Source organism: Impatiens glandulifera, chromosome 7 (genome assembly GCF_907164915.1).
Source record: "Impatiens glandulifera chromosome 7, dImpGla2.1, whole genome shotgun sequence".
NCBI lineage: Eukaryota > Viridiplantae > Streptophyta > Magnoliopsida > Ericales > Balsaminaceae > Impatiens > Impatiens glandulifera.
In genome coordinates, this window is record NC_061868.1 from 8,630,404 (window position 1) to 8,702,492 (window position 72,089).

The window sequence follows — 72,089 nt, forward strand, 5'->3', positions numbered from 1 at the left end:
AACATCGACATCTTTTTCTTTGTCTTTGTTCTTCTTCCCCGAGGCGGCATCCTTCTTCTGCAGATACAGCTGCCTGTAGCGATCAAGGTCTCTGGTCAAACCCTTCATGGTTGCTCTAAAGGCCACCTTTCCCCATGGAAAATTGAGGAAGGTGTCGATGTCATCGACCATGCTGAAGAGTTTCATATTTATTATCCTCCTCGGGTCAAGGGCAAAGAGATAATGGGAAACAAGGTATACCAGCCCCAATTTCCATGCATCTTCCCTATCAGAGCAGGACAGGAATTTTGAATGAAGGTCTGCTATTCTAATAAGTGGAATACGTTTAAAATATTTAAGAACCAAAGTTGGAGATTCTTCAACCTGGTTGAAAATTGTTTGCTCAGTAGGGAATCTCCCAAAATTGAGACCTGTAACCAATGCAAACTCCCTCATCCCGAAGCACAGCTCTTCTCCATTCACAAGGAACTTCATCTCCATAGAATTTGAGCTGGACTTCCTGAGGAGCATGTGGTGTATAATCATTCCTGAGAAACGCAGTAACGGGTGCCCTTTGAATAAGAATCTGAATTGGGTTTGCTCTACCCTTTCAGTTAGATTCATCTTGGCAAACTTGGCAGCAATATTTCCCATATTGGTTTTCCAGGATACCCTCCCAGCAAACTCGGGTATTGTAGTGGACTCCATCTACAAAACAAGGAAGAAGATGGGATCACCATGATAATTAGCAAAACAAAATAAGTATTTAATTAAATAGTAAGACCAACAACAAAAATGGAACAGAATAAATCATGACAGAAAATAGTTTGGTCCAGTTCAATCATAGCATCTAGTGTATAGATGCACATATATATTCCCGAGTCATCCACTCATCAAAAAGGATTTTACAATCAATGTATTCAATATAAGAACACTCATCTAGATGCAGCCTACAATTAAACATATTAACACTTGATCAACTTTTAGAAATGCATTCAATCAAGGTAAAAGTGAAAGATATATTTGCTTCCTATAGCAAGTGCAATATGGTCCAAGAAAGTGAACATACAGTGTGGATCATTTATGGCTTTTGATTCAGCACGGCAAATTAGGAGCACGTGTTGACTAAATTTCTTAATATAACATCGAAACCTGTCTCATTGGCATTCTATTAAGGTGCAGTAAAGCAGCAAAAGTTAAACCCTAACCCTAAATACCATTTCTTCACAAGCACATAACAAACACGAAACCTGTCTCATTGGCATTCTATTAAGGTGCAGTAAAGCAGCAAAAGTTAAACCCTAACCCTAAATACCATTTCTTCACAAGCACATAACAAAAACGGAAATGTCATTTCTTAAACGAGAAATGAATGAATAAGCGTGAAATGCATGCATGCAGAATAAGAACACTGATACAATACTCGTCATATACCCTAAAAGCATTTACACACATAAACGAAACCAGAACCAAACCCTAAACCCTAAATACATCAATATAAATCAATATAAACGGAATAATACACATCAACACCTAACCCTAACTATTAAGCCCTAAACTCACCGGAATATGTCAAAAAGACGGTGGAAAGACGATGATGTCGAATAGACGGTGGAAAGTCGAAGATGTTGGACGAGGAACGATGTTGAGGAACGATGATCTTGATCGATGTTGAAGGAAGTCGGCAGTTGAGAAGACGTGGTTTTGGAAGTCGGAGTGGGAGGGAGAATCGGGGTGGTTTTGTTTTAAATTAGGGCCGAAAAATTATATATAAGACTAAAGACGCGATTTACCATGGACGCGATTTAATCTAAATCGCGTGAGTTCATCACCGCGATTTAGATTAAATCGCGTGCATGGTAAATCGCGTACATTTAAAAACGCGAATTACGAATCACGCGTTTCATCTAAATCGCGGTGATGAACTCACGCGATTTAGATGAATCGCGTGATTGGTAATTCGCGTCTTTGAGCGTAAGAAATGGCGCCGAAGGGGTATTTTCGACATTTCGCGGGGCAAAAGGGCCCTTTTTGCCAACTTTAGTAGGCGGGGGCCCTTTTTGGAATTTCCCCTGTTATGGGGGCCATTTCATCAAATTTCCCTTTATATATGTTCTGTTTGTTATTTTTAGATTTAAATATATTTATATTAGTGTAACAAATTGAGAAGTATTAGGGTGTATTTGATAACCCTGGAATTGGCAGTGGAATTAGAATTAGAATTGGATGGTCCAATTCCAATTCTTATGTTAGACACTTTAATATTAGGAATTGGAATTAGAATTCTAATGGAATTCAATATAGTGTAATTTGAGAGTTCTCAATTTTAATTTTTTTATGTCGGAATTGTAATTCCAAATTAACATGTTTTTCACGTTTTTGATATGTTTAACACGTTTTTCACGTTTTTGCAATGTTTAACACGTTTTTCACACATTAAACACGTTTTCACACATTTAATATATTTTCACACGTTTTCACACATTTAATATATTTTCACACGTTTTCATGTTTTTGCACGTTTAACACGTTTTTGGCACGTTTAACGCGTTTTTGGCATGTTTAACACGTTTTTGACACATTTAACACATTTTTCACGTCCTTGACATGTTTAACATATTTTTAACATGTTTAACACAATTTTCACGTTTTTAACACGTTTAACACGTTTTTGACACGTTTAACACCCACATTTTGCACGTTTTGGTACGTTTAACAAGTTTTTCACATATTTAGCACGTTTAACACGTTTTTAACACGTTTTCACGTTTTGACACATTTAACACGTTTTTAACACATTAAACACGTTTTCATGTTTTTGGCACGTTTAACATGTTTTTGACACGTTTATCACGTTTACCACATTTTGGACATGTTTAACATGTTTTCAGGTTTTGGCACGTTTAACAAGTTTTTCACATATTTGGCTTGTTTAACACGTTTTGACACATTTTCATGTTTTTACACGTTTAAAATGTTATTAACACTTGTGACATATTTAAAATGTGTTAAACATGCCAAAAACGTGAAAAACGTGTTAAACGTGCTAAAAATGTGTTAAAATTATCAAAATGTGTGAAACGTACCAAAAACGTGTTAAACGTAATAAACATGTTAAAAGTGTTAAACATGCCAAAAATGTGTAAAACGTGCCAAAAATGTATAAAATGTGCCAAAAATGTGTTAAACGTGTGCAAAACATGTTAAACATGTGAAAAACATGTTAAACGTGTTAAATATGTCAAAAATGTGTCAAACGTACGAAAAACGTGTTAATCTTATCAAAACGTGTGAAAACATGTTAAACGTATTTAAAATATCAAAAATGTGTTAAATGTGCCAAAAATGTGAAAAATGTAAAAAAAAAACGTGTTAAACATGCCAAAATGTGAAAAATGTGTTAAACGTATAAAAAATGAGTATCACATATTAAACATGCCAAAAACGTGTTTAACGTGTAAAAATGTGAAAACATGATAAACGTGTGAAAAATGTGTTAAACATGTCAAAAACGTGTCAAAACGTGAAAAACGTGTTAAACTTATCAAAATGTGTGAAAAACATGTTAAATATATTAAAAATGTCAAAAACGTGAAAAACATGTTAAACGTGTGAAAATATGTTTTAAGTGTGAAACGTGTTAAACATGTCAAAAACGTGTTTAAACGTGCCTAAACCGTGTTAAATGTGTAAAAAACGTGTTAAACGCGTTAAACATGTCAAAAACGTGTTAAAAATGTCAAAAAATGTTAAATGTGTTAAAATGTCAAAAACTTATTAAACGTGCCAAAAACGTGAAATCATATTTAAGAAGTTAATCTTTTGAACCGATATTTTATTTTACAAACATAGAAATTGGAATTGAATTACAATTCTATCATTTTCCCAAACATAGGAATTGGAATTGTATTACAATTCTATAATGTTTCCAAACATAGGAATTGAATTGTAATTCAATGCCAATTCTCATGGAATTGGAATTAGAATTCCAATGCCAATTCAAATTTCAATTCTCCCTCATCAAACACACCCTTAAAGATTTTATATACGTATTAAAAAAAATTTCACTCATTATTTTGTTGTTTTTTATGTTTATTTATTATTTAATTTTTTTAAATAAAGAGAATTAGCATGACATCCCACCGCCATAGCTCATGTTTTAACTCAAAACGCTTTCAGATGAAATTAAACTCATGACATTTGGATCTCTTAAGCTGACTCTTATACATGGTTGGGTGTTTGATCATATGTTTATGATTTTTATTGACCCACATGATCATAATTGTAGTGTTAAAATATGTCTCCATGCCAAGATATAAACTCAAATCGCAACTAGTCTAGTAACTTACCTTCTTCTTCTCGAATTTCAAGGCATGAGGACAAAAAAATGGTAGGCTACGATTCAGTTTACTTCTAAGATCATCAACTTAGACTCGTTTAACCATACCCAATTTATTTAAAATTAGGAAAACACTTCTTAAAATGAGAAAATGTAAAGGTAAAACTTCAAATTTGCATAAATAGTTCCTCTCTAAAACATGATATAGTTTTCCCCCAATTTGAAGGCATTTAAATATATATATTTTGTTAGGATTTGGATGCCCTAAATCTGACCTGTTTGAAACGATTTGTAAAAACTGTTGGGTCAAATTATTTTGACTAAGTGTCAAAGTATTTTGACTATTGGAATTTTGATGATGAGTGTGTATAAAACTTAATTTAAGCCGTCTAATCGTTTTTGGTGCAGGTGTATCGAAAACAGGTTATATTAGACTAAGTCTTAATGAGGTTCATTAGACTGATTGTCCATTAGATGGATTGAATTAGATGTGCAGTCTAACAGATACGTAGTTAGACGTGCAGTCTAACAGATACGTAGTTAGACGTGCAGTCTAACAGATACGTAGTTAGACGTGCAGTCTAACAGATACGTAGTTAGACGTGCAGTCTAACAGATACGTAGTTAGACGAGCAGTCTAATAGACGTACTTAAACGTACAGTCTAACAAACATAGTTAGACGTGCAGTCTAACAGACGTAGTTAGACGTGCAGTGTAACAGACGTAGTTAGACGTGCAGTCTAACAGATGAGAGTTAGACGTGTAGTCTAACTCCTTTAGATTAGTCTGAATGGATGCGTAGTTAGACGTGTAGTCTAACGTATGAGAGTTAGATGTGTAGTCTAACTCCTTCAGATTAGTCTAAAGGGAACCGTAATTAGACGTGTCGTCTAATCCCATTAGACCAGGTGTTCTAATGGATCCTTCTATTAGACGTGGTCGTCTAATTGAAATACGTCTAATGCCATGCTTAAAGCAGTTGTTTGAAGCTAGCACATGTCTACCCTCAATCAACTAGTTGTACGCTACTATTGCTCCACTTTCTAGTGAAGATCAGTACGACAACTAGTTGCCACCAATTGTTTAATGCCACGTAAGCAAATATTCTTCCCACCACTTGTTTTTGCAGGAATATCCTAGAAGAATATTTGGCGCACTACCAGATTGGTACGGCCACGATCATGGTGCTTAGAGTCTGCTGTGTACTATGGAGGCGTTCTAATGGAAGCTCTCCACGTGTCATTATGGAAGATTTGACCGTTGGTACCTGCTACCTATTTAAAGATCTTCAAGGACCACAGATGAATCATCGATCTATCGATACACAGTTGAATCAATCTACGCATACAAACTAATATACAAAAGAGTTGCTTTCTTGCTTTACCGTGTGTTTATCAAGAGAGAGTGAGAATCAAAGAATTGTTTTTAGCTGAGTGATATACTTCATCATATTGTAAGTGGAACAGAGTCTGTTCTGTTCAACAGTGAGCTAATCGTGCGACTGTATTTGATTCTACAAAACTTATTGTGAATCCTTCTGGTGGTTGAAAGAAGGGGTGACGTAGGAGAGTTTGCTTCGAACATCCATAAACAAACTGCTGTGTCTTCTTCATTCTGTCATCTTCTTAGTCTTAGTTATTAGCTTCAAACCTAAGCAAACGTTTCCGCACTTGAATCGTTCAATAGTTTGCAAGGGTTTGTGTAGTATAAAAAGTGATTTAAATCCCTAACAAGATTTCTATCAAACCATTTTTCTTAAGCCGTCATCAATACTCAGACCCCCGTCTTTATCGATTACGCCGATCCTATCAAAAACACAAGAAAAGAAGAACACAAGAAGACACAGATTTATAGCGGTTCACTAAAATAGCTATGCCCATTTCAATCGCCACTATATTTCACTATTAAGAAGAAAAAAGAATACAATGTTTTAGAATCAACTGTATAATTGTTGTTTGCTGATTTTCCTCTGGGACCACGTTCTCAATGATTTCATTTTCAACAACACATTGGTTTTCTTCGATAGTCGGTATATATATTCAACTGAAAATCTCTCAAATCAAAGGTAATAGTCTCTTCCAATTTGAATCACCATCTAATGTCTTCTCAACACAATATTTATAGAGAACCTGTTCATTGAAGATCACATTCCTACTACGAATGACTTTGGATCAAGTTTTCTCCTATCACATTCAACTAAAAATATCACATAGGGCGCTATAATTAATAAAATTAGTTGTTGTTAACGTCGACTCTTTTTTGGGGGGGAAAACGACTTAACGTAATTTCATTAAAAAAATCCCAAAAAAGGGAAAAAAAAAGCGTTTTTGAATTTTTCTATACATGCCTAGAATTTTTTTGTTCATACAGTAAAAAAAACGGAATTACATACTATGAAATTACAAACAAGTTCAAACAACGTTTATCTTGCTAAAAAATTAAACGTAAAAAAAACGGAATTACATACTATGACTTCCTGATATGATGCCTTCCAATTTCCGCAGAGGCTCCAACTATTTTCGTTCTTCGGGTTCTTCTCCACGTTTGGATATTTGCGCTACAATCAGTTACGATATAATCCCAGGTCTTCTCTAAGATTCTTCGATTCCTCAAGAAGGTCCTCGCGTTTCTCTCCCGCTAGATGTTGTAAACTATTTAGCCAAATCCGCATTTAAATATCTTTGATTTAAATTTTGTGCATTTTGCTATCTTCACAGCCACTTCCTTAATTTCTTTCCAATCTATCGGGAACCTGGTCATCTCCATATTTCTTGCCAATTTTTTCTAAAGCTCCGAGGAAAATGAATAGCTCCTGAAAAGATGATGAGTTGTTTCTTCGTTCCCTTCACACAGTAGACAACTCGTATTCAGGATCTCCATATACTTCTTGACGCGGTCTCTCGTGTTTAGCCTTTCCCGAAATGTAAGTCATATGATGAATTGATTTCTCGGGATAATCTTTGATGACCAGACTAGTTTAGCCCAATCTATAGTTTGCTCCTTCTTCCTAATGGTGTTCTACACTTTGTTTTATATCATCTTTCCATTTTTCTCGGCTTTCCATCGGTGAACGTCTATTCTTTCCTTGAATTGGATGTTGGTTATATGTTCAAGAATTTGCTTCCCCTCTAGGATTCTCCTAAGGAGAGAATTCTATAGCCCATCTTTAATATCTCTGACCTTGGCAGCTATATAGTCTCGTGTGATCCTCACATTTTTGAATTCCTCTTTATGAATTAGCGGTGATTATCGTACCACGGATCATGCGAAAACAATGTGTTTCTGTCGTCTCCCCAACTAATGTCAAATAGTCATGTAATATTGTTTCTTAGCTTAAGGATTTTCTTTAACGATCATTCCATACCTTCGCTTATTTTGCTCGTCCAAACGCTTACTTCATGTTTCATAAACTGGGTGTGAACCCACTTGATCTAGAGTGACTCATGTTTACTCTCGATAGCCCATAGGTGCTTATATGTCAACGTTTTGTTTCATTCAACACAGTTTTTGATCCCTATGACACCTTCTTCCTTTGATTTGTAAAGTGTGGTCCACTTAACTTTCTTTCCGTCTCTCCCGTTGCTTCCCCAAATAAAGTTTATCATTAGCGCGTCAAGTTCTATCATTATCTTCTTCGGGAGCACGAGTTGTTATGACTAGTAACCGATGATTATTACCAGGCTTTTGAACGTTGACTCTCTTAACCCCTTTAAATTGGCACTAGAAGACAATGCGACCAAGAAATGATCAAACCAGACATGTCCTCGATATTTAATTCATGACTAATGCTATAATGTTTAGTTTTTTAATTGCGACCTATGTTTGTAAACATAAGACATAGACCATTCGAATGGAATAGGTCTCATGCCTCCATTCAACGTATAAGGTAGTCAATTTATCTTGACAACTCGAATAAATCTCACTAACTTCATTCTAGGAGCGAACTAGAGCATGAAGTGACTTTGAAGATCCATATATTATGTTGACGCCAGACATCAAAACCAAGTTGAAACAGGTGAGTTGGGAGCAAGTCAACATTCTAGTCATCGCACCCAAAAAGATTCAAAAACATGCGTGTTGAGATCATGTTGACACCACACGCGGTTCATTTGAAAAAATGTTCAAAACCATGGGGTTTGAGTTGTTTTTCCGCTAAAGAAATTCTGGAGGATCTTCAACTTAAAAATATAACATAGTGCTCTATAACTAATGGAACTAGTTTTTATTAACTTCGATGCTCTTAACCCATTCAAATTGGCGCTAAAAGATGATGCGGCCAAGACATGATCAAACTAGACATGTCATCGATGTTGAATTCATAACTAATGATATAGTGCTTAATTTTTGAATTGTGACCTATGGTTGGAAAGCAAAGACGTAGACCGTTCGAATTGAATAGGTATCATGCCTCCATTCAATGTCTAAGATAGTCAACTTAGATCGACAATCCGATGCAAGCTCACCTACTTCATTTCAAGAGCGAACTAGAGCATGAAGTGACTTTGAAGATTCATATATTTTGCTTGGTCAACCATTTTTAGCAAACAAGATACCATTGGAAGGAACTTTCAGTTATCATTCATTTTATACCATGTAGAACTCATGGTTTATCCTACAACCCACACGAGGTCAACCGTAAGCCAAACTATCCACTTCGAGAACCCCAATGTTCCTTCGAGAATTGCATGAATATGGGGTCAATTTTAAAGATTTCTTTCAATACCAAAGTGGAGCTAACAATCTCACCTTTACAATGCATATTGGCTCAGCCTCAATGGTGGTCTGAATCAAAAGTCATGGTCATTTGAAGACTCGGTTGATACAAATTGGCAAAAAAGCGAAACTAGAAAAGACATAACTTCAAAATTTTGTGACTCGGTCTACACTTAATCATTTGACCGGAACAAGGGCTTAAGGTGTAGCTTGATCGATTACCTACAAGGAAAAATAAGCCTAGGAATTGGTAAGAAGAATTTTAGGTTTATTGAACTTGATGAAGTAGTTATCGATTTCCCTAAAATTTAATTCCTAAGTTACCCTTGCCCTAAGGATATTTAAAGAATTTCCCTCATTATGGGAAAGAGAGTTATGAGAGGTTTGGAGAGAAATCAAGCAATTTAAGAACAATTGGATGGTGATTTCGGTGAACTTTTAATATTCTAGCGATTTAATCTTTAATTTAGTTCTTCTTTGTTTCATTTGCTGCAAATATGTCTCTCTTAGCACATTGATGTTGTAATTCATGTAGGACATCGGTTCAGAACACCAATGTCGACGTTATGATGATCTAACAATTAGATTTTATTAAATTTCTGTTTTATTTAATTGATGAATTGTTGTTTGAATGCTTGTATGTTTTTTGGTTAACATTATCTAATAGTGTCCTAGGATAGTCAAGTCTAGTTCTAGGAAGAGAATTTGAAAGGATCGGCGTAATCGATAGAGACGGGGTCTGATTATTGATGATGGCTTCGGATAAATGATTTGATAGAAATCATTTTAGGGATTTAAATCACTTTCTATTCTTCACAAACCCTTACAAACTCTTGAACGATTCAAGTGCAGAAACGTTTGCTCAAGTTTGAAACTAAGTACCAAAGAATGAGAAGATGACAGAATGTAATGACACAAAGAGTTGTTTATGGATGTTCGGAGCAAAACTCTCCTATGTCACCCATTCTTTCAACCATCAAAAGGATTCACTATACGTTTCTTATAATCAAATACAGTTGCACAGGTAGCTCACTGTTAAACAGAACAGACTCTGTTCAACTTACAATATATTGATGAATATCGATTGATTGTTCTTAGTGTCAACGATTATTCTTCCGTTGTCCTTGAAGATCTTTAAATAAAGAGCGGACACCAACGGTCAAATCTTCTATAATGACACGTGGAGAACTTCCATTGGAACACCACCATAGTACACGGGTACATCAGACTCTAAGCACCAAGATCGTGGCCGTACCAATCTGGTAGTGCACCAAATATTCTTCTAGGATATTCCTGCAAGAAACAAGTAGTGGGAAGAATATTTGCTTACGTGAAATTAGTTAATTGGTTGCAACTGGCTGTCGTACTGATCTGCACTGAAAAGTGGAGCAGGAATAGCATACAGTTAGTTGATCGTGGGTAGATGGATGCTAGCTTCAAGCAACTACTTAAGCATGGCATTAGACATTTTCACTTAGACTGACAAGTCTAATGAAATTAGACACCCACGTCTAATAGCAGGATCCATTAGACCACCTAGTCTAATGGGATTAGACGACACGTCTAATTACGGTTCCCTTCAAACTAATCTGAAGGAGTTAGACTGCACGTCTAACTTTTATATCAATTAGACGGCACATCTAACTACGCTTCCCTTCAAACTAATCTGAAGGAGTTAGACTGAACGTCTAACTAAGTATCTGTTAGACTACACGTCTAACTACGTATCCGTTAGACTACACGTCTAACTACGTTTGTTAGACTGCACGTCTAACTACGTATCCGTTAGACTGCACGTCTAACTACGTTTGTTAAACTGCACGTCTAACTACGTCTGTTAGACTGCACGTCTAACAACGTATCTGTTAGACTCCACGTCTAACTACATATCTGTTAGACTGCACGTTTAACTACATATCCGTTAGACTGCACGTCTAACTACGTCTGTTAGACTGCACGTCTAACTACGTATCTGTTAGAATACACGTCTAACTACGTATCCGTTAAACTGCACGTCTAATTAAGTCTGTTAGACTGCACGTTTAACTACGTCTATTAGACTGCATGTCTAACTACGTATCCGTTAGACTGCACATCTAACTATGTCTGTTAGACTGCACGTCTAGCTACGTATTTGTTAGACTGCACGTCTAACTACGTCTGTTAGACTACATGTCTAACTACGTATCTGTTAGACTACACGTCTAACTCAATGCGTCTAATAGACAATAAGTCTAATGAACCTCATTCAGACTTAATCTAATATAGCATATTTTCGATACACCTACAGCAAAAATAATTAGACGACTTAGTTTAAGTTTTATACCACCTCATCATCAAAATTCCATTGGTCAAAGTACTTTGACCCTTAGTCAAAATAATTTGACCCAACAATTTCCCCCTTTTTGATGATGATGTTAAAACTTTACACAATTTAAGAGATAAACATCCATCCAATATAAGAAAGAGTCAAACTTGTTCACCAGTCTTACAGAAATAAGTTCCAAAAACCAATATTCAGAAACCAAGTTTAAAGAACCAAGTTCACAAACTAACTAACAGAAGATAGTTTAGGAGAAAAGAGATTATTGATTTTCCCTTTTCACGAGTGGGTCGATTTGGTAGTGAGATCATTGACAGTTGAATTCTTCACCAGTCAGAAGGTTTCGATAGGAGGGAGAGAACGACCACCACGATCACTTCCACCACTTCTACCACCACGATCACATCCACTGCTTCTACCACCACGATCACCTTCACTACTTCTACCACTATGATCACCGATGCGACCTCCGCCTCTTTTGATTGGCCTATCGTTATCATTACCGGTTGGCTTTCGCTTTGATCTGGTGCCTGTTGAAACACCACCACCTCTCCTGCCGCTATTGTCAACGCCTTGAGTAATGAGATTCTTCTCTTTCTCGGCAGCAACATTAGCATCTTCTTCAGCCTGAATCTTCTTTGCAAAGGAATCAACCTGTTCTAACCGCTCAGCATTAGCTCTGCTCATATTGCCTTGAATTTCCACCATTTGATTTCGAAGCAAGCTAATTCCATCCATAACTTCATTATGGAGTTCAACGACATTTTCCCTTTCACAGTCGATCAACGCTTTGTCGTCTAAAGAAGTTCTTTTCAAATTTGGTGTATGTCTTGTTGAGGGTATGAATATCGTACGCATTCCTCTTTAGTGTCTACTCCATCTCATTATGGGTTTTAAGAAGATCGAAAAATTCCTTCTTGTTTGCTTTCTGAGTCTTCATAATCTTTTCCATATTCGATTCCATTACAGCCATATTCTTCTGAAGAGTTGTCATCAATGATGTCATAGACTTCATAAGCTTCGTACCACCAGTAGATGATCCTTCATTAGATAAAATCTTTTGAGAATCTGCTGGAGCGGTCTGCATGGGACTGATATGGGTGTGAACTTGCATGAACTGCTCGGGTTCATCCTTCTTTAAATCACTTTCAGACTTTCCTTCTTCTTCATCATTAACAAAATCTTCACGTACCTTGTGAACCGGACTGGGCGACCCATCTGAATGATGAGGAAAATTGAGAACATCATCATGAATATTCGCATCATTGATATCAGGAAACGGTCGAGGCTTGGGTGATCCTAGAATGAAACATTGAGACAACGGAAGCCCTTCTGATGATTCATAATTTTAGCTTGTTCCCCCTCAGATGAGGAACTCTTCTCTGATTCCTTGTCTTTTGAGGGTTCCCTCTCAGATCTAGCTTCATTAGGCTGACTTACTTCAGCCTCCTTTTTTGGAGACGCCTCTACTTCAAGAACATGGGACTCCAACACTTCCTTTTCTTGGGTAACAAGAGCTTGAACGGGTTCCTTAAAAACTTATTCTTCTTCGATAATGGGATTGGATTGAACGGGTTCCACGATTTGCTCAATTCTGGGTTGAGCCATTAGACATTTTTCTTCAGCTGAAAAACTTCCCAATTCTATAAGAAGAGCAGCAGCTTGCTCATCTTCAGCAACATTATGATCATCAGATAAATCCATAAGTTCATCTTCATCTAAGGAACTTCCAAATGGACTAACCCCGGAGCAATTTGCTCCATGGATGTACCTAACAACGGTAGAAATGTAATCTTGCATAATCTCGTCTAGTCTTTTCAGAGCATTCCTCTCAAGATGATTGAAATTAGCTCTTCTGCTTGAAGAATCAGAAAGAGAGCTCTTCCTCTCAAATTTGCTTCAACTAGATCTTTTCTCTTAAGAGCTTCATAAACTTCCGATGTCTTAGCCCATTTCAGAACTCTCTTTTCAGTGTTGACTAGCTTCAACCATTGACTGCTTCTGCCTTTACCCTTGATGATCTCATCATACTTAATAGATATTCTGTTCAAGACTCAAGTATCAAAGATCTTGATCTTTTCAGCAACATTTATATTGGCCTGATCCATCATAAGATTGACAATGCAGGTTGCTTCACAAAACCTCCTCATTAGAGTTGGTTGCAACATCCTTCCCTTTTCCAATAACCTCAACAGTCTTTGGATTAGGCCTTGGTTCCCCAAACGTGATTCCAACAGCCTTTCTTGTGGAACACATTAACTCATGAGCAGAAAGGGGTCTAGCAAAGAGTCCTGGCGTGGGTTCTAACTGAACAAGCTTTCTAGTCACTACGGACTCTATTGGAACAAGATTGGAAATAGGGGGCTCTTCGACTGGTATAGAAAGGGCATTTTCAGATGCATCACCAGAAGAAAGGGTAAGAACTGCACCTTGCTCTGGTTGAAAAGAAACTGTAGCTTCAGCTGCTACAAACTCGGGTTCACGGACAGGAGATGAAGTCCTGTCAAGATTATCAATGTTTGGACCAATTGGCTCAAAAGTTGGCCCGACAACAGATTCCACAATAGGAATAGAAACAGATTTATCTTATTCCACCACAAGAAGATTAAATTTAGGCACTTTGGCCTGAGATTGAGATGGGGTTACCTTAGACGATACTTTCACAGACTTAGACGCCCTGGGCGCCTTTGATTTATCTCCTCTTGAAGCTGATGACTTAGCATGTTTTCTTAACTGACTCACAGCTGGAGACAAGGGAGACATTGGAATAGAAGCAAGTTGGACTGGACCTTGCTTAACTCGGGAATCGACTATTCTAGAGTCCTTCTTCGAAGAGCTTTTCATACTAGTGGAACTAACCTCTGATTCATTGATTGTTCTCGTTCTCTTAGCTCATGTCGACAGAATAGAAGTCGTTGGTTGCTTGGAACGAGTAACAGACTTTCTTCCTGTCTATTGGCTTGATGCTCCAAACAACGATTCCTTGTTGTTCTTCATTCGGACAAGGGTGTTGGCAACAGTGAACACATTATACACTCGGGTAGAGTTGATTGGCTCAGAATCCCCCATGGGGACCCCCAAATATTCTAGCAGACGACTATGTTGAGCAGCAAAACTCACACGTTCCTTGTTCTCTTGATTAATCGTTGCGCACAAGTTTATGAACAAGGTGGAGGACCAGTTGACCTGAATCCCTTTAGAAATAGCCGTCATATAGTCAAAACGGTCTTGACTATAGAGATGGAAAGAGTCTGCCTTCCCTTGAAGCGCTTTAGAAACCACATCATTCAGAAAAATAAAGTGGGGTTTGAGAGCTTTCTTACTCCCATTTAACCGAATCTCCAAACCGTCGGATGAGAAAACCGTCTTCATTTCTGTCGTGACTTCAGATGGCATAGAAAGGCTGAATGTGTGCCCCTCTGATGGAAGTTCGAAGAACTCCGCATAGGATGCTTCGTTGAAAGATATTTTAGTATCATTCACCATTGTAGTAATGGAATAACCGATCATCGTCGTAGATTTGAAAAATTCCATGTCTTCTTTTTCGTGGAATATGAACGGCCCTACGAGGTACTTTCTAAGACCGGAATATTCAAGGGATCGGAACATATCGATCACATCTTGCTGATCGAACGTATAGACGGAAGGGAAATTGACCTATAGAGTATAATGACCAAGTGTGATTCTCTTGTTGCCCATTTTGAAAGAATACGAACAGACACAAGATGAACAAGGGTTTCTTAGAGAGAAAATCGAACAAATCTAAGGTTCTTAAGAGATTTTGAGAGAGAAAAAACTTTTTTAATCTCATGCAGAATGTCCTTATATAGACTCCCAAGAGTCGCATAGGATAACCGTCATATTTCCTAGGGGTATGACCTATTCATTAAAATTAGACGTCCTTTCCAAGAAGTCATCATTATTCTAAGGGTATATTAGTCATTTTTTCTTAACTTGAAAGACACGTGTCTTCATGTTATTCGGAGATGACTATGTTTATGTTTGAGCGAGAAAAATTTAAACATCACAGCACATGAGACAACTGTCCTTGATCAGTCTAATACACACGTAATTAGACGTTTTTCTTACTACACCAATCTATGAAAACTAATCGTCTATTAGACGCATGGGTCTATTAGACGCAAGCATCTAATTACGTGTCTAACGTCTATTAGACGTCGGCGTCTAATTACGCATGAACAACACGTATTAGACGTGTGTTTGGTTAGACGTGAGCATCCACTTGCTCTTGTCATAAAAACGTCTAACGTATACGTCTAACCGCGCAGGTTATTAACCAAGACACATAGACTTAGATGCATAGAGTGTAAGTAAAAATACATCTAAGTACATGCTATTTCTCTTAGACGACCTCGTATAATAGACCAATTAAGGTATTTTGTCTACGTGTATCTTTATTTTCATAATAAATTTCCCTCTCACTTTGTGCAAGAACAAAATGAATAAACAAATGTTTTGAGATCCTTAAGACCAAAAAAATATTTTTTTAAAACATAAAAACACTTAGTCCTTTGGAATGGCAATGCCATTGTTGATCTCCTAAAATGTATACTCAGAAGAGTATGCTCCATGCTTCCTTCCTGCAGCTCTCCTATATCACCTACACAAGAAAATATTTACAAACTTTGGTACCCACATTCAATTGGGTCCTCGATCAATCAATCCCTTAGGAATCTATATTTAAGTGATTCTGATGGATTTCCCATTTTGTGTTGTGATTAATGCGTATGATTTTGGCTTAGAAGACGCCTTCCTGCTAGCCACTGATCCTTTAGCTTTTAAAGATGATTTTCTTTTAAAACTCCTTGACTTTGAGTCAGGTTTTAGATTTCTAGACTTTTTGGCTGCATCTAACTTATTTTTCAGCCAGCTAATAGTCGGCGGAACATAAGTAATTTCATTCTTCAAAGCTACCTCTTCATGAATCGGATCAGATTCAGTATCAGTCACACTCCCTTTGACAAAACTCATTGGCTTAAGCTTGTCAGTTGCTGAGTTTGACTTTTTGCATGACTGGTTTGAGTCATTGCCATCAAATCCTAAACCGGATCTAGATCTAGCAAGTTTCAACAGACTAATCTGATATTTGACAAATTCACCAGACCTCGTCCAAGCACTAACAACATAGATTAACCTTTAGTTTTTAGAAGAAAGAGTTTGAATTTGTTCTTTGAGCATCTCATTTTCGGATGAGATCTCTATTACGTTCTTTTCAAAAACATTTGGTTCTTGAGTTTGAGATAAAATCGGTTGAGACACCTTAGATTAAGATTTTGTTTCATTTAGGGATTCTACTAGCTTTCTGTACTCTATGACCATGTCATCTAGTGCAGCTACTAGTTGTTCCCTTGAAAACTTTTTAGAGGAGAAGTATATTACCTTAGTTTCTTGGGTATCTTCTTATTCTTGTCTTGCCATGAAGCAAACCATATCTTCTTCATCACTATCGCTGGATGTGAAGTAAGAATCAAGATGGTTTCGTCTACTCTTCCCGTCCCCTGCCATAAGAGCATTCAACTCCTTTTCATTGTCATTTTTTTTTTCTCTTCACGCTTAGGCTTCTGACATTCTGATTGGTAATGACATAAAATGCCACTGTTATAACACTTAACATTAGCTTTGGATTTCTTATCATCATTAGAATTTGAAGAGCTTGAGTTAGAGTTGCTCTTCTTCATGAAGTCACCAAACTTCTTCACAAAGAGAGACATAGCATCACTGCTAAGTTGTTGAGCTGCAGTCTGCACATCAGGAGCGGTAGGAGGCTCTTCAGCGGTCACCAATGCTTTGGAAATGATAATGGATGTGGATTGATCTTCTTCGATCTCTGAGTTGAACTCGAACTCATAGGCTTTAAGATCAGCAAACAAATGAAAGAGAGAGATTTTGTTGAGGTCTATGGATTCCCTCATGGCCATCGTCTTTATATCCCATTCCCTTGGAAGAGAACGCATGACCTTGATAGCAATCTCCTTGTTGTTATAGGTCTTGCCGAGAATAGATAGAGTGGAGATAACTTGGCTGAACCTTGTTTCAAACTCGTTCATCGTTTCTCCGGAACATATTTTAAAACTGTCAAACTGTTGAGTAGCAATCATAATCTTATTTTCTTTTATTTGCTCATTGCCTCACACAGTTGGGTAAGTCTGTCCTAGATCTCCTTGGCAGTATCACACTCGATGATGTAGTTGAACATACTGTCATCAAGAGATCTGTACAAGACATCTAAAGCCATGTTGTTGACATTGTTCTTCCTCTTGTCTTCACTGGTCCATTCAGATTTCTCCTTATCGATCTTGATAGGACCATCTGTGATAACACTCCACATATCGTCATGAAGAGAAGAAAAGATGAGCACGAACTCTCTTCTTCCACACGATATAGTTTTCTCTTAAGAATGTGGGGGATTGCAGTAGCACTAGAATCTTTGGTTATGATTGACATTCTTAGTAAAAGCTTGAGAATAGAAACAGGGATCTGATACCAATTGAAAGGATTGGCGTAATTGATAGAGACGGGGGTCTGGCTATTGATGACGGCTTCGGATAAACGACTTGATAGAAATCATGTTAGGGATTTAAATCACTTTATATTCTTCACAAACCCTTACAAACTCTTGAACGATTCAAGTGCAGAAACGTTTGCTCAAGTTTGAAGTTAAGAACCAAAGAATGAGAAGATGACAGAATCTAAATCACACAAAGAGTTGTTTATGGATGTTCAGAGCAAAACTATCCTATGTCACCCCTTCTTATAACTACCGGAAGGATTCACTATACGTTTCTTAGAATCAAATACCGTTGCACGACTAGCTCACTGTTGAACAGAACAGACTTTGTTCAACTTACAATATATTGATGAATATCACTCAACTAAACAATACTTTGATTATATCTCTCTTTTGATATACACACAGTAAAGCAAGAAAGCACTTCGTGAGTAAGTTCAATAGTTCGTTTGATTGTTCTTAGTGTCAGTGATTATTCTTCCGTTGTACAACAGACTCTGAGCACCAGGATCGTGGCCGTACTAATCTGGTAGTGCGCCAAATATTCTTTTTGGATATTCTTGCAGGAAACAAGTAGTGAGAAGAATATTTGCTTATGTGGCATTAGTTAATTGGTTACAACTGGCTATCGTACTGATCTGCACTGAAAAGTAGAGCAGGAGTAGCATACAGCTAGTTGATCATGGGTAGACGGATGTTAGCTTCAAGCAACTGCTTAAGCATGGCATTAAATGTTTTTCACTTAGACTAACAAGTCTAATAAAATTAGACGTCCACGTCTAATACCAGGATCCATTAGACCACCTGGTCTAATGGGATTAGACGACACGTTTAATTACTGTTCCCTTCAGACTAATCTGAAGGAGTTAGACTTCACGTCTAACTACGCTTCCCTTCAAACTAATTTGAAGGAGTTAGACTGCACGTTTAACTATGTATCTGTTAGATTGAACGTCTAACTATGTATCTGTTAAACTACACGTCTAACTACATCTATTAGACTGCACATCTAACTACATATCTATTAGACTACACGTCTAACTACGTTTGTTAGACTGTACGTCTAACTAGGTCGGTTAGACTACACGTGTAACTACGTATCTGTTACGTCTAACTACGTATCCGTTAGACTGCACATCTAACTACGTCTGTTAGACTACACGTCTAACTACGTATCTGTTAGACAGCACGTCTAACTACGTATCTGTTTGACTACATGTCTAACTACGTTTGTTAGACTACATGTCTAACTACGTCTGTTAGACTACACGTCTAACTACGTATCTGTTAGATTGCACGTCTAACTACGTCTGTTAGACTACACATCTAACTACGTATCTGTTATACTGCACGTCTAACTACGTCTGTTAGACTACACGTCTAAATACGTATCTGTTAGACTGCACGTCTAACTCAATGCGTCTAATAGCCAATAAGTCTAATGAACCTCATTCAGATTTAATCTAATATAGCATGTTTTCGATACACTTGCACCAAAAACAATTAGATGGCTTAGTTTAAGTTTTATACCAACTCATCATCAAAATTCCATTAATCAAAGTACTTTGACCCTTAGTCAAAATAATTTGACCCAACAGACTTGGTTATGGTTATCCTCGATTCTAAAAATTATATTTGTTAGGAACATTATAGATTGGTCACGAAAAACTGGCGGCCAATTCTTTGATGATGTTCCCGAGCAATTCTTAGGCGCCACATTGGTGCAATTGAAACTCTAGGAGAGGAGGATTTCTTCTGTGCTATTCGTGAGGTCGTCGCGCTATCTGAAAAAATTATATAGACGTTAACTATTGTCTGTTTTTATAGATCTGAAGAGGAACTCTCTTTGTGTCCTATTATTTCTTCATTCTCTTGTCTCAAAGAAATCTTTAGAGGTTACCTACGCTTTGGCGAGCCTCTATCGCGTCGAATCTCGGTCATTCAAAACGGCGACGAAGCCAGAGAAAAGCGTTATTAGAGGTGATGATGTCCAATCGAGAAGAATAGAGAACGCCTCTATTCTTCCGGTGGAATCCAGAAAGCTTCATACAAATGACAAGGCGACAAGATTATAGGTGACTCTAAGGCGTGTGTGGTCGTCTTCGTCTACTATGGAGAAGTTTTAGAGCATCGGTGGCATCGGGATGGAGCGAACGACAAACAGAGGAAGATGGCGAGCGTTGTTTCAACTTTTCATAATTTCTGAATTCTTGAAGTTCCAGGGTGCATTCAGTTTAACCCATGGACTTCTTAAATGTTTAAAATTGTCTGGGAAGTTTAAATCTGGAATTAATTCTTAATTCAAAATTATCTAGGCCCTTGGACATTCAGCCTTGTGCAATTTTAATCATAACTTCCAAAATTGAATTATTTTCTGAGAATTTTAATTCATTTGACTCCTTGACTTTTTTGAACGTTCAATTTGGCCTTCCAACTTTATATTCATCCAATTTTGGATTTAAAGTTTCAATTTTCAACTATTGGGGAAAACCTTTAGGGCTTATTTGGATTCCTCTTATGCCAAACAACATTGTTCTTTATATTAGAGCTTTCAAATAATTTAATAAAAATTCTAAAGATTTAGGAATGACCTTCAAACAAAACTAATATTATTATATAATTTTTGGGGCCCGTTTGTAAAACGGCTTATTTTGGAACGCTTATTTCAGGAGCTCTATAGCCTGCAAAATTATGAAATTTTCGCAGTAGGTTCATACAAATATGTTTGACCTCCCTGAAAAGTTTCAAAATTTTCAAAACACATTCAGAAAAAAGCTTGTTTTATCAAAGTCATATCGGGTGTCTCGTAAGCCCTAAAAAGTTCCGTAATCGAGAGCAAAGTGCTTTTAAAAATATGTTAGACATGCACAAGAACTCACGAGATTTTCTAACTCTTTTGGGAAAATTCTCAAATTAGGTATACTTTGGGCTTCGATTCCCCCTTTTCGTTTTTCTTTAATCCACATTCTCATGAATTGGAAAAGTCCTTCATGTGCAATGATTCATAGTCTATCAATAAGCAAACATTCAAACAAATTAGCAAATGCGAGAATTTACATTGTGATTCATATGTGTGCCTAATGAGCGTATTCGAGGATCCATTTCATTTTCTTTAAGTCTAAGAATATCTAACGAGAGTTCAAAATCACATTTGGACTAAGCATAGGATATCACATTAAATATACTTATGACACGATAAATGGTCATTTAAGGATTTTAATGACTTAATGCTAACCTTCATTGGGATCTAATCGAGAGTTATGATTACACCTTCTAAATTAGAGACAAGGTTAGGGCACACAAAAACAAATGAATTCTGAACTCAGAATGTAATTGTGAAATGTACATTCACAAACTACATAGGAGTAGAGACTATCCCACAAGATAGGCATATAGGAGATAGTTGCTTCGACCCTTTTCCCTAAATTCTCTACTTTATTTCTTTAGTTTCTTTGTAAGTAAACTAAAGTGGAGATTCTTAAAGTCAACCAAATTATTACGTTTTGAACACGTACTAATCTGGAACCTGTACGGGCTAAGGATGAAAATATCTATGATATAAAACTTCACTTTAGTTCCTTATCTCAAACGGATAGGATAACTCCTATCTACTATTCATGAGATTCGAGAGGAAGATAAGTTACGAGATTCTATAGCATAAATTTTATAGAATAAACTTTTTCTAAAAGTGCAAATGTTGTGTTTACTATTTAAGTACTTCGATGTGTCCCCTCCATGGGCGAAGCACTCGAAAGGATAGGTAAGGCATGAGACCGACCCAACTTTGGATTGCACAAAACGCTTAAAGACGAAGCATTCAACTGGATAAATCATTCTTAGGATTAGATCTTTCATGCCCTAAAATAAAAGACGTTAGGTGGACTCCTAAAATTGGTTGATGCATAGGATAAGAGAAAATCACGTGTATAGAAATATATTTTATGGGGCGTTGTTAGGAAAAAGGAGAATTTCGTGAGGGGACGAATTAAATGTGTACAATCATTTTTCTAGTTCGGCATTTAAAATGACTAGAATCAAGTTCAAAGAACATCTATGTTAGGATCGAGATCGCCCTTGGAGGACCGGGGTTCCGGTTTGGAAGGGTAACCGCTTACAACACAATGCACGCTCTAATTGGTGATATTCCGGTTAAAGACTAAAACCGTTTCTTAACACCGCATAAGCTGTCACAGACTCTTGAACCGGGTTCAAGGGCGGAAATGTCTATTTCAGCTTGACAAGCAACACACAAGATTTGGATGATGTTTATAAGGGATCGGTTAGAGAGGATGGATAGACCGGTTTGGTTAAGAAGTCAGATTATGTTTCGGTTTGGTTTGAGGGGAATGACAGTTCTGTTTAGAAACTATAAGCAAGAAATAAAGAAAATGACACGAGACAAGATTTTTATGGATGTTCGGAGCAAACTCTCCTATGTCACCCCTTCTTCTCAGATGATGAGAAGGATTTCCACTAACTTTGAATGTTACAACACTCACACAATGTCGAACGAGTCTTAATCGCTACTCTCCGATTACACCACTTCACTCTGATGTAATACAATAACTTAATACAACAATAATGCTTTTAAGAATTGAAACTACTATTTGGGATCGCGCATGAGATTTCCTTTTACTATTGTATGTTCAATTCTCTCTCTTGTATATTGTGGAACCGTGTTTAATGAAGAGCCTTCGTCTTCCTTTTATGGTGAGAAATATCCTAACGGTTATCTTTTTCTCTCTCCGTAGGATTGGTCATTCTGAGGCCACACCGGTTCAGAGATGTTGCATGCACGTTTCACCTTTCTAACACTTGGCAACGATATGTGCACCGGTCAGGTTTTGATGACGTGAGTGGCTTGCAGTTTTGGACATATGACAAGCATGCACGTTCCGGCTGCCTGATTCAGATCTTGCTTCGGATCTTGGATAATCAAATCATCATTGTTTTTATGGCATGCTTCTGGTCTGGATCTTATCTTCTTGCATATTTCCGAGAAATCTCTATCTCGTCATATTGCGTCATCTTATTTCAAAGCTTCCGGTTGAACTTTACGTAATGTATGAGCCGGCTGGAATTGAGAGATAATTGCTAGTCAGTCCGGTTAGAGTATTGTAACCGGTTCCTCTTGATCATGTCTTGATCATTTGGACCTGATTACTTTGGTATGTTCTCCAGCCGGTTTATGCGGCTTGATCTGTACCTGCACATGAAGATTTAGATTTATTAAGTTCTCTGGCCGGTTAAAATTAACCTACTTAATTTTTCTAACAATACTTACTTAACTTTTCTAACAATCTATAAAATTAACTCAAATTAAAGTCAAAAACTTAAAATTTTGTGTCTTTCAATTTCAGATATTTATTTTGGGATTGTTTTGCTATCATGTTTGTACCTTTTTCTTATATATTGAATTTTGATGCAACATGACTATAACATAGACTCATTACTATCAACAGAATAATGTATAACTAAGACACATAAGACTAGAATTATTTATAGAAGCATATTAAGTTTGAATTCATAATCAAATGTAAATGTATTATTTTTAATAAAATAACCGAGAATTAATAGTATATCATCAAAATATGGGCCCAAGAAATATAATATTTTGTCTTTTCCCAAGTCATTAAACACCGAACCAATGAAACCATATTTTTTTACTTGCGTATTTTAATGACGTTACTTTATCATTCTCGGTTTCGATTTTGGAAAATTAAGTAATGACTCTAAAAAAATTATAAGTTTTTAAAGAATGAAAGAAAAAGAAAACACACTATCGAGCTTTATCATTTTTGGTTTCTCATCTCACTATTTTCGATATTCAAGAGAAAGGTAAGTGTAACATCTAAAAACGGTCGACATCTTAAAATGTTTTTTCGACTTGATAGTTTTTACCTTCCTCTCGATTCTAAGTGGGATGACAAACCAAAATGATATGTTAAATTAGATTTTAACTTAATGTCGATTTCATTAAATCTCGTGACTTACTTTCCTCTTGAACCTCGTAAAATGAAAAGAGAACTTTATCAAAAGTTGTCTCGTCTAAAATGAGGTGAGGAACTGAAATATAATTTAATGATATCGATTATATTAGTTTTGACTTTTTAGAGTCGTCACCCAATTTCTATTTAAGAACTTTAGAAATAAAATATTTTGTATTCTCAAACGCGAATAAAAGTGATTCCAATCAAGCTTCGGTTTATGATTACACGTGAGAAATGACAACAGTGATATGTCTCTTGTGCCCATCTGTTAGACTATCTTATATTAGTTGATATTCTATTATTATATATTATTAAATGGGCCGGAGATACAGTCCATTAGGTTATAGAATGTTCATGTGTATATATACTCTACACAAACCCTATTTAGGGTTAAGAATGAAATTACATTTGACATGGTATTAAAGCTTATCTAAATATTAAACCCTACCCAATATTTTGTCTAATCAACGCCGATATGTCAAACGGTGATGATATTTCCGGCGTCTTCGACGTGGAGTTGCAGTCTTCTGGCGGCCCGGCCGCGGAGACGAGTTTCGCTCAGTAGCTTGCGACGTTGCTGCAGCAAGAGGCGTTCGGTGGAGCTGCTGGTTCGGTTCGTACAGGCACGGCTGGTGGAAGCCAGCCTCCGAAGGACCCATTTTTTTAGTAGTACTGATTTTCCCGGTGTTGTTATTACTCTTGTTATTTTGAAAGATAATAATTATGTTGAGTGGTCAAAATCGTTTCGTTTATCTTTGGTGGCTCGTCGTAAGATGGGTTATTTAAATGGTACAGTGGTGAAACCAGAGGGTGATTTGGCACGATTGGAGGATTGACATGTTGTTCAGGCAATATTAGTTCAATGGGTATTAAACACCATTGATCCAAAGTTGCGTGGTGAGATTCCTTACTTTAATGAGGTGGGCCCTTTATAGAATCTTCTTGAGGAGCATTATGCTGTTTCAAATGGAACCCGTCAGAACTCTTTTCTTCGTAAATTGTCTTCTTGTAACTAGTCCGCGACGATGTCCATCTGTTCTTACTTTGGGGCATTACAACGCATATGGGTGGACAAGCTTTCTTATTTCCTCTTCCGATATGTGAGTGTGGCAGGCCCCCGACACAATTGTAGAGTTTATGTGATACAGAGCATTATCATCAGTTTTTGGGGGGCTTGAGCTCTAAGTATTCTGCTATATTGGCGTAGAAACCCCCACCCACGTTGAATAGTGCTTATCAAACGCTTTGTGAAGCTGAGGATGCCCGTAATGCTGATCAGAAGGTCGTCTCGCATGAACTCTTTACTTTATCTTCTCGCCCTTCTAATGTGGTTGATAAATCAAAGTTTGTGTGTTCTCACTATAAGAAACCGTGACATGATGTTGCTAACTGTTTTGATAAGCATGCGTTTCCGGAGAGGTTTCTTGAGCGACAACATAAAGGGTGAGGTGGTGATCTCAGGCGCAAAGGCGCGACAGTTGGAGGTGCGTAGGCTGCTACCGTAGTTCCGAGTTTCGTTAGAGGCTTTGATGCGGGTTCAGCTGGTGTGCAGGGTTTGGTGGCACAGCCCCCTTCACCCCAACATGGTTCATTCCCTATTCCTGGTTTGACTCCCACTTAGTGGTAGAATCTCCTTCACCTAGCTGGTAACGATTGTTCTTGCACTGATCGTTTGAGTGGTAAGTATCATTTATCTTGGATTATTGATTTAGGGGTTACCTTACATGCCACTAGGGTCCAAGAATTTTTAGTTGATTGCTTTGTGGGGACGGAGTGTCCCATTTCTCTACCCGATGGTAGCATTGTTACTGCTCATATACGGGGTTCTATGTACTTATCTCCTGAGATTACTCTAAAAAATATTTTATTTGTCACATCTTTGACTTGTAACTTGATTTATGTTACTCATTTGATTGATGATTATCATGGTGATATCTCATTCTCATCTGATTTATGTACTTTTCAAGACCGCAGTACTAGGAAGGTGATTGGAGCAGGTGAACGAAGGAGGGGTCTCTACTACTGGTGCAATGTTTTGATGTCACTTTTTGTGTGCTCAATTGAGAGTCTGTGGATTTGGAACAGTAGGATGGGGCATCCTTCAAACAGTGTGCTGCAACATTTACCTGGTATTAGTGTTACTCGTGATTCTCCTAGTGTTAGCCCTTGTGATATCTATCATCAGGCCAAATAGTCTAGGAGTATTTTTTGATTTAGTACACTGTGACCTTTAGGGTCCTTATTTTATTCCCTCCTTTAATGGAGCACGTTATTTTCTTACTTTGGTTGATGATTTTAGTCGAGTTGTGTGAGTAGTTCTTTTATTTACTAAAATTAAAGTTTTCACTGTCATTATAAAGTTTATTTTTATGGTCAAAAGACAATTTGGAGTTGATATTAGATATGTAAGAACTGACAATGTAACAAAATTTAATTGTTTGAAATCTTATTTTTCCGAGGCTGGTGTATTATTTCAAACTTCTTGTGTGCATACTCCTCAACAAAATGGTAGAGTAGAGAGGAAACATCGACATATCTTGAATGTTGCACGGGCTGTCATGTTCCAGAGTTCTATTCCTATTAAGTATTGAGAGGAATGTGTTCTTACTGCATGCTACTTGATAAATAAGACTCCTTCTTGTGTTTTGGGCTTTTGTACTCCTTATAAGGTGTTATATGATACCTCTCCCACTCTGTCTAACGTGCGTGTTTTTGGTTGAATCTGTTATGCCTTTGATTTACACTCTCGTCGTGACAAGTTTTCTAGTTGTAGTCGTAAGTATGTGTTTTTGGGTTATCCCCTTGATATGAAGGGGTGGAGGTTATTGGATTGGGAAACTAAGGAGGTTTTTGTGTCTCGTGATGTTGTTTTCTATGAAAATGAGTTTCCTTTTGCCCTTGTGGATTGTCCTGTCTCTATTTCTCCCATTAGTGTTGTGGAGGAGGCACCAAACCAGGTTTCGGTAGTTGAGTTCATGGTGTATGATGAGCTAGAGAGGGCTTTGGGCGAAGAGGTTGGTGCACAGGATTCAGTGAAGGAGACTAATGTGCAGGGCTCTACTGAGGAGCATGGTTCGCCGGTTGTGCAGAAGGCGAGCGAGTCTAGCGTTGAACAGTCGCAGTCGAGCGTCAAGCAGCCACAGTTGGGCAAAAGTATGAGGAATCAGACTCCTTCTTGGTTGACTGATTATATTATCCCCCCCTTCAACATCATTCATCTGGCTCCGACCCTTCCTCAGGTACTCGGTATCCTCTTGCACATCATTTGAGTTATGATTTATTCTATGTTAATCATTGGAATTTTTTGGCTTCCATTTCTATAGGCGTTGAGCCTAAATCTTTCAAACAGGCCTCTCGTGATCCTAGATGGCGCGCAGCCATGCAGAGTGAGATACGAGCCTTGGAGGACAATGGAACGTGGAGTTTGGAGGATTTACCTCAAGGGAAGAAGGCAGTGGGCAGTCGCTGGGTCTACAAGATCAAGCACAATTCTTATGTGTCAATTGAGCGCTTGAAGGCACGTCTGGTTGTCTTTGGCAACCATCAACTTGAGAGGATTGACTACTCTGAGACCTTTGCTTCAGTTGTCAAAATGAGTACTATTCCGGCCTTTCTTGCAGTTGCTGCTGTTCAGGGTTGGCACTTGCACCAGATGGATGTGTATAATGCCTTTCTCCATGGTGATCTGATAGAGAAAGTATACATGTGCCTACCACCAGGTTTTGAGTTCGGTCATACCAATAAAGTGTGTCGCTTGCGTAAGTGTCTCTATGGACTGAAACAGATGCCTTGTTGTTGGTTTTCCAAACTGACAACTGCCTTGCATTCTTATGGTTTTAATTAGTCTCGTTCGGATCATTCTCTGTTTTCCTTTGTGAGTAGTGATGTTGTCTTACATGTCTTGATATATGTGGATGACATGATAGTATCAGAGAGTGATTTGGGGACACTAGAGGTTAGAGGCCTTCAAGCAATATTTATCATCATGTTTTCATATGAAGGACTTGGGGGATCTGAAGTACTTTCTGGGAGTTGAGGTTTCTAGGAGTGTTGAGGGCATTTCTTTGTGTCAACCAAAATACGTTTTAGATATTATTTTCGAGTGTGGTTTTCTGGGAGCTAAGTCTGCTGGTTTTCCTATGGAGCAGAATCATAAGTTGGGGGAGTTAGTGAGTGCGCAGATGGAGGATCTGGAGAGCTATCGACAGTTGGTGGGGAGATTGATATATTTGTCTTTCACAAAACCTTATATAGCTTACTCTATACATATATTATCTCAGTTTATGCATGACCCATTACAGGATCACTATCATGCAACATTACTGGTTGTGAGATATTTGAAGAATGCCCTAGGACATGGTATACTCTTGAGGAGTGATTGTGATCTTCGGTTATCTAGATGGTGCGATTCGGACTGGGCATCCTGTCCCAAGTCTCGCAGATCGGTTACTAGGTGGTTGGTGTTTCTTGGCTCTTCTCTCGTGTCATGGAAGTCCAAGAAACAGCCAACTGTGGCCTTATCTTCCACTGAGGCTGAGTATCGATTTTTAGCAGCTTTGATTTGTGAGTTGAAGTGGCTACAAGGGGTCATGGTGTTCCTTAGAGTATCTCAATCGGGTATGCATGTGTACTCAGACAGCCAATCAACTCTTAATATGGCTCAGAATCCAGTGTTTCATGAGCGTAGCAAGCACATTGAAGTGGATTTACATTTCTTACGGGATCATATCTAGGATGAGACTATTGTTGCTTCCCATGTTCCCACGACTTCTCAATTGGCTGATATTCTCACTAAGCCTCTTGGGAAACAATTATTCGGCCATTTTAGATCCAAGTTGGGCATCTGTGATTTGCATGCTCCAACTTGAGGAGGGCTGTTAGACTATGTTATATTAGTTGATATTCTGTTATTATATATGATTAAATGGGTCGGAGATACGGCCATTAGGTGATAGAATGTTCATGTATATATACTCTACACAAACCCTATTCAGTGTTAAGAATGAAATTACATTTGACACCATCAAATGATGGTCTCTATTATAAACTTTAGCCATTTTATACAAAATATTTCTTTTACACTTCGTTTATTTAATTTACCCCAGAATATGTGTTTAAGGATAAATCCCACACATAATAATGCGACTAAATGTTTGTATCAAACTATTCTTAGGGCATGCATCTAAGTTGTCGTCATGATACATAAAAATAAATAGGTAAAATCGAGATGAATACTTATAGACGAAGGTGTGATGTCAATAATACCAACCATTTTTAATAGCTTAAGTATGATGATAGATAAATTTTAAAACACCTTCCCAAGCCTAAAACGCAGTTATTCACCCAATCAAAAATCCTTTAAGCTCCCCTAGATAATGGCGGATTCCCCATTTCTCCTCCCCGCTCTACTCTTGTATATCATCCCTAAGTGCTAACTCCTTTGGCCCATGGCCCAATTTGACCTTTTTATGTTTAATTTCGTGAATGTCCTTTTTATACTTCATCATCTTCTTGGGATGAGAGGTCGTTGAAATCTTGCTCCTTGTATTCCTATGAACCTGTGGCTTCAAACTGTTTATTAAACTGTGGTAACTAGCGATTTTAGATTTCTTAAAAAAACTGATCTCTAATAGTTGAAGAAATTGATTCTTCACTTGTTGTTGATGAACAAGGAAAAAGAAAACGGGTCTCATATCCCCAACTACACATTAGACTTGGTTTGAATTGACCGGTTAAATATGTGTGTTGTTATTATTTTTTAATTACTGCAAAATAATTAAATAGAATAAATACTAACAATATATATTTTTAATTTATTTATTTGGTTTATTTTATTTAATTTGTTCATTTATATTTATAATATTATATTTTATTTATTTAAATATACCGAAATTTAATTATTTTAGAATTCGGTTGATACGACACCGCTTCTAAATTAATTATTTATTTTTAAACCCGTGCAATGAGCCAATAAATATTTTCAGAAAATAATTTGTTGGCTTGATATTATTTAAAATTATAAATTGAGGGGTAAAAAATAAGTGTCTACGTTAAGCTTACGAATTGGATTCGAACCAATATCACCGAAGTTAACAATGTGTGCTAGTTCTCTTTAGATCGTGTACATTTCTTCCGAAAAAAATATTAACGTCGCAATAACAGATAACATATGTTTATGCAAGGGCACGTGTCGTTTTAAATCTCATAAGATAGACATGTGCGACCAATAGCTTACGTAAGGCAATTTTTTATTAATTTAAAATTGCTGAAGATTTTTTTAATCTAATCCTAGATTCACTATTGAAACTCATAAATAATGTGACGACATTACATTGAAAATAAAAGATGACGCAAGAAAATATTTATATATATATATATATGTGAAAAGAAAAATATATTGTGAAAACCATTAGAAGCAGCAGGTCATACAATCTTTTTTATCAGGTATTACTGACCACCTAATATTTCTTTCTTGTGTTTTCTTATATAGAAATTGACTAATATTTTCATGTCTGGTTGATCAAAGTAGTACATTATTGAAGGTTTTAGATAGAAGATTTTTTCATAATTTTTGTGTTCTTCTATCAAATTAAACGTATAATCCTAAATTTACTAATATCCTACAAATTATCATTACACGTGTCAAATCTCTATCTCTTTAATATTAATTATACATAATTTGGAGATTATGACTATGTTTAGATAATAATAATTTTACTAAACATTGTGTTTTAACAATCTTTGAGCATGTTGATAAATAAGTCTGACTTAATTACATATTTCTGTAATCAGTTGAAGCACTGTTTTTTCTCAAGATGGTGAGAAACAAAAGTCCAACCAATGAAGATGACAAAAGTGGAGCAACATCAAAAAAGATTGCACGAGAAAGGGTTGATTACATTAGCCAAGTGCCGAGAGCAATTCTGCATCACATACTCTTATTTCTTCCTTTTGAGTACTGGATAATTTTGGGCATGGTTTCAAAACAATGGCAAGATCTTTTGAGTGAAACTCCAGTTGTTATTCTAGATGAAAATGAGATTGTTTCGAAAATGAAAAGACAAGTTCGCTGCGTATTACATGAAGACCAATTTCGAAGTGATGAGCTTGATGAATTCAAACGCAGATTTGCAGAGTTTGTCAACCATGTTTTATTTAATCACTCTAGTTGTCTCATAAAATATGCACGATTATCGCTTCAATATGAACCTAGAATAATATATGCCTCAAATGTTAAGAATTGGGTTCACTTTTTTATGACAAGAGACATAGAGATGCTCGAGTTGAGCTTCTCATCAACACCAAACGTGTACTGTGAACTAGAAGGTTTGGAAGTGAGGCGCACAACGACAGCACAAACTTTTGAACTTCCTCATCAGCCTTTTCAGCCCAAATTTACAAGTTTCATTTTGAACTTCTGCAAACTTAAAGCATCTAGATTTGGCTCTTTCATGAACTTAAAAGCGCTATACTTGACAGATGTGGACATTCTAGACTGTTCTATTGGAAAATTTGTTTCAAAATGTCCAGTCCTCGAAGATTTATACTTGGAGAGGTGTTCTGTAACCGATAAATTCTTCGTTTGTAAGAAAGATCTGAAAATCAAACATTTGAATTTGCTCAATTGTTTGACAGAAAAGTGGGACGTTTATATGATTGACATATCTGTTCCTCAATTGACGAACTTGTTGATCATAGGAAAATACCTCAGTAGTTCAACCATAAGAAATACTACCAATTTGGTAGACTGCTCAATCGACATCCACGGACGATTTTCAGATATGGAACAGGGAAACTTTCTAACTTTGATGATGATAAATTTAAGAAATTGCAAGACTCTAGCTTTAAGTAGCTGGTGTGTTCAGGTAAGTTTATTAAGTTCATATTTTACTATTACCATGATTATTTATTTATTAACGTTTTCTTCTTTTTGTTGATAAAGATTCTTCCAACGTTAGATATTGAATTAAGTCAACAACTACATGGGTCATTCACCAAATTGACAAGCTTAAGGGTTGCTGTCGGTTATGTGAAACAAGAACTACCTGGAATAGTCATGTTATTGCAGAGTTGTCCTTGTCTTGAGAGCTTGATGTTGGAGATTAATCATAAGGCTAAAGACATCTTTTTTGTAAGGGCAGATCATAATTCAGAATGCTTTTTAATTTTTATTTTACTCTACAACTCCTAACAATCTGAAATTTATATGATTATACAGTTGAGGTTGGTTAATGACACGATTGAGTCATTTGAACCGGAAGCTTTTCTCTTCGAAGAGGATAACTATCTTGAGAATCAGACTCAAGACATCTTTTGTCTACAAAACAGACTCAAAGTTCTTAAAATATACGGGTTCATGGGACGAAACAAGGAGATACATCTAATAGAGTTTCTACTCAGAAAGGCACTAGTGTTGGAGAATTTAGTCATATACCATGATTTGCCAGATGAATGTGAAACTCGAGAATCACCCCCAAGTGTTCGTGAGTTGCACAAGCGACGCATGTTGCAAGCACTGCTGGATTTACCGAGGGCATCTTCTGTTGTTCAAGTTTATGAGGAAAAAATTGAGTTTGGGGATGATTAGTGAAAGAGTTGTGTTTGTTTATGCATGTATGCATGCTAGTTCTATGTTTTAATTTGAAATGTTAAGACTTGTTAGAACAAATAGTAATTCATAGATCTTACCTTGATAATTTGATTTTCATGAAACATGCTTGTTTGGTTAGATATTACAATGTTTAATTTTATGATTTAGTTTTTTTCAGAATTATGCATGACAGATTCTTTACATTATTATTGATATATATATATATAACACAAATCTCACACCTTCACTAGTGGAAATGCATCATTAGCGAATACAGAAACCGTCGTTAAAAGCTATTACGCCATTACAAAAAAATATCAGAAACGGCGAATATAACTGTCGCAATTCATAGCTGAAAAACAATGACTTTTAGTGACGACAGATCCCCATTAGCGTAGCTGACAGTTAACAATATCAACGATGGCTCAGTGTCGTCGCTGATAGTTAACAATATGAGCGACGACGGATCATTCTCCATTGTTGATATCTTTAACTATCAATAATGGTAGATCATCATTCGCCGCTAACAGTTGACAATATCAACGACGGTAGATCTCCATTCATCGTTGCTGATAGTTTAAAATATCAACAACAATAGATTCCCTTTCACCGTCATTGATAATCCTTGTTCTTGTTTTTGGAACATTTTTTTCCCATTTTGGGTCGAGAGCAACCTTTTTCATATCTTGTTCAACTACAATTAACAAAAAGATCATTCGTAAATAAAAATCAATTTATATTAATGCGAAAATCTAAAATCGTATAAAATACAAAAATGTCAATCAATGTATTCTACTACTGATCGGGAGGGGGGCATCCTAGACATAATCATAGTGGTCTGCGCCCGTAGAGCATCTTGTTATGTACGTGCATCTCTTCCATTGCACGTCCAAATGCCTCGCACATCTTCTCCATCCCATCCCGCAACGTTTTATTCTCCTCGCGCAGCGGTTGCGTCTATTCATGTTTTGATACCCGTAGATAGCTACTGACGCTCGAGGAAGAACTTTTCCGTTGATCCGCTTGAAAGTTCGTTAGTTTTACTCTGGATCTCATCATGATCACCCTCCCGTGTCCCTATGCTCTAAAGGAAGTCTCAAACACTTCGAACGGCGTCATATCATGATTTTTTTGAAGTCGCTCGCGCATCACAGTCTACAACCATTTATAACACTGATAGTAATTTTAAAATTAGACATGTAAACTAAAACAACAGAAAAAAATAGAACTTACTACTTTCTTCTGAACTTGCAGAGAAACCACGGAAGTCGGATCCTTGATTGTCCCTCTCTTACTTTGAGTCTTTAGGAAGAGATCTGCAAAACTAAGGAGGTGTTCAGTAGCCCTCTCATGTAAAAATAATATAGATAGTTAGATATTGTGAAAATTTAATACTCTTAATTAAAGTCTAAAACATACTATATGTCGCTCCAGTTGTGAAAATGGCCTGATGTCAACGTAATGGGTGTATTTGAGATTGGCTATGTTGTCGTTATTGGTTGCACTTTTTCTTAGCAATTATAATATATTTATTAGTTAATTGTCGATTAAACATATAATGAATTAAAAATGAATATTATACCTTACATTCATTTATGAAGTAGTGATGGTTGAGATAATTCCAATCCGAGTGGTTGAATTCAGGAAGAGGGTTTGATCGGATTAGCTAGTCGTTGCCTAATGTAGTTTGATGTAGACGTTGTGATTCTTACATCTCCGCCTATCTCAGATTTGCTTCACATGTGCCATCGATCTAGTTCTGTTGGATTCAATGTCATGGGGCACGGCTTCTAAAGGATCCTAAAAAATCACAATAAATTTTAGGATTATGAAAGCTTCAAATTATAAAATAACACATTAAAAATGATCAAACTCACAGTGATGGACTATCATAGATGGTCTAACTAGGCATGTGACATATCAGACCAATGTACTAGACGATTTGGCACCACCATGGGATCCTTGATAATGGTGCCAATATGCCTCAACAAGTAGGTGGCATTATCGCAATTCGGTTTATCATCCCCTCTCTAAACTCAAGCCACATCTTCTATCCAGTTGGAAGTTTCCCGAAAGTAGTGTTATTGTTCTTCCCTTGTCTTCTCCTCCTCGATGAAGACCCTATAAAATAAAAGTGGAACGACATTTATTAAAATTTATATAATTATTTAATACCACGTATAAGTTGTAATTAACTACCTATCTTGGTCTCTTCTGAACTAGCCTCTACGTACTCCTCGGGAATGGTGGAATCTGAATACCATAGTCCCTCAATGTCTAGAAGTGATCCCATAAATTTCAGAGGATCATCGGATTATACGTCATATGTACGAGTTTGGAGTTCGTTTATCTGTCTTGATAGGCCTCATCGTGTACCCTGTCCCTTAGGTGCCATGATATTTGCAAGAAAAATAAAGTTGAAATTTTATAGAGGTGATTCTTTCTATACTGGACAATCCCCTTATAAAGCCTCAAAGGCTATATGTATAGGCAAATATACCATTATATCAAAGAATGAATGTGAAAATATCTTTTCCAATTTATAAAGGGTCTAAACAATATCATCCTGCAACTCTTTCAATTCATCTTGATTTATGGATTTTGGCACAACAATTGGAAGAACCTAGACAAGTGCACTAGAGCATCGTACACATCATTCGGAAGTAAAGCACATGTGGCAAGTGGAATCAAATACTGTAATAGGATGACAATCCTGACTCTTCAATCCAGAAATTTTATTATGATTTACGTTCACACATCCTCCAATATTGGAGTAGAACCCTTCAAACATTTTACATCTTTAAGAAATAGACATAATTATTTCTTTTGATCCGAGGAAAGTGCGTATGTGGGTGTTGGACATTGAAGAACACCATAGACCTCAACGGATGCAATTACTGTTTATTATTTAATAATTCCAAATCGTTACGAGCTTTAAGTTCATCCTTCATTTTTTTCTTTAGCAGTGTACCAATCTCAACAAAATTGTATTCTTATTAGAACACGGACATGCAAGTTTTCTCTTCATGCTCCATCTAGATAAATTTTCATATGCCGGAAAATCATTAATTCTACATAACATAGATGAGTGCATATTGAAATATTCATTACGGCTCACTTCATAAGTCATCACACTGGTATGCCATAACTCATTTAACTCGTCAATCAATGTCCGGAGAAACACGTCAATTGAATTTCCTGGACTTTTTCCCAAGAAATAACACGCAAAGAATGAAGTTCCTTCTATCCATACATATTGTAGGAGGGACATTGTAAGGGATAATAATAATAATAACAGGCCAAATTCTATAAGATGTCTTTCCATTTACAAAGGTTTAGAACCCGTCACTTGCGAGAGAAAGTCTTACATTCTGAGGCTCGGAGAGGAGTCTTTAAAATTTTCATCGAAGGATCTCCATGTCATTGAATTAGATGGATACCTTATAACTTCATCATCAACATTAATATTATTTTTATGCCAAGTCATATGAGGAGCGGTTTTGGAGTATATGTATAACCTTTGCAACCTCAGTGTAAGTGGTAAATATCGTAACACCTTATTTGGAATTAACTTGTCATTCTCCTTTTTGCGAAGCGTATCACTTGATTGGTTGATCTTCCATCTAGACACACCAAAATTTGTATACTCTTCCAAATCTTTATTTTCTTTATGGTATAGAATACAATCATTCTTATAAGCATCAATTTTATCATACGTTAAACCGATGTCTACAATAAATTTCTTACACTCATAGTATAAACTTGCAAACTCAGAATTAGCTAGTAATATTTCATCTTTGAGCAAATTTAACAATAAGTTAAATGACTTGTTATTCCATTGACCAATATTTTTTATATGAAGTAATGTAAATAAGGTTGAGAGTTTTGAAATTCGGGATTCTTCGTAAAAGGAAATTTTTGAATCATCCAAAAAACGTTAGAATATCTTAGCATCGTGAACAGGGCGTTCATTATTTGAGGCTTCAATGGTTGAATACAAATCGTTAATAATATCTTCCATAAATTGATTATCTTGATCAATTTCTTTATTAATTTCACTATTAACGTTATTCTCTTATACACCCTGATTTTTATTTATAAGGTCATCTAATTCATCATCCTCATCATTAATACCTACATTAATATTGTCCCTTTCATTCAAATATCTCGTTTCCCCATGAAACTATCAAAACATAAAAATTTGATGGATCCCAAATACAATTAGATGATCTCTGACCACTATTCTATTCTCATAAGTTCGATTTACACACAAACAAGCAATCGAATCACTATTAGTAGACCTAATCGCGAAGTCTATGAAAATTTCAGCCCCTTGAATATAATTCGAATCATTTCGGCATAGATATATTCAACTTTTATCGGGGACTTGCATTTTAACTATAAATTTGGTTGGTTTTCAGTTAGAAAATAAAATTATAAAATTTCAACAATAAATAATGAAATTAAAATCTACATAGTTAAAACTATCAACATATAACCAATTAATCAACATACTAACTAATTAATCAACATACTAACCAGTTAATGAAATCAATACATATGATACATATCAACTAACACCAAAACACAATGAAAAAAATCTAACCTATAGTTCTAAGTAAGTTATTTCTCTAAAAAATGCAACCTTAATAATCAAAAACTTAGGCAGATTTTGAAACTTACCAAATGAAAAATGCCAACAAAAAGTAAATCTCGAATAGTTGATTCGAACTGGTAAAACTGAAAATAAAGAACAACGGTTTGAAGTAAACAGCAAAACAAAAAATAATTTGAGTAGAAGTCGATTTCATTACTTGTGGAAGGAGCGGCGGAGTGGAGAAGAGCGGCGATAGGGAGAGGAGCGGCGGTAGAGGGAAATGTAAAGAGAGAAGAAAGAAAGAAGAAAAATCGGGTTATTTAACAGACTATCAGCGACGGCATTGTCGTGTGCCATCACTGGTATTATAACTTATCAGCGACGGGAATAGCATAACGTTGTCGCTGATAATCGTTTCAAAAATGTGGCGGATAACCTAAATATCAGCGACGACACCCCGACGACATCAATGTCGTCGCTGATATTATAACTTATTGGCAACAATGATATCATAATGTCATCGCTGATAATCTTTCTAAAAATGTTGCGAAAAAACTTGAAGCCTCTCTTTTATCAGGGACGACATTACTTTTATGTTGCTGATATTTTTTATCAGCAACGGTTCTTTGGTCGTCGTTGTTGATAAAAAAAATATCATTGACGACAAAGTAATGTTGTCACTGATATAGGTCGCTAATAACATTATTCCACTAGTGCTTATTTCAACTTAGGCATTAGGGCATTTTAATGAAATCAAATTTGTGACATTAGATTTTAATCCTTTGAATATGTTAATGATTGTTGGAGATATTTTTTTAAGGAGTGATAGGGTAAGGGAATAGGAGAGAGAAAGACGTGGCATTACCTCATTTATTGAAAAATAAAAAAGTGTGATGAACGAGAGAAAAAAGATAATTTTTTATTTTTTCAACCAATCATTCCATCCCCTAATCATTTCTCTTTTTTTTAACAAATTTGTCATCTTTGTCAACTTTCACATTATCCTAGGATTTGCACAAATAAAAAATATAAATAGATTCAAATTAGATAAATTAGTGAAACCATTAGTAACATAATTATTTAGAAAAAGCATATCATACAGTATACTCAGATTTATGCAAGTTCCCCATCTACTTTTACAATTTTGTAATATAGCTGGTATAATTCATTTTTTATTGGTTCAAATACCCAAAGTTTTATGCAATCTTATACTATATTCATTATTGAAACTCATATAATATGACACTATTAATATAAAAAAAATAAGTGGATTTAAAGAAAGATGAATTTTATAAAAAAAATAAAAAAAATATCAATTAGTCCGCATAAACTAATTCAAAACGAGTAGAATACAATATAACCATATATTTATGCGAGTAATAATGAGAGAGCGATGTTGGGGGCAATAACTCCACAACGACCCCCACCTGACATCAACATGGAATCAATAAGCCACGTTGGAAGAAAAAAATATAATGTAAAATATTAAAGAGAGAATACTGTAAAATTTATAATGTAAAAAAATATAAAATAAAATTTATAATGTAAAAAATTTATAAGGTAAAAATTTATAGTTGTTGGTTTTCAATAGATCAACTAACTCAAGACGCTCTCGTGGATTTAAAGTTTAGTCCATCAGTACGATCTCAATCGTGTTTAAATTGATTTCGATTGTCTTTTCCGTTCGGAGACAATCTCGTCCTCGGTTTCTAAGAAGTTTTTTATTTTGAAGTTTAAGTTAGAGTAAAAGGAAAGATCAATTTTACTCATAAATTTGAAGCTTACTTCTTGTGTTAGATCAAGGGGTTTATTACATGTAATAAATATGATCTAACAAGGTTATTGTGCTTAGATTTCTTACAATGTACATTATTTAACATCTCTCTACATGTGAGAGGAAAAAGAGTTTTACTGTCATCGATCACATTATCGAAGGATGAAGGGGAATCGGTTTCTTGGGAATCGGGAGAGTTAGATTCTTGAGCTGGATCAACTGTCTTGGGAATCCGAGCAAAATTTTCTAGGGTATCGTTCCAATAATATGTTCTTTTCCTAATCACATGAACATAAGGGTTAGGAATATAAGGACAATCTGAAAAGATTTCGAGACATAGAAAACGTCTCTATAAACTTGGATTGGTAAAGGGTTCGGAGAAGACAAGGCATAGGGTTCTTTGTCCCTCGCGAATGAACTGTCCAATCAAGGTTGGTGGACAGTTATGCGTCGTTTGTATATCCTTTCCTTGTGGGCTTCTTCAAATCCTATAGGGACGTATCCTAGATCGTGGTGATCGATGTAACAACATGGTTACGGGAATGATGACATGTCGTTGGCATTTGGGCCTAAATCCATGCTAGGGAAATATCCCATTTTGCACATCATTATAATGGAGGGATGCTAAACGTACTAAAGGCAAGATGTTTGGATGAGTCTATATCTTTTGAGAGGATTAGATATTTCTCGAACCTGCTTAGTACAACCTTAAGGGTGTCAATATGGATAGACCCAATGAATGATGCAGTGTCAATTTATTGTTGATTGTCATAACTTGGTTGTTGGCAATGAACCTAAGCTTTTGGTATAGTGTAGAGGCTAAAGTTTTGGCTTGATGCAACCATTGTCTTCCTAAGATCAAGTTATAGGAAGATTGCATGTTGATGACACAAAAGTCAACTTGAAAAGGTATGTTGGCCACTCGGACGATGCTCTTGAGGAAAACCATTATCTCACGGCGAGAACTATCGAAACCTCTAACACACAAGTCAGATGGTATGATCATGTCTCGGGATATGCTTATTTTCTCAAGAGTCCTCCAATGACATATGTTGAATGCATATTTATCATCTATTAAGACTATCAGAATAATCTTTCCCTCCATTTACACAGAAATATAGAGGTTTTTATCATGGTTTGATTCGTCTAATGGAACATCATTGTCTTCAAAGCTGATCATTTTATGTTGTGAATTAACGAATATGATCCCTACTAGTTCTTTAGAGGTAGTGTTAAGAGAGAAATTAGCCTTGCTTAACTCATTGAAGACTGATTTTTTGTACTCAATATAGTACGTCATGATTTCCCAGATAGAAATGTTAGCATTTGTCCTTTACAGTTGACTTAGGAGGGTGTCTCCTAGGTTAAGAGCTCTAGGCTCGTTTTCCCTTCTAGTTCCTACATGTAGTTGGGACTTGAATGGTACATTGGACAGTGTGATTTTCATTAAACTGGGTTGGAAATATGTTCCACAACATGTCGCTATGATGTCTATCGGAGAGTAGATGTGGGCAGTTGTATTTTACTTCCACCACTCATAAGTTTTACCTGAACATGTTTTGGACTTCTTTTTTGGCCATGAATCAATCATGTTGATTTTTGGTTTGACGTCATGGATCAGGTTCAGTAACGCATTGATGTCAACGAGTGCTTCATCGGCGGTGATCATGTTGGCTTGGTAATCCGGTAGTAGATTATATGTTATTTCTGGCTTGGAGATCACGTTCTGATCAATCAAGTCATGGAGCAAATGTTTGAGGGCTCTACAATTGTCAGTAGCATTCCCTTTGCTTGGTTATAGTCACACCAAGCATTCTCATATTTTTTTTCAAGAATGGTCTGTCTATTTTTGGGGAAAGGAGTTTGATGAGATTTTGTTTCTTGAAGAATCTTTATCACTTGACTTAAAGGTATTTCGAGGTCCCCAAAGACTCTAGGAGGTCTAGGTGCCTTTGGAGGTGTGGTTTTGGCAGGGATGGTTGTACCTACTTGGAGTTGTGGAGGCTTACTTGGGCTCGTCTGTTGAAGTGATTTCTCCTTCCAAACAATGGTTACCTAGTGTAATTATGTCTTTTGTTTTCTTGTGAAACGACTTGAAGGTGGGGTAACTTTGACTAATTTTCTCTCTCTCCCTTCCTTCTCGATGGTGTCATCGAGGTTATTGCCAGTTTTTAGAAATTTCTTCATATTTTGAAAGGTTTTAACGGCGAATCCAACAGAATATTGTTCGTTAATGCTTTCCAAAATCATATCGATCTATCGTTGTTCGCTCGGAAGGATATCGATTTCCTGGTCGACAACTTTCCATCTTTTAATAAATATAGAGAATTTCTCATTTTATCCTTGTTTGATGTTATTCAACCTCTTTTCTAGTCGTTCAAGGTTGAGATGCATTGAGAAGCGTTATATGAACACTATAGTCAATTCCTCTATTCTCTGTAAATATATTATCTTTTGTTGGTGATACCAGCGTAGAGAAGCGTCATCGGGATATTAGGGGAATAAGTGGAGAACGGACGGTTCTCCAAGTCGCAATGGGGTCATTGTGAAAATATACATTTTGAAAAAAAAAAGACTAGCGGGTTGCTTTTTCCAATGTATCTTGATATGGCTGGAAGCTTGCCACCTAAAAGAATAACTGCTCATTCAACAACTTTCATAGCATCTTTCCAATCATAGTGTTCCTTAGTGATTTTTCCCTTATCTATCTTGTTTAGTTGAGCTTGCATCTGTGTCTGCATAGCTTGAACCTGAGCCATCTACGTTCATATTCCGTTAACGATGGATGGTTAGTCGGTGGAATTTGTTTTTCATGTGATCACATGGGGTTGATTACCTCTTCATATTGTACCCGTGTAGTTAGGTTGATATCCTTTTCAGAGTCTTCATAGAGAGAGACTTCCTCTTGAGCTTAATGACTAGTAGGACGGAGGTTAATGGGGTGAACATAACCAGGATAGCCTGGTTAGGAAATCAAGAAGAAGAATGTATGTTTTAAGATGTAAACAGAATTTGCTAATTATCTAAAGAAGTTGTGATCAATGCGAGTTGTTCCATCACATGTTTCCAAGTTGCCTTCATTTCCCTAAATTCGGTCATAAAGACTATTTAAGGTACTAGGAGTTCTTTGTCCATCAGGTGGCGTATAAAACGTCTAGTTTTTAAATCTCTCTTTCTGGTGGCCGTACCGGCCATCACAATCGTGGACTATTGTGAAAAGAAATAGGTGAGGGTTTGTAGTTGTAACAAAGTATAATACAATGCATATGCATATAATATGAATCCTAGAAAGTGAGCATCTCCTTTGTGATTCGAAAAGCAATCATAGTGTTGTTACATAAACATAATCGTTAAGTTTGTTACAGATAGAGCTCTCTTATTGATATTTTACAGGGGAAAAAGTTAGAGGTCATAGGCTTGTGGTCCTACTATAGCATGTCCCCAGACTAGATGTTTCATCCTCTTCATTTTTCTTCACCTTCTCGTATTCTTCAAGAATAATGGTCAAGTAATTCTTTCGCTCTTTCAAAATACCCATTTGAGAGGCATTGTGTGCCATTTTTCAAGATATCTCACATAGGCCTTGTGATTAATTGATCTGTCTATAGCGTTGACATTTCCTGTATAAGGGCTCATTAAGTCACGACTAAATTGTTTGTAGAGGTCGTGAGTGTAGTAGGAAGTAACCCATTCAAAGCCCATAAGAATTATTATGGGTTCATCGCCATCATGTATACCATTTTCTTGATGGGATACCATGGGAGCAAATCCCTGACATCGTCATTTTCTACGAGGGGTCCATGCGAAGCCTTCCGCATTCTTCAGTATTAAATAGAAGGGGATAATATGTCTCTAGGACATACTGACGGTAGGAGTCCTAGTTTTTCGAGAAGTCAGATATAGAGGATCAAAGGTGAGCCTCTTTTATTCACAGTAGAGGTTAAGACAGACACATTTAAACCCATCAGTGTTTCAGCCAAGATAATACCTGAGGGGGCTTTGCTTCTCCTACGCATGTGGTATGCTACCTATAGGATTTTTAAGGATGGCTTATCATCTGCTAGAGCCATGAATAAATGGACCAATAGAACTGTCATCGTCATCAGGGATGATCCCATAGTTAGGAGAACTTCTCCATTCCTGATTTCCATCTTTTTCCATTTATGGAAGTCGATGACATTCATTTTTAGGATTTTTTCGGATGTTGTTTTAGTATATCCGTATTTCTCTTGCAAGAGCTCCTCAAACATATTGATTCTACAAATGATTTCAGATGTAGAATATTCTTGTTGTCCATCATCATGATAGCTCAGAATTTTTCTATGGCCTTTCTCCAATATAATATACTCGTCTTGTATGGCTCTACCTCCTTTACATTTGCATCATGAAGGTGTAGTTTGTTTAAAAAAAATTAACCTCATGTTGGGGGTTAGTCCGTAAATATCATGATTCCACTCGTTTTTGTGGAAACTTTTATTCCATGGGATTAGCTCGACATACGTCAACATTGACATTGTTTGAGATCGGAAATTCAAAATATTTACAAAAATGCGTTTGTTTTGAAAAGAATGAACATGTTTGAGATTCTCACTTAGAATATGCATGCATACACATATTACATATACAATAGTCATATAAGGGTTGTAGTGATGAGGTTTTGATTTTCTGGGCACGACATACAACTAGTTTGGTGATAGTATCAAAGTTTTTTGTTCTAAGGGGATTAATAAGAGAGTATCATTCGCCGATAGGGGAGGGGTAAAACCGCCACTATAAACTAGAGAATATTAACTCATTTGGGAATGCATATGTCCTATCAGACGGCTCATCGCCAAAGGATAGAGTCTATCCCATGCATTCTAGATTTTCTCTCGCAACATCACTCAGTTTGTAACAAGTTATCATTCCTCATTGACAATCTTTACACATAGGTGTAGAAGTACCGATCTCGGTCGTGTACTTCTTTACAAGTAAGAAGAGGGTGAAGTACTCTTTACATGTAAGGCATTTAATAGGGTAAAACTTATGTATCTTTTTAGGTGTTGTACTTTTCAAGACAAGCCTATAATGTTAAAAACGTGATACAAATATCTCATAAACCAATTTTTGTTTTCGAGTTAAACATTTAATCCTAGGTAAAGTCGCCAGAAAATTATAACCCCGGATAAATCTTTTGCACAGTTTTTGCGTAAAAGCTCGAGATTTGAGAATTTCAACATCGGTTTGCGTGTTATGAATTTTTTTTAAATAAAACATTATAAAAGATTTTGTTGATTCTTGACAGCTTTTGAAATTAATTAAAATAATTAATTTAGGGTTAATTTTAAATAATCCAGGATTTTGGTAATCAAATTATAATTTAATTCTTAGAAATCCGTTTGTTTAAATTAATTTAACATAATTAATTTAAAAGATTATTTGTTTTGAAACAGAGTCGTCAATTAATTTTTGGAAAATCAATAAAAATTGACATATGTGTACAAATGATTGGTAATAGTTTCTTTTAGTTCATAGTTTAATAATTCTCGGGAAAGGGATTTCGCGCATCATCATTTTAAAAATGGTCTCTACTTATAAATTTGGCTTTTGAAAAATTAGTCTTATAACGTTTTATTTTACCGATTATTCTTCCGGTCCTAAGCATGCATATGGTTTGTGCGTTATTTAAAATATTGTAACAATAATATTTAAATATTGGTAAATGTTGTTGATGTTAGATTAGGAAGGAAAATACCTAAAGAATATCAGTCATTTTTAAAGGCATTAAGGTCTAAACATAAATCTCAAACAAGCTTTTATCAAAATATTTTTGTAGAAAACATTATAAAAATATTTTGAAAGTATTTTTTAATTTTTTGGAATTTTTAGAAAATGATTTGAGGGTCCAAAATTTCAAAATTTAATTTTTGATTTTGAAAATGAGAACCAAACAGTCCTTAGGACCGGTGTCCTGGGTCTTGAGTTCGTTTACATTGGTCGGGGTCTGGGACCCTCGGTTGGACCCATCGGTCCAGGCTAAGAAGCCTCGGTCGAGGTACTAAGAACTCTCAATCCTTGGCTGAGATTATTGGTTGGGGTGTAGAAACTACCGGTCATGGGTTAGCTTGGGGCTAACTCTCTTGATCCTAGGTTTGGGAATTCTCGGTCTAAGTTGAGATTCCTCGGTTATAGGTTCGGCGACTTGGTTGGATTTCTCTGTCCTTAGTAAAAGTCATCGGTCTTGGTTCGAGGGTTCTCGTTCCTAGGTTTGATCTCTCGGTAGAATGTAAAAATTTTCGGTTGGACCTCTCGGTCCTAGCTGAAGAATACTTGTCAGACATCTCGGTCCTCAATGAAGAACATCGGTCGAACTTCTCGGTCCTCAAAAACATCAAAATTGCAGATTTTTCAATTTTGATGGAGGCTTGGATTCTTCGATCCAAGGTTCTGGGTAGCTTCACAAAGCTCCCATGAACATTTAGAACATTTAGAACATCACCCTAAGTATCAATCGACCTGAGTGATGATCAATTCATTCAAAATAGTTTGTAGCCAAAATTGGGTTTTTGGTTTTAAAGTTGTTTTGAGGTGAAAAGATTTAGACAATAGCTTCTTTATACCTCATATATTATATTAATACCAAAACTAAAATACTGGATGTTGGTTTGAAGCAATTCAAGAACTCAAAATTTTAAATTATTTAAAAAATTTTGATTTTGATCAAACATGATCGTGATGGATCAAACATGATCCAATCAGTTGACCAACATCACTACAATCATGTTGGGAAGATTTATGGGTTCAAAATTTTAAATTATTTAAAAAATTTTGATTTTGATCAAACATGATCGTGATGGATCAAACATGATCCAATCAGTTGACCAACATCACTACAATCATGTTGGGAAGATTTATGGGTTGTGTTCCTCAAGGATTAACCCAAGAACAGCTAACCTATTTTTTTGATATTTCCAATTCAAAATTGGGTTTTTTTTTTATTAAGACCGATTGATCGGTTCTAGATTTAAAAGATCATAAATGTTCATAAGATCAATTTTCAACCATCAAATTCAAGAACCAGACAGCATACAAGCTTATAAAAATTGAAATATATAAAATTAAATTTCAAACTAGAAGTATGAATTAAAGAATGATTGGAATCTTACAAAGTGTAAGAGAACACTCCTTGGACCTTAAGGAAGGTTTGGGATCCTCAAATCCACTTTAGTTTGAAATTCAAAAGATTTAAAACTGCCCTCCACCACTTTCTTCCACTTAGTCAAAACCATGATTCTCTTACCTTTCACCTTAGTTGTGAACCTTAGTTGCGAAGGTCATAGTGTTAGTCACCTTTGAATTTATTTGAATAGCTTCAGCTCTGACTACATTAGGCAGCATGAGACAAAATATAAATTTTCTTTCTCCTTTGAATTTGTACACGAAGAACAACGTTAATTTTGCCACCCACCATAACTCGCCCTTAATTTCGCCTCTCCTTCCATGAATTGTAGAAGAGTGACACCCAAACTTCTCGGACCCGGTTGTCTAAGACGGCCTTAGAGAATGCTTAGAGATTTGGTTGAAGACCGATGATCGTCTAGACCCTTTGCCTCCCCTCGACTCTCCCATTGTACTGAACGTCCTTCTCCCTCTCATGCTCACTTGAGGTTGACCATCAACTAGACAAACGTTCCGGCCATGCCTACCAACAAGGAACTAAACATATAGGCCTCCATTGTAGGGACTCTTTGTCTCCTCCTCTTCCTCTCTCTCATCTCACTTGTAATAATTACTTTGGGAAAATCGACCTAACTATTATTTTTTCAACTATATCTTTGTTTATTTGGTTGATTTCTTAAAATGAATAAAGGTCAATGGTAAACTTAATAACTCCTCTCAAAAACATGATATAGTTTTTCCTTAATTTGAAGGTGTGCAATTGGGTATAGGGTTTTGAGACTCAATTTGGTGTGACTTAATATTAGGTACAAAATGGAGAAGGAAGATATGTGCGATTATTTGTTGGATTTAAAAAGGCATGAAATCACATAATGGTGAAAATGTCAATTAAGTCATATTATTATGGAAATGTCAACTAAATCGCCACAAGATCCTATCATGGTGGAGATGTCAAGGATATCACATTATCTTTACCCTAATTATGAATTCTAAAAGTATATATATATATATATATATATTATAAACGAGAAAAGGGCGTGAGACTAAAACCTAAAACAAACAAAGAGAGTTAGAGTTTTGTAATCCTCTATTATAACTCTATTGAATCGATTATCTGAAAGTAGGACGTAGGACATTGCTGGTCCGAACTTGGGTAAAATTCTTGTGTCGTAATTTCGTTTTTTCTTACTTTTACGCTATTGTTTTGCATTCCATTACGATTGTTATTTTTCCGCTTTTATTCTTAGGGTGATAATTTTTACCACAGAACGCATAAAGTATATATATATATATATATATATATATATATATATATATATATATATATATATATATATCACTTTCATTCTTGTATTATTGCAAACATTTTATCGAATACTTAATTGCGCAATATTTATTTTCCTCTAAACACTTCATACCATGTATATATTTCTTAGACTTTAATTTATTTCTATCTACCCACCAACAATTTTGAAACATACCCATTACCCATATATTTATAGAAGTGCACATGTCCTTTTACAATTTTGTAAATTTTGTAAGATAGACATGTGTGATGGGCTATTACAAAATCAAATTATTTTTATGCAAACTTTTTATGTCAGTTTGAAGTGCATAAGCTTTATATAATTTTTAGATTTACTATTGAAACTCATAAATAATGTGACACTAAGAGTAAACAAAATAGGGGAATTAAAGAATAGGGATTTTGTTTCGAAATAATGCATGAAAATATTCATATAAATAGATTACAAGAGAGATCAACTAGTCAAAACTCATTAGTGACATAACCAATTCAAAAAGAGCATATCATACTATATACACATAGAATTATGCAAATGCACTTCTCTTTTTACAATCTTATAAAATTGAAATGGGTGGTCTATAACTCCAAGACCAAATCATTTTTCTATGGGCTCGAAGGGTTTAAATTTTATGTAATTTTATACTATATTTACTATTAAAACTCATAATAATGTGATGTCATGTATGTAGAAATAAGAATATCTATTTTGTTTTGAAATGAGGTAAGAAAATATTTATACAAATAGATTAAGAGAAACATAAATTAGTGAAAATTATTATTTACATAATAGATTCAGAAGTAACATGCCAAACAATATAGGTTATGCATGTCTTTTAACAATCTTGTAAGAAAAATAGTTCCAAGACCAAGACATTTTTATGTCGTCTTGAGTGCTGAAATTTTATATAATCTTATACTAAATTCACTATTGAAGCTCATAAATAATGTGACGACATGCATGTAAAAACTAAGGTGAAATTAAAGAGGATGATTAAAATGAAACAAGAAAATATTTTTATATAAATAAATTGAATGAGATAAATTAGTGAAACCATTATTTGCCTAACTTATTCACAAATAGGAGGCCATACAATGTACCATAGATTTATGTAAGGACACGTGTCCTTTTACAATATTGTAGGATAAAATAACGGCTAAAGTTTTATGTAATCTTATACTAGATTTAGTATTGAAACTAATAAATAATATGACATACATGTAAAAATGAAGAAGTATAATTAAATAAGATTAATTATGTTTTGAAATTATAAAAAAAATATTTATATAAATAGATTCAATATAGATAAATGAGTGAAACCATTAGTTACATAACTGATTTCGAAAAAGCAGGCCATACGTACAATATACTTATAATTTATGCAAATTCATGTGTGACAGGTAGTTACAAGACCAAGTCATTTTCTGTTGGCTCAAAATACTGAAGTTTTATGTAATCTTATACTACTTTGAAACTCATAAATAATATGAGGCCATTAATATTGAAAATAATGTGGAAGTAAAGAAGATTGATTTTGTCTTTAAATGACATAAGAAAAAATAATTATATGAATAGATTGAAAGAAAGATCAATTAGGGTGTGTTTGATGATGGGGAATTGGAATTGGAATTGGCATTGGAATTCTAATTCCAATTCCATGAGAATTGGCATTGAATTACAATTCAATTCCTATGTTTGGAAAAATGATAGAATTGTAATTCAATTCCAATTCCTATGTTTGGGAAAATGATAGAATTGTAATTCAATTCTAATTCCAATGTTTGTAAAATAAAATATCGGTTCAAAATGTTAACTTTTAAAATATGTTTTGACGTTTTGGCACATTTAATACGTTTTTGACATTTTTTCACATTTTCACACGTTTTAACACGTTTTTCATATTTTTCACACATTTTCACGTTTTTCACACGTTTTAACACGTTTTTCACACATTTTTCACGTTTTCACACGTTTTTACACGTTTTCACACGTTTTCACGTTTTTTACACGTTTTAATACGTTTTCACGTTTTTCACACATTACAACACGTTTTTCACGTTTTTCACACGTTTTCACACATTATTCACACGTTTTTCACGTTTTCACGTTTTTCACATGTTTTTCACGTATTCACGTTTTTCACACGTTTTAACACGTTTTTCACGTTTTACACGTTTTTCACGTTTTTCACGTTTTAACACGTTTTTCACGTTTTCAAACGTTTTCACGTTTTAACACGTTTTCACACATTTTTCACGTTTTCACACGTTTTTCACGTTTTCACACGTTGTCAGGTTTTCACACGTTTTTCACGTTTTCACGCGTTTTCAGGTTTTTCACACATTATCACACGTTTTTCACGTTTTCACACGTTTTTCACGTTTTTTAAACGTTTTTCACATGTTTTTCACACATTTTTCACGTTTTCACACGTTTTTTACACGTTTTTACACGTTTTAATACGTTTTCACGTTTTTCACACATTACAACACATTTTTCACGTTTTTCACACGTTTTTCACGTTTTTCACACGTTTTAACACGTTTTACACGTTTTTCATGTTTTTCACGTTTTTCACGTTTTTCACACGTTTTAACACATTTTTCACGTTTTCAAACGTTTTCACGTTTTCTACACGTTTTAACACGTTTTTCACACGTTTTCACACGTTTTCACACGTTTTTCACACGTTTTCACGCTTATCACACGTTTTAACACGTTTTTCGCGTTTTTCACATTTTTCACGTTTTCACGTTTTTCACGTGTTGAACGTGTTAAAACGTGTTAAACGTGTTAAATGTATTAAAAATGTGTCAAACGTGTCAAAAACGTAAAAAACATGCGAAACGTGTCAACGTGTTAAAAACGTTTTAAACGTGTTAAAAACATGAAAACGTGTCAAAAACGTGTTAAACGTTCCAAACATGTGAAAAATGTGTTAAACATGCCAAAACGTGAAAAATGTGTTAAACGTGTCAAAAATGTGGTAAACGTGTCAAAAACGTAAAAAAAAGTGTTAAATGTGTTAAAAACGTGAAAACATGTTAAACGTGTCAAAAACGTGTTAAATATGTGAAAAACTTGTTAAACGTGCCAAAACGTGTCAAAATGTGGTAAACGTGTCAAAAACGTAAAAAAATGTGTTAAATGTGTCAAAAATGTGAAAACGTGTTAAACATGTCAAAAACGTGTTAAATATGTGAAAAAACTTGTTAAACGTGCCAAAACGTGAAAAACGTGTAAAACGTGTCAAAATTGTGGTAAACGTGTCAAAAACGTAAAAAAACGTGTTAAATGTGTCAAAAACGTGAAAACGCGTTAAACATGTCAAAAACGTAAAAAAACGTGCTACATGTGTCAAAAACATGAAAACGTGTTAAACACGTCAAAAACGTGTTAAATATGTGAAAAACTTGTTAAACGTGCCAAAACGTGCAAAATGTGCCAAAACATAAAAAAAACGTGTCAAACGTGTCAAAAACGTGTTAAACGTGTTAAAAACGTGAAAATCATGGTAAACGTGTCAAAAACGTGTTAAACGTGTCAAAGACGTGAAAAACGTGTTAAATGTGTCAAAAACGTGTTAAACATGTCAAGGACGTGAAAAACGTGTTAAATGTGTCAAAACGTGTTAAACGTGACAAAAACGTGTTAAACGTGCCAAAAACGTGTTAAACGTGTTAAAAACGTGAAAATCATGTTAAACGTGTCAAAAACGTGTTAGACGTGTCAAGAACGTGAAAAACGTGTTAAATGTGTCAAAAACGTGTTAAACGTGCCAAAAACGTATTAAACGTGCCAAAAACGTGTTAAACGTGCCAAAATATGAAAATATGTTAAACGTGTAAAAAACGTGTTAAAAACGTGTAAAACGTGTTTGATGTGTGAAAAACGTGTTAAACATGTCAAAAACATGAAAAACGTGTTAATTTGGAATTACAATTCCGACCTAAAAAGATAGGAATTGAGAACTATCAAATTACACTATATTGAATTCCATTGGAATTCTAATTCCAATTCTAATTCTTAATATTAAAGTGTCTAACAAACATAAGAATTGGAATTGGACCCTCCAATTCCAATTCCAATGCCAATTCCAGGGCTATCAAACACACCCTTAGTGAAAACCACATATCCAAATTCAAAACGAGTAGGAATACAATATAACCATAGATTTATGCATTTGAACTTTAACCATACTTTAAGATAAGCTCGGTCCTAAGAATTTAGAATCCAATACAAATTTAAATTTTGGACCCTTAAAATAGTAAAAAAAAAATATTAATTTTAATAATATAAAATGAGATATATAAATGGTTAGGGATGTAAATGAACCGAACTGCTCGCGAGCTATTCGAATCTCGGCTTGACAAAAAGCTCGTTCGAGCTCGTTCGTTACTCTTAGCGAGCCGAGCTCAAGCTCGTTTAAAAGCTCGAAAATTTAAACGAGTCGAGCTTGAACTTCTCGATATTCGGCTCGTAAGCTCACGAACATGTTCGTTTATAGGCTCGCTTATAAGCTCGCGAACAAGTTCGTTTATAGGCTCACGAACACGTTCGATTATAATATTGTTTAAATATAATTTGTAAATTATTAAAAAAAATAGTAATATATAAATATATATTATAATGATTAATATTATTACATGATTATATTTATAATTATAAATTTAATGTTGCATTCATTTCATTGTTCAATTTATAAACGAGCTTTAAACGAGTTTTCTAAACGAATTTTAAACGAACTTTCTAAACAAGATTTAAACGAGTCGAGCACGAGCGGCTCGTGAGTTCAAATAAATCCATACGAGCCGAGTTCGAGCTCGATTGTAAAAACTCGAAACGAGTTCGAGCCGAGCTCGAGCCCGAATATATACTAGACGAGCCGAGCTCAAGCATGTTACTATTCGGCTCAGCTCGGCTCATTTACATCCCTATAAATGGTTAATATGTTATAATATGGAAATAAGAGATTATGAAGGAGATAAAAAAGTTATATATATATTGTATAATATATATTTAATATTAAAAGAGAACAAATAAGATTAATAATATAATATCATTAAATATTTGATGTATTTTGGTTTTCTAGAACACTTTGTTCTAAATCTCTTTCGAAGTACAGCGAATTCTCGAATTTAACTTAGACATATCAAAATGTGCAGAGATAATAAGAAAATAGATCTTAGATTTGAAATTAGGCAAAAAAAAAATATTTATATAAATAGTTTATAACAAAGATGAATTAGTGAAAATTATTAGTGACATTAATCAATTCAGAAATAGTATGACATACAATATACTCATAGATTTATGCAAGTGCAAGTGTCTTTTTACAATCTTGTAATATAGACATGTGTGGTTGGTAGCTCCAAGACTAAATTAATTTTATATCATTCCAAGTAATAAAGTTTTATGTAAAATATTGTATTAGATTCATCATTAAAACTCATAAATAATGTAATGCATTACATGTAAAAAAATAATAATAAGGTGACATTGCAGAAGATGAATTTTGTTTTGAAATGACACAATAAAATATTATATAAATTGATTAAAAGATAAATGAGTGGGTGTGAAACTATATTATTGAAATAGCTAATTCAGAAATAGTAGACCATACAATATACTCATAAATTTGTGCAAGTGCACTGTGTAGTTTGATGTCATATTATACTACATTCACTTTTGAAACTTATAAATAATAGGACATCATTAATGTAGACAATAAAAACGTGGAATTAAAGAAGATTGATTTTGTTTTGAAATAGTGCAAGAAAATATTTATATAAATATTAGAAAAAAAGATAAATTAATAAAACTATTATTTACATAATTATAATCACTCATTATATATCTCAATTTATAATATTTTAAAATTTTGAGTCTAAAATTAATTATTTAAAAAATATTTCTAGTACAGATTAATAATAATTAATTTTAAAGGAAGTCTGGATCACCTACTGAAGCTCTGAGGAAGAAAACAGCAGTTTAATTTTTTTTTTTTATGTTTTCTAAAAATTCAACTTTTGATCTAGACCATCAAATTCAAAACCGTTTGAAGCCATTTGAAGATCAAGCGATAAGGATCATTTCTCAGAAAAATCATGAAATTTAATCAAGAGGATAAGACGAATTTGCCCTTTGAAGTTCAAGAACACAAAAGCAAAAAAAATAAATTTATCCCCCGATACTCAACTAAAACAATTGAGGCTTGTTGGGTTTGATTACTTATTTCCATGAGAGTATAAATTAAAATTTTGGGATGACTAAATGAGAAGTAGAAGATTTCACCATTGTTGATTCAAGAAGCTTAAAATTTGGGGATTTTTTATTTTGATCAATTCAGCCTACAAGGTTAGTTATAAGATGTTCTTAGAGATAAGTAGAATTGTTTTGAATTTCTTTTAAGCTGAAATTCATTTGATACATACTTCGATTTAATAGATTCTCGATTTGGGTCAATTTCTTAATAATGCATTGAATTTTCGTTCATTTTTTCAATTGATGATTCATATTTGATCACTATATGATATTAATCCATTTCCTTCTCCGAAAGACTCATTGAAATCGTACTAATAAAAAAAAACCCAAATTCAAATTCAAGAAAATGTTTAATTTGAACTTTTATGTTCTTGGAGAATTCTTGATTTTAATTAATTAAATGTTCATAATTGATTAATATATCATAATAAATAATAATGAATGAATCTTATTTAATCTTATGTATTAATTTATCATTTTTTTTTATTTTTTAACCTTTGTTTTAGTTTTATTTTAAATAAGTATAAAATTGTACATCTAAGTGAAAATAAGGTATAGACACTTGTATAAGTCATTATGTTCAATATTTGAAGCCAGCAAATGATTTTGGTCATTTTTAAAATATGAATTTACATTAATTTTGCCAACGTTTATGAATGAATGTGATCTAATTCTAACTCCTAACTAATCTGATTTTTTTTTATATGTGTTAGATCATCCTTTTCTATACAATCTTGTGTCAATGGAAATCCACAAGAAAATGTATCTTTGGTAAAAACTAATGTTGGTCTTTTGGTAGACCATCTAGGATGTTCAATTGTAATATCATATCAATTTGAATTACTCTGAATGGTATCTGCAACTTGTTGTGGGCAATTTTTTTTATCAATTCTTAAAAAATGGAAAATAGTTAAGGGTAGATACCGTCGAAAGAAGGGCATGAGGGGCATAGTTCATCGACCATTTCTCAAGTGTCACCAAACACCGAATCAAATAAAGAATATACATTTTCTAAAAATGTTACTTTATCTTTCTCGGTTTCTAGTTTGACAACTCGAGCGACGAGACTAAAAGAAATCATAAATTAAAAAAAAAAAAAAGTAAACACAATAAAGAGTCCGTCATTTTTTTGTTTCCCATCTCACCATTTCTAATATTCGGGAGAGATGCAAATTAATGATATGTGCGAGATCTCTTTCGATTGTGTGCGTTTCAACGATTTTCTTATTTGTTTTAGGCATACCCGATTCAGATAGTACATGTCATACAATATATGTTTATGCAAATGCACGTGTCCTTTTTACAATTTTGTAAGATAGATGTGTGACCATAACTTCAAGCCGAATATAAATATATTTAAGAAAAATAAATTAGAGAAAACCATTAGTAGTTGAATCGATTTAGATGATGTAGCAGGTCATACAATCCACCTAATATATTTCTTTTGTTTTCTAATACAGAAATTGTCCATGTCTTTTGTTAAATTTGGAGATTATGACTATGTTTGGATAATAATTATTCTACTAAACATTTTGTTTTAACAATCTTTTAGCATTTTGATAATTAAGTCTGAGTTAATTAGATATTTCTATAATCAGTTGAGCACTAATTTTTCTCAAGATGATGAGAAACAAAAGTGCAACCAATGAAGACGACAAAAGGGGAGAAACATCAGAAGATATTGCACGAGAAGGGGTTGATTACATAAGTCAAGTGCCGATAGAAATTCTGCATCACATACTCTTATTTCTTCCTTTTGAGTACTGGATAATTTTGGGCATGGTTTCAAAACAATGGAAAGATCTTTTGCAAGAAACTCCAATTTTGAATCTTGATGAGAATAAGATTGTTTCAAAAATGAGAAGACAAATTCGCAGTGTATTACATGAAGAGCAACCTCAAAGTTATGGGCTTGATGAGTGCAAACAGAGATTTGCAGAGTTTGTGAACCACTTAATGTTAAATCACTCTCGTTGTCTCATAAAATATGCAAGATTATCGCTTCAATATGAACCTAGAACAATATATGCCTCGAATGTTAACAATTGGGTTCACTTTTTGATGACAAGAGACATAGAGAAGCTCGAGTTGAACTTCTCATCAACACCAAACACGTACTGTAAACTAGAAGGTTTGGAAGTGAGGCGCACAACAACAGCACAAACTTTTGAAGTTCCTCATCAGCCTTTTGATCCCAAATTTAAAAGTTTCACTTTGAACAACTGCAAACTTAAAGCATCTAAATTTGGATCATTCATGAACTTAAAAGTGCTATATTTGAAAGATGTGGACATTCTAGACCGTTCTATCGGACAACTAGTTTCAAAATGTCCAGTCCTCGAAGATTTATACTTGGAGAGGTGCTCTGTAACCGAGAAATTCTTTGTTTGTAAACAAGATCTGAAAATCAAGCATTTGAATTTGCTGAATTGTTTGACAGAAAAGTGGCAAATTTATATGATTGACATATCTGTTCCACAATTGACCAACCTGTTGATCATAGGAAGATTCCTCAGGAGTTCAACCATAAGAAATGCAACCAATTTGGTAGACTGCTCAATTGACATCGACATGCAATTTTCAGATAAGGACCAGGGAAACTATCTAGCTTTGATGATGACAAATTTAAGAAATTGCAAGACTCTAGCTTTAAGTAGCTGGTGTATTCAGGTGAGTTTATTAAGTTCATATTTTACTATAACCATGATTATTTTTATTTATTAATGTTTTCTTCTTTTGTTGATAAAGATTCTTCCAACATTAGATATTGAATTAAGTCAACAACTGCAAGGTTCATTCACTAATTTGACAAGCTTAAGGTTTGCTGTCGGTTATTTGAAAAAAGAACTACCTGGAATAGTCATGTTATTGCAGAGTTGTCCTTGTCTTGAGAGCTTGATGTTGGAGATTAATCATAAGGCCAAACACACCTGTTTTGTATGGGCAGATCATAATTCAGAATGCTTTTTTATTTTTATTTTACTCTACAACTCCTAACAATCTGAAATTTATATGATTATACAGCTGAGGTTGGTTAATGACACGATTGAGCCATATCAACCGGAAGCTTTTCGCTTAGATAACTATCTTGAGAATCAGACTCTAGGCATCTTTTGTCTACAAAACAGCCTCAAGGTTCTTAAAATATACGGGTTGACGGGACAAAACAAGGTGATACTGATACATCTAATAGAGTTTCTACTCAGAAAGGCACTAGTGTTGGAGAATTTAGTCATATACCATGATTTGCCTGATGAATGTGAAACTCGAGAATCAGCCCCGTGTGTTCGTGATTTAAACCAGCGACGCACATTGCAAGCACTAATGGATTTACCAAGGGCATCTTCTGTTGTTCAAGTTTCTGTGGAAAAAGTTGAGTTTTAGGATGATTAGTGAAAGAGTAATGTTTGTTTATGTATGCATGCATGCTAGTTCTATGTTTGAATTTGAAATGTTAAGACTTGTTAGAGCAAGAGTAATTCATAGATCTTACCTTGCTAAGATGCACAATTTGTTTTAATGAAACTTATTGCTTGTTTGGTTAGATATTACAATGTTTCGTGTTTATGATTTTTTTTCAGAATTATGCATGATAGATCCTCTACATTACTATTGATATTATATAGTATTGAAAAGAAATTATGAGGGAAATGAAGATAAAGAAAATGAAAAACGATAAAACTAAACAAAAAAACTCATAAGCAATTTGTGATTTTTATCTATTATTTATTGTCACAAAATCAGTTAGTAAAAAAAACTCACTTATTTTAAAAAGCATCTGAATTATTTTCAAATGCAAAATGTATTATAAATTATATAACAGACACTAACTAACAAACCTATATCTTAACTCTTATTAAAAAAAAAATACAACTGGTTAGGTTCAATTAACTAATATTAATTAGTACCTAATTAACTGACTTTAATAATTATTAGTTCTTCTATACTTACCCCTTGATGTAAATTTTGTAGTTAAAGTTTTTTTGTCTAAAATTCAAAAATGTATTTGTTTAAAATGTTTAGTGAAAATATCAACAACATGCCTATTAAAAGGCACATCTATTATTGAAATAAAACCTTAACTTGTATTTATTTTTATTCACATGTATTATTGAAATAACACCTGATTTTCTGTAATTTGTATGGCTGCTTTGTTGTCATAGTGAAGTGCAACCGATAAATAAACATGAATCTTAAGATCATTAAGCAGATATGTAACCATTGTCGTTTACAAACTATGGTATTCAACTTCGGCTGAAGTACTAGAAATAGTTTCTTATTTTTTCGTTTAATGATTTTCTAGAATCTAAACAAAATTCTCAATCGTTAAAGATGAAGTTTCTTTTTAATATTTGGAAACTTGTATAGTTGCCTCAAAATGAGACTTGAAAAGTTTATTAAGGAATTGACTTAGTTTTTGAACACATCAAGCAGATATGTACCATTGCCATTTACAAACTGCAATATTCAACTTCGGCTGAAGTTTCTTTCTCAATCGCTATCAGAATATTCAGATAATTTAATACAACTTTGGTGATGAAGTTTTTTTTTATATTTGGAAACTTGTATAGTTGCTTCAAAATGAGACTTGAAAAGTTTATTAAGGAATTTGACTTAGTTGTTGAACACAATTAGCAATGTGTCGTGTAAACACTGAAATTTTACCTACTCAATATATAAATTTTAAAATAATTATTTTGAATAAATAAAATTAAAATAATTAGAATTAAGGCCAAAACATAATGATTAATTGAATTAATTATTGTAATGATTAATTGAATTAATTGTTGTAATAATTAATCTCCAATTAATTAAGATATTGGGAAAAAAATTTAAATAAATGTTGTACTCATCTTATCTCAAATTAATTTTAAGAAAATCAAATAGATTTAAAATAAATAATCTAAGAACTTAGCTCGATATTCTGACATTGTCATCGCTCTTTTCTCAAGTTTTACAAACTCTACCTCCTTTCGTTGACGAGTAATGGTGGGAAAATAGTTATCATATAACAAATCTTTAAACTTGTTCCATGATATTAATAACATTAGGAAGATTCTCGTGTGATGCACACGGATAAAAATATATTGTTACAACGTCCCGCGTTCATCAAATTTGCTGTTGAATTTAAAATATAAATTGTTACTAGCTTAGTTGGTTAAAGCGCTGTACTTATTTTTGTTAGATTGTAAGTTCGAAACATACCTATAGCATTTTTAATTTTAATTTTTAAACATTTTAAGTTTATGGGCGAGTTTACCCAGAATCTGACCCAAATAACAATTTACTCTCACATATATATCTAAATTAACTACAACTCTCGACTCGGCAATCCGGACACTTTCAAAATTAAACATCATTTTATATATATATATATATATATATATATTGTTCATGTGTCCTCTTCTCGCTTTCCACAATCACGTGAATTTCTATGTAGTTGATAGATAGCGAAGAATGTTTTTTTCTTTATCATCACATTCTAGCACTTCAAACATCATCCATTTCCTACAACCATTTCTCAACCTCTAATGGATCCATTTTCCATTCAAAATCTAGTGGAGTTAACATTTTGATTTCCTTGAAATTATTATGTAATGCACGCTTTTTTTTTTGCTCCAACATTCTCCATTTCTTCAATTGCAATGTGTCGGAATTTGTGTCATGCCTATTTATCTTCCTTCAAGTAAGATTTGCAATTAACTCAGTTATATGATTTGTATATCTATACCAAACTTCTTTCAGTACTAAACTTTTAACATTTAAGTTAAACCTTATACTCTGATACCACAAAAACTATCACGCCTCAAACCAAAACAATTAAGGCATGCAGCCGCATGTCAATCCAAACATAACATGCTAGGCTAACAAAATTATTTTTATAAACATTTTTCATAATATAGAAACATTGTCATTAATACCAAACTTTCAACATTTAAAACATCTACTGTCAATTCATCATTAGTTCAAAATAGATAATAACAATTCACATTCTTACAAAAACTATATTTTCATATTTACTCCCTCTCTAAATATTTATATTAATAATAAATAAATAAAAGTTAACCTTCCTTACTAGCTAGTTTATATATATGTCGCCTTCTTCCCAATAGTTCTCCTAACTAATTTATGTACTTATCTGAAAAGAGTTCATTTAAATGAATGAGCTAAACACACCTAGTAAGAATATCATATTTTTCTACAGTAAAAAATCATAAATATACTTGATAGAAAACTAACTTTTAAAAAAATATAAACATTTTTATTATAAAATTAAATATACTTTATAATAACTGAGATCAAGATAATGACTATAATAACTTAATAATAAGTCATTTATCAATACATGAAAGTTTTGCATAAACACATTAGCATTTACCAAAATTTAAAGGTATTGTGTAGACGCATTAGCATCAACTAAGACATGAGGGTCTTGCATTGTTGCATTAACCGGTATAAGCGATCCATTATTAGATAAACAAGTACATAATCAAGCCTAGAGTAATACAATTAATAGATTAATTATTTTAAATATTTAAAACCTCCTTTCAAGTCCAAATATACATCATTTCATTTCTTTGTCAAAATAAGAAGCTTGCTTGAAAACTATTTATCACAAACCATCATTTTATCACACCATTTCAAAACTGTGTAAAAAACTAGTTTATCAAAAGTATCTCAAAATCTTTTACCAAAAACCTTTTACCAAACTGTTTCAATATATACTAGCTTATCAAAATATCATAAAATCTTTACCAAACTGTTTCAAAACTTTTTAATCAAAATAGTTTGTCAAAAACTTTCTCAAAATCATTTTATAGACCACCATTTTAACAAATTATTACAATATCCTTTCATAACCCATTATATAACCAACTATATATAATTTCTTGATCCATATTTTTAGAAATTCATATTATATAAATTTATTTTTACTCCAAAATAATATCATATAGTATAAAAAAAATAATGTTATAGTATTTTAAAACTTACTCGAAATAATGGTAGGAATATAGAAGGAGATTGTGTTTAATTCTATATGAATTATATAGGGCATTCTATTATATAAACATTAAATTAGACTGGTAAGGAATATATTATAATATAATATCGATATTATCATAATTTATTATATTTTGATAATATCTTACAGATATATTATCTTTATATTATATCTCAAATATATTATATTGATTATATTTATTACACCTCGCAATCAAAGCAATTGAACGATGTATGCTGAGATTGGATCGAAACTCTTCAAAAAGAATCCGAAGAAACTCCAAACAACGATGGTGTAGCAGCCGAAACCGAAGAAGGTGTCCCAGTCATAGTAGTAGTGGATGAAGATCCAAGCAGTGAGGTCGCAAATGATCTGAAAGTAGATGCGCAAATGATCTGAAAGTAGATGCACCAAAAGGAGACCATGATGCCCAAGTTGTCATCCCTAAAGGAGGAGATGGCGAAGAACTAACGACGATTGATCTAGATCCTAATAAAGGAGTGGAGGTTGTGAAAATCTCTATGTTGGTAAATCTAGATCCAAAAAGAGTAGAGGCTTCAGTTGTGCCAAATCTAAAGGAAGGTGTGGAAGTGGTTGAAGCCGAGACACTAGTTGTTCCAAAGGAAGGTGTGGAAGCGACTAAAGTCAAAGCACCAGTTGTTCCGAATCCGAAGATAGGGACACAACTTGCTCCAAACTAGAAGAACTAGCAGAAGCGGATGACGCTGGGGTTAGAGTTTGAAGAAGACATAGGAAATGATGAACTGAACGACGAAGGAGATGAGGTAGTGGACGACGCAAAGGAGAATAGCGAAGAGGAGGAGGAAAAGAAGAAATGGAGAGAGGTAGTAGAGTTTTATTTGAGCCCTCCATCAATGGCTAAAATAACCATTGATGGAAGCGAAAGACTATATTTTGTGCTCAAAAACAAAATTTTAGTTCTGATATCATGTAAGAATATAGAAGGAGATTGTATTGAATTCTTTCTAAATTACATATGGTATGTCTCTTATATAGATATTAAATTAGATTTATAATAAGAATAATATAATATAATAACGATATTATAAAAAAAAATTAAAAATATATTATATTGTATCTATATTATATCCCCAATATATCATATGAGTATATTTTTTCTCTCCAACCCAATCAAACAAACTTAAACAACACGATGAGACTGGTCCTCTAATAGATTCAGCTATTCATATGAATGAAGAAAAGTTTGTATTCTCTCTAATTGAGAAGCAAAATGATTCGGTTCCTTTGTTACTTATCAGTATATATGACTAATCACTTATACCATCCTCCATTTTTCTCCATTAGAAGATGTTATATGTCACATACCTCCTATGCCACCTATCTCCATTAAATAAGACATGTGTCACCTAGACATGAAAGACACATAATTCATATGAAGTCTTTTATTTTTTTACTTTTAAATTTAGATATTACGTCTTCTGTTGTTCATGTTTCTGAGGAAAAATTCGAGTTTTCGCATGATTAGTGAAAGAGTTATTTTGTTTGGTTATGCATGCATGTTAGTGTTATTTTTTTAATTTGAAATGTAAAGACTTACTTGAAAGAGTTATGCCATATCTTACCTTATCTTACCTTGCTAAGATGCACTATTTGTCTTTCATTGTTTGTTTGGTTTAGATATTCCAATGTTTATTTATTTTTATTGCTTGAGATAGATAGATCTTTTACATTGTAATTGATATGTATATTATATAATATTATTACTCACAATTTTGCATTTATAAATAGCACAAATTAGTTATACATTTCAGCACCATACCTATCGTTATGACACCTTCAACTTAGGATAATTTTTTTTTTTTAGAAAAACGACTTAGCGTCATTTCATTAAAAGTTCCCAAAAATGGAAAAAAAAAACACGAGTTTCAGAGATCATTCTAGACAAGCCTAGAATGATTTTGAAGTCGTAACATTCTAAATAAAAGCTAAAAAGCTAAAAACATAAATAAATTATCTGATTACAATGCTTTCAATTCTAGTGAGTTCAAAAAACGGTAAATTCCAGTTCCTGTAGATATTCTAGTTTTGCTCTGTGCTTGAAATTCTTCTCCACATTCCCGCGAGGGCGCTGCAATCCGATACAATATTTTTCCATAACTCTTCAACGCTTTTGCGGGTTCTGCCATACACCCTTACATTCTGTTCTTGCCAAATGTTATACACCACTACTCCAAAGCCGCACTTGAACACGCTTGTTACAAATCTATTTCCCTTGGCTTTGAGTAGTGTCGCTTATTTGATTTCATTCCATTCGCTTATGAAACTGATCAGCTCTAGGCTTTTATAGAATCTATCCCAAAGCTCCGAAGCAATACAATAGCTCCCGAATAAGTGATCTATGCTTTCTTCATTTCCTCTGCATAGAAGACAGCTCACGTCTAGGATGCTCGTATACTTGCTAATACGATCACAAGTGCTACGTCTTTCCTAGAAGGCGGTCCATAGGATGAACTGGTGTTGAGGGATAATCTTCGTTGACCATACAAGAGGAGCTCATTATACTTTCTGCGCTTTTTCCCGGGTTACCTCCCATATTTTCTTCGATACCAGCTTCTCATTGTCCTCAACTTTCCATTTATGAATATCCGGTCTGTCATGTAGTTGTATGTTACTTATATGATCAAGTATATTCTGTCCTTCTAGATTTCTTCTCAAGAGTGACTCCCAATTTTCGTCTTTAATGTCTCTAATTTTCGCTTTTTCGTAGTCCCTTCTGATACGGGTATTTTAAAACTCCTTTTTGTGGATGATAGGCTGGTTTTCGAACCAGGGGTCGTGCCAGAATAGAATGTTTTTCCGTCCCCTAGCCGGATGTCATAAAGATCTACAATATCGCTTCTTAGTTTAAGAATCTTTTTCAGAGACCAACTCATACCACTAGTAGAATTTGCACTTTTACCGAGAACAATCACCGAGAATTGTCTTCTACTCTAAGAAATATTTTTATCGCTGAAAGCATTATTATGCCTACGATGATAATAAAAATATTACCGAAAGCATTCATTGATCCTCGGAAATAAAAATTATTGTCGAGAGCATTTGCATCCCGCTCTCGCTAATATTCTTTTTCAAGGGTTTTTTGGGATGCTTTCGACAAAAGATTATAATATTAAGCCCCAATCACATCCAACTCTTTATTCCTCCCTTCCTCTCCGATGATTTACATCTCTATGATCGAACTAACTAAGTAGACGGCTACAAGAGGAGTCAATCCGATTAGCAACGAAGTCTCATTTACCTGAAGAAATCATTTCTTCTCTCACCCGAAGTCAATCAGGCGAGTGTCGGCGTAGTCGAGAAGTGGGGACGATTCGAGAGATTAATAGAGCTAGGTTTTCACTTCTTCAATCCTCTCGTCGGAATGTGTCTCACCTCAATTCTCTCCATAAGGATCAACTCTCTCGATGTTCGCATCGAGACCAAAATCAAGGTCGCTTCAATTTCCCTTCTAGATAAATGGTTATGCATCAATTAACAAGAAATTTGAAAGAGATATTAGTGACCTAATCGGTGAATAGACATTGTGTATTATTGAATCATATAATGCTTGAATTTCCTTTATCTAAAGAAAATTATTTGATTTGAAGTAATAGTCACTCGTGTTAGTAAATATAGCTAGTGAGGTGAAACCCTAGCCAAACAGTTCTGTCTCTTCAACTTCTTCGACCATCACCAAGACAGAACAACACCTTCTTCAAGTAAGATTCAGACTCTACTGAACACAGCTGCAGATAAAGGATTATTCATATTTCCATCTCCTAGGGTTTGTTCAACACACAGTTTCTCTCTTTTGTAGATGATATGATGGAGGATCTTTCTTTCAAAGGTCAATATGTTGAAACCATCTTGTATCAAATTAAATGCATGTTGGATATTTTAGGAGATCTCGAACTATAAAAGGAAAACGTGTCCCACCTTCTTGCAAAGAGGTAAGCGTTTGTGTTGATGATCAAATATGAAGTTTGTCACTTGTTAATATCTTGTATTACTGAATTACAGAAGCAAAGTGTGAAGGAAGGTCAAGTCATATGTTACATTGTACAACTTGGTGGGGAGATCCCTATTGAGGTACAACATTATTACTGAAAATTTTCACATATTTTATTTTAGTTACTTTAATCATTCCATTAGCACTTCGGTTTTGACAGTCTGATGTATTTGGAGAGATTATCAAGATATTGCGCAAGGATGGGATAAGTTTATTAGTTTATTTACTATCAACAAAGAAGTTGTGTGGTGTTTGATTGTTGAAATATGTGAGAGTTATATGTCATGTCCAATTAGAATCATTTGCAAATTAACACAAATAGAAATCCTGCTTTCGAATAGCTAATTATGTATTTTTGCAAGATTTCTCAAAATTTATTTCTCAAACTCTATGCAGGAACTTACAGCACACAAATATCTTCCTTCGTTGTTCTTTTATCAAACATGTTCGTATATAACCAGATTTGAACTGCTTTTAATGGTTTCATTTAATTGAATTGCATGTAGGCATGATCCTATTACACTAATAATTGTGATTTGCTGGACTTCTATTTAGACTTGGATAACAGGTGGATAAACAACCCAATTGAGTCATTTTTTAATCAATTGTTAGTGTCAGTATGTAGATATCATATTGTTAGATAGGTAGGTGAGTGTTATCAGTAGTCTTGTGTGTTGTTTTTGGCACAATTAGAATCCCACATCGGAAGATGATGGGAGTGAAAGAAGTTTCTTTGTATATAAAAGAAACTATATTCACAATTAAATAAATCCCACATCGGAAGATGATGGGAGTTGGGGAAGTTTATTAGTGTATAAAATAAACTCTCCCCTCTTTAGTTTATTGCACCCAAATTTGTATCTCTTCTTCCTTATTAATTGATAGCCTTAGTGCTCGGAGACGTAGGCAACATTTTGGCCGAACTCCGTTATCAAATTCTGTTAGTGTTCTTTCAGTTTGTTTTCTTCTTTTATGTTTCTGTTAGGGCTTTTCCCAACAAGTGGTAACAGAGTCGAAGGTTCGTCCTTGGCATGGTGGAGTCTTCAAAAGGGGCGTCAACTCTTTCGTCATCCTGGACGAGGACACCGATGTTGAATTTGAAGTTTGTAGTGGAGATCTTTGATGGAACTAGGCATTTCGGCATGTGGCAAGGTGAGGTTCTAGATTGTCTTTTTCAGCAAGATCTAGATGTTGCTATTGAGGTCGGAAAACCAGATGGTATAGAATAAAAAGAGTGGAGTATCATGAATCGGTTGGCGTGCGGAACAATTCGATCATGCATGTCCAGAGAGCAGAAGTATGCTGTGAAGAATGAAACTTCTGCACAGAAACTGTGGCAAGCATTGGAGGATAAATTTCTGAAGAAGAGTGGTCAGAATAAGCTCCTAATGAAGAAGCGGTTGTTTCGGTTTGATTACCAATCAGGTACTTCTATGAATGAACATATTACTAAGTTTAATGAATTGGTAGCAGATCTGTTAAATCTTGACGTTAAGTTTGAGGATGAAGATCTTGCGTTGATGTTGCTATCGTCTCTTCCTGATGAATTTGAACACTTAGAAACAACGTTACTTCATGGGAAGGGAAATGTTTCTTTTGATGCTGTAAGTTCTGCTTTATATAATAATGAATTGAGAAAGCATGACAAAAGGAAAAGCAAAATAGGTACAGCAGATGAAGCATTGATGGTCAAGGACCGTCAACAGAGCAAATCAAAAGGGAAAGGAAGAAGATCTGAAAGTAGAATTGCCAAAGATGGATGTGCTTTCTGTCGTGAGAAAGGACATTGGAAGATTAACTGCCCAAAGTTGAAAATGAAAGAGAAAGATTCTGAAGATGCGAATGTTGCAGAAAACAAAGGTGATGCAGATTCAGAATACTCTTTATCGATGTCACATACAACATCACATCCTGATGCGTGGATATTGGATTCAGTCTGCACTTATCATATGACACCAGTTTGAAAGTGGTTCTTTGACTTTAAGTAGCTAGATAGTGGAGTTGTTTACATGAGAGATGCTAATACATGTAAAATAAAGGGGATAGATTCAATCAAGCTGAGGAATGATGACAGATCCACCAGAATTATTAGAGATGTTCGGTACATACCGAATATGAAAAAGAATCTAATTTCTTTGGGGGCTTTGGAGTCAAAAGGCCTACATGTGAAATTGGAAAATGGAATTCCTAAGGTAATCTCTGGAGCGCTAGTGATGTTGAAAGCTACTAGGAAGAGTAATATTTTGTATTAATATCAAGGCAGTACAGTTAATGGGACAACATGTGTATCAACTTCTGGGAGCAGTAAGGAATTAGAGGCAACAAAACTATGGCATATGCGATTGGGGCATGCTGGTGAGAAATCTATGCATACTCTTTTCAAGCAAGGATTATTGAAAGGTACAAAAGTTTGTAAGTTAGATTTTTGTGAACATTGTATTCTGGGAAAACAAAGACGAGTAAAATTTGGCACTACTATCCATAACACCAAGGGTATTTTGGATTATGTGCACTCAGATGTCTGGGGACCTGCCAAGACTCCTTCTCTTGGAGGTAGACATTATTTTGTTACTTTTATTGATGATTTTTCCAGAAGAGTTTGGGTGTTTACTGTGAAGAACAAAGATGAAGTGTTTGAGATTTTTCTTAAATGAAAAACTCAAGTTGAAGAGGAGACAGGAAGAAAGATCAAAGTTCTCCGGACTGATAACGGTGGAGAATACAAGAATGATCCATTCCAGAAGTTATGCCAAGAGTGTGACATAGTTCGACACTTCACAGTCAAAAAAACACCACAACAGAATGGAGTATCGGAACGTATGAACAGAACATTGGTGGAGAAAGTTCGATGTATCTTGTCTAATGTTGGGTTAGACAAGAAATGTTGGGCAGAAGCTGTGTCATACGCTCAACATTTGGTAATCGCTTACCATCATTTGCACTTGGTGGCAAGACTCCATTAGAGGTATGGTCTGGAAAACCTGCAACTGATTATGATTTTTTGCATATTTTTGGTTCTACTGGATATTATCATGTAGTTGAATCAAAGTTGGATCTACGAGGAAAGAAAACTCTTTTTATGGAATTTACTACTAGAGTTAAAGAATATCGCCTCTGGTGTTTGGATGCAAAGAAAACCATTATCAGTAGAGATGTTACTTTTGATGATTATTCAATGTTAAATAAGGTAACACCAGACAAGATTGATTGTACTCCGCAACAGGTGGAGTTTGAACAGATAAAGATAAGCCCAACTAGAAGTGACTCTCCGATGACAGACGAAGAGTTAAATGTGGAAGAGGTTCTGATCCAAGAACCTTCAGAACAACGTGAATCAATTACTGTGAATAGGCCAAGACGAGTTATTCAAAAACCAGGTCGGTTTGTTGACATGGCGGCCTATGCACTTCTAGTCGTAGTTGATGTTCCATCCACTTTTTCAGATGTCAGTCGAAGTACTGAAAATGGAAAAAGGAGAGGTGCTATGGTAGATGAGATGCAATCTATTCAGAACAATGAGACATGCAAGTTGATGCATCTACGAAAAGGGAAGAAAGTTATTGGTTGTAAATGGATCTCTGCTAATAAAGAAGGATTTCTTGAAAAGTTTGATGTTCGCTACAAGGAAAAATTGATAGCTAAAGACTACGCTCAGAAGGAAAGAGGTGATTATAATAAGGTACTTTCTCCTATTGTTAAACACTCTTCCATTGGAATTTTGTTGGCCTTGGTAGCGTAGATGAATTTGGAGCTAGCTCAACCAGATGTGAAGACCGCAGACATACACGGTCATTTGAACGAGGGAATCTACATTTATCAACAAGATGGATTCAAAGTTGCTGATAAAGAAAATTGAGTTTGCAAGTTGAACAGATCATTGTACAGGTTGAAGCAATCGTCGAGACAATGGTACAAGCAACTTGACAAGTTTATGATGGAGCACAAGTACACAAGAAGTAGATTTAGTTCATGTGTATATTTGCGCAAATTGCAAGATGAGTCTTACATCTATTTACTCTTGTACGTTGATGATATGTTGATAGCATCAAAGAGCCAATATGAAGTTGACAAATTGAAGACTCAATTGGGTAAAGAGTTCGAGATGAAAGACATGGGGAAAACCAAATCTAATTGTTTAGATTTGGTAAACATCTTCCACGTTTGAGTCGGCGCTGAAGAGCGCCAATTGGAAGCACTGAAGTTTTATTTTTTTAATATTGAAGATTAGTATTTGGATATTGTGCCAAGGTGGAGATTTGTTGTTTTTGGCACAATTAGAATCCCACATCGGAAGATGATGGGAGTGAAAGAAGTTTCTTTGTATATAAAAGAAACTATATTCACAATTAGAATAAATCCCACATCGGAAGATGATGGGAGTTGGGGAAGTTTATTAGTGTATAAAAGAAACTCTCCCCTCTTTGGTTTATTGCACCCAAATTTGTATCTCTTCTTCTTATTAATTGATAGCCTTAGTGCTCGGAGACGTAGGCAACATTTTGGCCGAACTCCGTTATCAAATTCTGTTAGTGTTCTTTCAGTTTGTTTTCTTCTTTTGTGTTTCTGTCAGGGTTTTTCCCAATATTGTGTACATATTTTAATCATTTTAATCAAATTATCAGTCTCAGTATGTAGATATATACATATTTTAATCATTTGTCATGTATATATACCTATTTTAATCATATTTTAGTCTTTCATGTATATATATATATATTAATCATATTTTAGTCTGTCATGGCATGGTGGGTGGGTAATCATCTCTTGAAGAGAAATCAATTTTAAAAAAACTATCACCGAGAGAAAAGCCAATGCCCTCGGTAAATATTTAACGCTTTCGCTCTCGGTGATTTTAAACGCTTTCTCCGAGAACAGAGCTAAAGCTCTCGGTAATTGTTTATCTACGAGAGCTACAAATGCTCTCGTAAATACTTTTTTTCTTTCACCGACAGCCATATCACCGAGACGCTGCGAGAGCATTTTCCGCCCTCGGTGAACACTATCACCGAAAGCATTTTCTCTTTTTCCGAGGGTTTTTGCTCTCCATAAAAATCAATTTTTTACTAGTGTACCTTCATGAATTTTGCAGGTTCAGATGTTGGTTTCGTATTTTATAAACCTCGTATGCACTCATTTGATCCATAGTGACTCCTGATTGCGCTCCAAATCCCACAGATGCTTGAAGGTGAGAGCTTTATTCCACTCGATACAGTTCTTCAAGCTGATGTCTCCCTCGTCCTTCGGTTTGCAGAGAGCAGTCTATTTGACTTTATTTACTCATCTTCCTCTACTACCCTAGATAAAGTTCCTCATCAGCGTGTCGAGCTCCTTCATTACCTTCTTCGGAATGACCATCTACTGCGCTCAGTAGACAATTATGCCCATGACCAAGGTTTTGATTAATTCGATCCTCCTTGCATAAGAAAATTTTTTCGCTGCCCAACCAGATATCGTGTTTTTTACCTTTTTAATCAGCGGCTTGTAGTGTGAGATCTCGATCTGCTTCGCTGCATAAGGAATTCCTACGTACCTTAGGATATTTTTAATGAATGCAAATTTGAGTCATTAGATTTTAAACCATTGAAAATCCTAGTATAAATTTTTATCAAGTTTGTCATTTTGTGATTTGCACAAGTGTAACCAAGGATTCACACTTTTAATAATGAATCTGACAAAATATATATATATATATATATATATATATATATATATATATATATATATATATAATATGAAAATTACAACGGGCTTAGAGTGATCCCATATGTCTTTTATTAATATATTTGGGTTTGGCCCACTTCATATTCTCAACTCTAAACCTAGATTGAAATACTAGAACTCTTGCGTATTACATGTATCTATACCTAACATTTGTGTTTACAAGTGCGAATTCAAAAAATTTGTATACTAGTGAAAAAAGGGTCATTAGCGACAAGTATCAGTGAAGACAAAACAACGTCGTCGCTAATAATTTTTATCAGCAACGGCGACCAATGAACCGTCGCTGATAAAAATTATCAGGGACGAAAAAGTAACGTTGTCCCTGATAATTATTATCAACGACAGCAAAGTAACGTCGTCCCTAATACTATATTATAAGCGACCACATTATACTATCGTCGTCGCTGATAATAATTATCAGGCACGGAAGTCGTCCCTGACATTTATTATCAGCGACGACAAAGTAACGTCGTCATTGATACTATATTATCAGTGACGATATTATATTATCGTCGTCGTTGATAATATATAGTATCAAGGACGACAAAGTAACGATGTCCGACGACAAAGTAACGCCGTCCCTGATAAGTTATAATATCAGCGACGAAAAAATAACGTTGCCCTTGATAAAAAAAATCAGGTTTTCCCGCCACATTTTTGGAACGTTTATCAGCAATGGCATTATGCTATCGTCATCGCTGATAGTCTATTAATTAAAATGCTTTTCTTTCTTTATTCTCTCTTTTTCTTTCCCTCCGTCGTCGCTCCTCTCTTGATCACACAATAAAAAAATCACTTCCGGTAAAAACAGAGCGATTATTTTTCTTGTTAATTCCTGTGTTTTCACCAAAAGTGATGTTTCACACTGTGTTATGACTCGCAATTCGTCGTCTATCTCTTAGAGGAGGTGTAAAGAGAATCAACAATTTAATCTACGAAGAAACTTGCGTTGTTTTGAAGATCTTTCTCAAGAATGTCATTCTTGATGTTGTTACTTACACCAAGCACACCATAAGGAAGATGGTGGCCGCTATGGATGTTGTATGCGCTCAAGAGGCAAGGAAGAACTCTTTACGGATTTGAAGGTTAATTGTTTATTGAAGTTTGTTGTTTATATCTGGTTTTCTGGAATTTGTATATCGCCTCTTGTTCTAGGGTTTATCATCGTTGAACTTTGGAATGATCTATTTTAATTAGATTTTTTTAATCAAATGTTTGTACGTAGAAATCCTTTCAGTATATTATCCAATCGTTTGTCAATCAATACTTCATCAACCATTTGTAACATTCAACCGATAACTGTGGTTTTACCATCCCACTCTCTTCACAAAAGAAGAAAAGAAGAATCAAGGATGAGAGAGACTAGAGGAAAGAAAAATAATTATTGAAAAAATATACTTTTTAAATGTTTTTTTATAAGCGACGACGAATGGAAATTTGTCGTCGTTAATATTGTTAACTATCAACGACGAAGAATTGGGATCTGTCGTCGCTGATATAGTTAATTATCAGCGGCGGCACTGCGTCGTCGCTAAAAGTCATTTTCTATCAGGGACGACGATTTCAGCAACGAATGGCGATGACTTTATTCGTCGTGGCTGATATTTATTCGCGACGGCGTTACGGCTATTAGCAACAATTACTGACATCACTAATGACCATTTTTTCACTAGTGGTAGGGTTGAAAATATTTGGAATGAATTTGAAGAAAATGAAGGTGAAATTGTAGATAAAACAGGTAGATCAATATAGCTATCTACCTCTTTTTCGTAAA

At 34.8% G+C, this 72,089-nt stretch overlaps 3 protein-coding genes across 3 annotated transcripts; 2 read left to right on the forward strand and 1 right to left on the reverse strand.

Moving 5' to 3' along the window:
* Positions 1-11,688: 11,688 nt before the first annotated feature.
* Positions 11,689-12,213, reverse strand: LOC124946276 (keratin, type I cytoskeletal 10-like). The gene has a single exon (XM_047486842.1). It carries the CDS (start codon positions 12,211-12,213, stop codon positions 11,689-11,691), a length of 525 nt encoding a protein of 174 aa, XP_047342798.1.
* An 18,476-nt stretch (positions 12,214-30,689) lies between these two features.
* Positions 30,690-32,461, forward strand: LOC124946278 (putative F-box/LRR-repeat protein At3g18150). Its single transcript, XM_047486843.1, has 3 exons — positions 30,690-31,739; positions 31,817-32,005; positions 32,093-32,461. Exons 1-3 carry the CDS (start codon positions 30,690-30,692, stop codon positions 32,459-32,461), a joined length of 1,608 nt encoding a protein of 535 aa, XP_047342799.1.
* A 22,720-nt stretch (positions 32,462-55,181) lies between these two features.
* Positions 55,182-56,945, forward strand: LOC124946279 (F-box protein At5g03100-like). The gene is made up of 3 exons (XM_047486844.1): positions 55,182-56,231; positions 56,310-56,498; positions 56,586-56,945. The coding sequence occupies exons 1-3, from the start codon at positions 55,182-55,184 to the stop codon at positions 56,943-56,945; spliced, it is 1,599 nt and encodes a 532-aa protein (XP_047342800.1).
* Positions 56,946-72,089: the final 15,144 nt, after the last annotated feature.

Excerpts from the sequence above, each read along its gene's own strand:
- LOC124946278 (XM_047486843.1), top strand. The coding sequence starts at position 30,690 with ATGGTGAGAAACAAAAGTCCAACCAATGAAGATGACAAAAGTGGAGCA. Across the intron at positions 31,740-31,816 it reads TAAGTAGCTGGTGTGTTCAG|ATTCTTCCAACGTTAGATAT; the intron begins GTAAGTTTATTA and ends TTGTTGATAAAG. Across the intron at positions 32,006-32,092 it reads AGGCTAAAGACATCTTTTTT|TTGAGGTTGGTTAATGACAC; the intron begins GTAAGGGCAGAT and ends ATGATTATACAG.
- LOC124946279 (XM_047486844.1), top strand. The coding sequence starts at position 55,182 with ATGATGAGAAACAAAAGTGCAACCAATGAAGACGACAAAAGGGGAGAA. Across the intron at positions 56,232-56,309 it reads TAAGTAGCTGGTGTATTCAG|ATTCTTCCAACATTAGATAT; the intron begins GTGAGTTTATTA and ends TTGTTGATAAAG. Across the intron at positions 56,499-56,585 it reads AGGCCAAACACACCTGTTTT|CTGAGGTTGGTTAATGACAC; the intron begins GTATGGGCAGAT and ends ATGATTATACAG.
- LOC124946276 (XM_047486842.1), bottom strand. The coding sequence starts at position 12,213 with ATGCGTACGATATTCATACCCTCAACAAGACATACACCAAATTTGAAA.